This window comes from Gorilla gorilla, chromosome 6 (genome assembly GCF_029281585.2).
Source record: "Gorilla gorilla gorilla isolate KB3781 chromosome 6, NHGRI_mGorGor1-v2.1_pri, whole genome shotgun sequence".
NCBI classification, from domain to species: domain Eukaryota; kingdom Metazoa; phylum Chordata; class Mammalia; order Primates; family Hominidae; genus Gorilla; species Gorilla gorilla.
Genome location: NC_073230.2, coordinates 75,618,184 through 75,674,396, shown reverse-complemented (window position 1 = coordinate 75,674,396; position 56,213 = coordinate 75,618,184). Strand labels below are relative to the sequence as shown.

General features: G+C 41.0%; 1 long non-coding RNA gene and 5 pseudogenes across 1 annotated transcript; 4 read left to right on the top strand and 2 right to left on the bottom strand.

Moving 5' to 3' along the window:
• Window positions 1–2,317, top strand: part of LOC101148449 (uncharacterized) — a 2,879-nt pseudogene extending 562 nt beyond the window's left edge.
• An 18,239-nt stretch (window positions 2,318–20,556) lies between these two features.
• Window positions 20,557–51,180, top strand: LOC101151329 (rab5 GDP/GTP exchange factor-like; annotated as a pseudogene).
• LOC115930127 (grpE protein homolog 1, mitochondrial-like) lies at window positions 37,091–42,171 on the top strand (annotated as a pseudogene).
• Window positions 39,573–39,684, bottom strand: LOC115935522 (uncharacterized; annotated as a pseudogene).
• Window positions 50,295–51,180, top strand: LOC101147726 (S-phase kinase-associated protein 1-like; annotated as a pseudogene).
• A 2,474-nt stretch (window positions 51,181–53,654) lies between these two features.
• On the bottom strand, window positions 53,655–55,840 carry LOC134758839 (uncharacterized). The gene is made up of 2 exons (XR_010134452.1): window positions 55,708–55,840; window positions 53,655–53,797 (listed from the first exon to the last, which is right to left on the bottom strand). It is a non-coding gene; the product is annotated as an uncharacterized lncRNA (long non-coding RNA).
• Between the last annotated feature and the right edge of the window lie 373 nt (window positions 55,841–56,213).

The window sequence follows — 56,213 nt, the reverse complement described above, 5'->3', positions numbered from 1 at the left end:
CTCTGTCGCTTTACTTGGGCCTGGACCTCCCCTTTCCAGCTCTGGCGTGTGACACTGAACCGAGCATGGTGTCGAGACCACCACTGGCTGGGGCCGTGGGATGAAGGGTGCCCCAGGCTCAGAGAAGGTGGGGACCTTTTCCCCGCTCCCCAAATGATTGTTGCATGCTCTGGTGAGGGGACAGTTGTACTCCATTTCCCGTGTGCCAGCTTCGGGACTCAGCTGTGCTTTTGTGTCTCTTTGATTAGCAAAAGCAAAACGAATTCCTCCCTGAACACTAAGCTTCCTGGAAACTTCCCCAGACCGAAACCAGAGAACCGCATATAAACAGGCCTTGAGGGTTCTGTTGTCAGTAGCGGGTTACCTGATTGCAAACTGAGCAAGTTTAAAACGGAGTGGGCTGCTTTAGGCTGCACAGCCACCTGGCATTTTGACAGCTAAGCAGGAGGCAGAGGTGAGAGACCAAGATGGACTAAAAATGCCCTAGCCGCTGGGAGCCCAACTCGGCCCAGCCTCGTTGAAAGGAGGAACATTCGGTGCAGCCATTGGAACCTTATCCTTTATAAAACGGGACAGCTCACAGGATTACATTTCTAAGCCAATCCTGTGACCATCCTCCATGAAATTCTCTATTTTGGTTACATGTGGTCAAACTGAGCCTCACTGAAACAATTGAAAAATACTCTGGACAAATCTTAAGAATCGTTTTGAAAATCAAAAGGTATGGAAAATGTTGTGGCTTCTTTCTAAGCTTTCTTCAGCCCAAATTCTGTTATTCTCTGATCTTTTATGGTGTGAAATCATACCCATTCCATTATGTATTGATTGTCAAGAAGGAAGTGGGCTTTTATTGCTTTGTTTATGTCAGTTTCCGTTTATTGTCTCACCACATTTATTGGGTTATTGCCATTGCCTTTGCCTTTGACTCAACAGGAGCTGGAAGGGAAAGAATCCCAAATTCTGTTTCTTAAGGCAGCCAGTTGTCAGAATGAACTTTCCTCATTTTCTATTGTCAGGCCTGAGGAAAGACATTCAGTTCCAAAGACTGTGCCTATCCTTTTAAATAGAAGAGAGAGGGCCTGGCACGGTGGCTCATGCCTGTAATCTCAGCACTTTGGGAGGCGGAAGAAGGCAAATCACGAGGTCAGGAGTTCGAGACCAGCCTGGCCAACATAGTGAAACCCCGTCTCTACTAAAAATACAAAGAATTAGCCAGGCGTAATGGCGGGCGCCTGTATTCCCAGCTGCTCGGGAGGCTGAGGCAGGAGAATCGCTTGAACCCGGGAGGCGGAGGTTGCAGTGAACCGAGATCATGTCACTGGACTCCAGCCTGGGCGACAGAGTGAGACTCCATCTCAAAAAAAAAAAAAAAAAATAGAGAAGAGGAAGCAGCCGTGCCAAGGCTAGGTACTGACTGAAGTAGGAGGAACAAATTAGAAATGTGGGAATGTGAATGTGGGCAAGTTGAGGGACTTGTAGCTTCTCTTCGGTTGAATCTTTTTGCTGAAGCTGCTTTATTGTATCTGACATGTGAAACTGCACAATTTCAAACAAACCCCTATTGAAGTCAACATACAAAAAAGTATTTAAAGAACAGCCATTAGTGGCCAGGCACGGTGGCTCACGCCTGTAATCCCAGCACTTTGGAAGGCCGAGGCGGGCAGATCACGAGGTCAAGAGATCGAGACCATCCTGGCTAACATGGTGAAACCCCGTTTCTACTAAAAATACAAAAAATTAGCCAGGCGTGGTGGCAGGCGCCTGTAGTCCAAGCTACTCGGAAGGCTGAGGCAGGAGAATGGTGTGAACCTGGGAGGCGGAGGTTGTAGTGAGCCGAGACCGCGCCACTGCACTCCAGCCTGGGAAACAGAGTGAGACCCCATCTCAAAAAAAAAAAAAAAAAAAAACCATTAGTAAAAATAATTTTTTCAGTTAACGCTATTTTTCCCTTGTATAGGTGTTGGTAATCAGATAAATAGCTTATTGCATATGGAAAGTTGTTTTCTTTAAGTTAATTCAACCTATTGCAACTTAGAATCCAGGAAAATAGTATTTTCAAATATGTATTTGGAATCTTCAAAATATTAGATTACAAATTACCTTAAAATAGTAAATATTTATGCAGCATAGAAGAATCAGCAGTTCTCTGAGGAAGGTAAATAGCAGTTAAAATATCATAATGCACTTTTTATCAGTTGTAAAAAGAAAGATCCAGGCTTAGATTTATGGTATTACCATTAGAAAAACAATGTGAGTATTTAAGAAACATAGCAACCCTAGCCATTAAGTAGGTATCAAATAACATTCTGAATTAAGTTACAAGATAAAACCAAGATTTGGATGACAATGATAATATTGTCCATCATTGTTATCCAATTCCTGGTTTTATCTTATAACTGGTTTTAGGGGCAATTCTAGTGAATTGTCCCTAAAAGATGTTTGAAATTAGTTCCGTACACTTTTCCTGAATCAACCTAAATATTGATTTCACAAACAGTAAGATGGTGTGCTGTAGCATGTCATTGCACTAGAAAGAAAAGAAATACTCCACTAGTGGGGAATAATTTCAATAGAGGAAAGTGATGAATGTTGGATGTGAGTTCAGAAACCAGAGGTTGATAAAGTCTTATGATTGCTATATGCACTGTGAGGCTACTATATTTGGAAAATTGCAAAACAAAATATTTTTTAAAGAACAAAAATCTGGTGAGTAGCATACACAGATTTCAAAAATAAATTGCATAACTTCATATTTCAGTAATTAAAGATTTAACAATTGTGATTTTGTGGCTAAACAAAATATACTGAACAATTATCTATAAACCATGGATTCAAAGCTCCAGAAAATTATCTTAATGAGGCGTATAAACTCTTTTTGTTTAATGTCCACACCAAATCATTATGGTTTGCCATTTCATGAAATAACAAGAGTTTTAAAATAAGTGATGTTTTTTAGTTTGTGTATCTATATTCTTTCCTACCAGGTATAGCACAGTGTAGTACAAGGGCCTACAGTTATAAGCCTTGAGAAAGATACTGTTTTGGCCACATATTTCAGCTATGTGACCCTGGAAAGAGGGTCTCAGAGGGACACTGTGGCCCTCAGTGTCTTTTCATTGGTAAATGGGGGCAACATCTCTTGTATAATGACAGCTGAAAAAAAATACGATTTTCCTTTTATTCTCCCTTCCTTTCATTTAGGCTGTAGTTTTCACTTTTTAACTACAAAGCGATTTATCTCTTGATAACACTTCTAGTGTATTGTCCCTAAAATATTTTTGAAAGTAGTTCTATACACTTTCCCTGAGTAATGAAAACATCACGTATTTGCTAACTTGGAAGAATCCCGAGTCAGGAGATGGCCTGGATTCTCTCTGACCCTTCAACTGAAGTCTTTGACCAAAGGAGCACAGGTGACCCCTCTCTCCTTCATTTTCTGACCTGTAGAGTTTTGGACTCAATGACTGATTCTCTCTTCTAGCTCCAAAATACTGGGCTAAACTCCGTGGAACTCCCTTCTGAGTTAAAAATAGTAGACATGCCTGCACTATCAACATTTTTAGAAAATTATGAAATGCTTAGAGTCACTTTGTAATTGAGTCTAAGGTTTGAATGCATAGAGTTCAAATGCAATAACTGTGTTGATAACACAACAAAGACATGTACGTTTTTATGTACCTTTATGTTCTATGCATTAGTCCTTCATTCCTTGGCATGAGGAGAAGTGATGGTTTTTCAGTGACCTTCCAGAACTCTAAGGCTGTGTTTCACCAGGCCTCAGGGTTTCTACAGTTTGAACAAATTTCTTATATTGTACCCATGCACACCTGAGTCTAAGAACTCTGCTGTAAGGTGACATTAAACAGCACCTGAAGTTATATTTGAGATGATTATTCAGTAATCATTGTACAGTTGATTTTCGTAGTAGGGATTCAAACACTGAATAGAGTGCAGTTTTAATTAAATCTGTATTTCTCAGTTGAAACTTTATTTTAGCAGTACATGATTTCTATTTCATGAATCATAAATGTCATGTGTCTTCACAAACTGTAGTTCTGAATTTAATTTATTCACCATTTTGTCGTCAAAAAGAAGAGTTGATGTTTTTGAAAGATCTAAACAGCTTTGCAACCGATGTTCTAAAGAAATAAAATATACCGCTGAACCCCCCCCCAAAAAAAAAAAAAAAACTGAGCTGAGTGCATTGGCTCCTGCCTGTAATCCCAGTACTTTGGGTGGCCAAGGTGGGAGGATTGCTTAAGGCCAGGAGCTCGAGATCAGCCTGGGCAATATAGCGAGATCCTGTCTCTACAAAAAACAACAACAAAAAAATTTAGCCAGGGATTCTGGTGCACACCTGTAGTCCCAGCTTCTTGGGAAGCTGAAGTGGGGAGGATCACTTGAGCCTGGGCAGTCATGGCTACAGTGAGCTGTGATCATGCCACTGCACTCTAGCCTGGGTTAATAGAGCAAGACCCTGTGCCAAAAAAAAAAGGAAAGAAAAAATAAAGAAATGCCTTTAACACAGAGACCACCTCATGTATTGCAGGTTGCTATTACTTTAGTGGCGTTAAGAGAAATAATTTTTGGTCAGTGACTTATTGAATAAATTGACCATTTGTGCTGCTTCCCTGAGCGAGGGCATAGAGAATGGTACAAAGTAGGCTACAGTAGCCAGATAATCTTGTATGTAATTTTGAGCTATTAGTCCGGAGAATGGCATGCTCAGATTAGAGTTATAATTTTGCTTAATCAAGGAGGGCGTGATCTAGTACAATAGAAGACCATTGTCTAGAACTCATTCCTTAAGAATGCTCCCCTGCTTGCTCTGCTCATTCCAGCAGCAGTCAACTCTACATTTTATTCCAGGGAGTTGATTATCATTTGGAATTATTTGTCTAGGCTAATGTTTGGATACTTTGTTTTGTTATATTTAACATTAAAACTCTGACATTGATTCTGTGTGACATTCACATTCATTTTGGAAGCATTATATTTAATCATATGAAAGTTGGTGAAACTTGGATTACAGATTGCAAATGCTAATAAGTCTTTTATTAGAATTACAGTGTCTTCATACCGTCAAGTTGAGGACTGAAAAATATATAAGAAGAGTACCTATAAATTGAAAGAAAACAGTAATGACATAGAAAACTGAGCAAAGACAGTTAATTTATTCAAAGAAATTATACTAGTGCCAATAAATATCTGTAAAGGTGGCTAACCTTAGGGAAAAGCACGTTAAATGAATTTTTTTTGTTTGCCTGTCAGACTGACAAAAATTAAAGTTCGATAATGCTATGCTTATGAGGTTATGGGAGACCAGATTCTCTCATACACTGTAGGTGGGAGTGTAAATGGTATAGCCTTTTTGTCGGACCAGTTTGGTATATGTCAGAATTTTAAATGCACATACCCTTTGGCATTCCATTTCTGTTTCTAGCAAACTGCTCACATTTTGAGGTCTGCTCAAGGTCATGATCTGCTCATAACCTTGTCCTGCTTGGCTATCAAAGGTTTATAAATTTTGTTAGTACTATTTCTGAATTTAATAAAATACTTCATTGTCCTGTTTACTTCAGATTTTTTTTTCTAGTCCCTTATTTGCTTTTATGTTTTGGCTACAGATAGCCTATTAAGAACCAGCTAGATGTTTCAGTTTATGTATTTTAAGTTTTGTTTCCATTTTGACTTTCCCTGCAGTTTGTAAACTTAGATAACCCTCACCTCTTTAGAACTTTCATGAATACTTCATTTTAGTTCTTTCTATTTTGTGTTTGTTTCTACAAACTTTTAACTTTTTAAAGATACCTGTAATTAATGTAGGGGGTATCAGATTGCTGACCAGTTATTGCAACACTATTTATTGAAAATTTCCCCTTCCCCTCCTTCTTCTAACATTGAATTACCTTATATTAGATTAGATTAGATTAGATTCATTTTTGAGTCAGTCTGTCCTGTAGTGGTTTGACAGGTCTGTTCTTGAGTTCACAGTCTTCTAACTAGTTTGCAAATAAAAATTCAGAAAATTAATTTAGAAAATCAAAAAATAATTTAGTGTTTATTTTTGCTGACAGAATCATTTTGTTGAGTTCCAGAAAGTCTTGTGGGATTTTTATTGCCATTCGTAGTAAACTTACACATTTTGGAATGTTTGACATGGTTATAAGATTTTATTTTCGCACATTGCGTTAAGTATATCTCAGTGTTTCCATGTGGATTATAATTTTCCCATTAAAATATTTTCCATAAGTCTTTACATATTCATGCTATTTTGACTGATACCTCTTTTTATACTTTCTAACTTGTTATTGTTTGTCTGTTACAAGAGTTCCACAGATTTCATGTACCAATTTAGCTTATTTCACATAAATATGAATTCTTTTATGAAAGTTAGCCATTTTAAAGTTAATTTCTCAGCAGTAACAGTGTTTTATTTTCTTTAGGCCTTCCAGATATACAGTCATATTTCTTATATTACACGGTAAGCTCCACAAGGACTGAAATGATTTATTTTTACTTATATTTGTGTCCTAAGTGCCTGTCATTCAGTAATCAATCAGTATATAAATATTTGTTGAATGAGTGCAAGGGAACACTATAAGAATATGTACCATATACAGTGACTCTATGACTAAAACTTTTTTTTCTACTTGTCTATATATATCAGGTTTTGTAAATAATGAGTATTCTTTACTTCTTTAACTAGAAAAAAAAAAAAACAAATTTAAGGGAAAAAAATCACCTGTAAGTTTTATTTCTTAACTGAGGTCAATGGATAGCTTATCATTTTGCTGGAATTGATTGGATGTTTCCTGTAAGTCCCAGATGAGTTGTCTGGAGATAGGAATGACCTCTGAGGGCATGACATTGAACCCAAGAATAGGAAGCAGGGCCTGCTCAAGGATAGAGGGAAACTACTCACATCTGTAAAGTGTTTTGGTTTTGCTTTTCTGAGATGAAACTGGTTTGCATCCAGAGCCTTAAGAAAGAACACTAATAGTTCTGTGAGCTTTGTAAGTAAGCTTTGTACCTCTCTGGCCTTTGTAGGTACCTGGACCTAGAATAAATCCTAGCCCTGGGGCACAATTTATAGAATCCTAACTATCCCAGCAGCAGAGATCATTTTTACTCTGTCTTCCCTGACATAAGTGGGACCAATTGAATCGTGCATTCTTTATGCCCAGGTTGCTCAATCAAGCTCCTGTTTATTGGAGTGCAGTGCTCAAACAGGAGCGGCATGCGGCCTCTCGGAGCTCCCTCCTGGAAGCAGTGCTGGTGGTGGTTACCTGTCTAGGGACAGGTCTGTCTGCCCAGGAAAGAGTTGAGTCTCATGCAGTCGATCCCCCATGTTTCTTCCTGTGTTTACAGGATATGCTGTCTGTAGCTCTGATGTCCAATCTGGGTGTGCCGACTCTCCTGCCTTCTACCATAACAGCTGTCGGCACCACCACATAGCCTTTCAAATGATGGCACTCTCTTTTGGTGGTACCCTTGCTCTCTTTTTATACTTAGAAGCAGCAGAATGATCTGAGTGTTGTGTTTAACTGATACACATTAATCCCATGATAGGTGTTTATTTTTATTAAAAAACATTCATGTGTGATTTTTAACAAAACTTTAGAATTTGGAATAATTAATAACGTCAAATCCATAGGAAGCTGTAAGGATAATACAGACAGGTCCTGTGTACTCTTCTGGTTTGTTTAATGGTTACATCTTACATAACTGTAATATAATGTCGAAACTAGGAATTTGATATTTGTGCAATGTATGTGTATAGTGTCATGCACATTTTATCTCATACATAGATTCCTGTAGCCACCACCATAGTCAAGATACAGAACTATTCCATTACCCCAAAGACCTCCCTTATGCCCTTTTAGTCACATCCTATGTCAGCAGTCCCCAGGGCTGCCCCCAGGTTTCGTAATTCGCTCAAGGCTCTCACAGGACATTCTTTGCTATGGTTTGTTACAGTGAGGGGATACAAAGCAGGATTAATAAAGGGTAGTTGTGCATTGAGAAGATTCTACAGGACATGAGCATTGTGAAGATTCGGAGTCTTCTCTCAGTGGAGTTGCCCAGGATATGCTTACTTCCCCAGCCATAAACTCTAGCAACACATGTGAAGTGTTTTCTATTGTGAAAGCTCACATGAGCCTCAGAATCCAGGGCTTTTATTGGAGATGGGTCACATAGTGTATTAGTTTGTTCATTGTCACATAGCTATAAAGAAATACCTGAGACTGAGTAATTTATAAAGAAAGGAGGTTTAATTAGCTCACAGTTCTGCAGGCTGTACAGGAAGCATTGCAGCTTCTGCTTCTAGGGAGGCGTCAGGAAGCTTCCAATCATAGTGGAAAGCAAAGGGGGAGCAAAGTGTCTCCCCTGGTGGGAGCAGGAGCAAGAGAGAAGGTGCTACACACGTTTAAACAACCAGATCTCACAAGCACAGAACCACAGGGGATGGTGCGAAACCATTCATGAGTAACTGCCCCATGATCAGATCACCTTTCACAGGCCCCACTTCCAACATTGGGGATTTCGATTCACCATGACATTTGGGTGGGTACACAGATTCAGACCATATCACATAGGCATGTAGTTCCTTTGCGACTGATCACTATTACAGCAACTCCAGAAGGAAAGCAGATGTTTACCATAAATCATACAGTTCACATAAAATATCTAGAGAAGCTGGTACAGTGTCGTTCAGTACCGTAACCATACAAAACACCCTTATCATTTAGGGCATAGGGCTAGTACAAGACCTCAGTTTCTAGGAGCTGACCAAGGGCCAGTCTCAGAAGCAGGCTCGTCTGAGAATGTGCATCATTTGAGCAACTCAGCTTGCTGAGTTAACTGCTTATACTATTTTCCTTCCCATCCTCTCCCTTGCCTTCACCACTGTTAACCTGGAAAAAGCACTAATTTGTCCTCCATATCTGTAGTTTTGTCATTTGGAAAGGTAGTATAAATCCTAGAGTATGTGACCTTTTAAGATGGACTTTTTAAAAAACTCAGCATCTTGCTCTTGAGCATCCAGGCTTTTGTGTGTGTTAACGGTTTGTTCTTTTTAGTGTTCGGTATTCTCTTGTGTCGTCATGCCCCAGTTTGTTTAACCATCCCATAGATGTTTATTTTCCCTTGTAAAGTTGATGAGCATGTATAATTTTTTTTCTTTTTTGAGATGGGGTCTCGCTTTGTCGCACAGGCTGGAGTGCAGTGGCGTGACCTCGACTCACCACAACCTTCACCTACCGGGTTCAAGTGATTCTCCTGCCTCAGCCTCCCTAGTAACTGGGACTACAGGCACGCGCCACCATGCCCAGCTGATTTTTGTGTTTTTAGTAGAGATGGGGTTTCACTATGTTGGCCAGGCTGGTATCCAACTCTTGCCCTCGTGATCTGCCCGCCTCGGCCTTCCAAAGTGCTGGGATCAGAGGCGTGAGCCACGGTGGCCGGCCAGCATGTATAATTTTAATGTAATTGCTAATCACTCATGAGGGGAAGAGATTTTTAAACATTTTTAAATAATAGAGACAGGGTCTTGCTATGTTGCCCAGGCTGGTCTTGAACGCTTGGCTCCAAGCCATCCTCCCACCTTCGCCTCCCAAAGTGCTGGGATTATAGGCATGAACCATCGCACCTGACCCTGGGGGAAGGGACTTTTGTATTTATTAAGCATTTAGTATGTATCATTGCTCTATAGCCATGTTATTCTATAGTCTCTACAGTAACCTTATTCATTCAGTTATTCTTTAAACAAAGATTTGAGAACGTATGATATGCTTGGTTGTGTAGGGAAAAGCAATTCTCAAACTGTGTTTTTCCTCTGTTCACGCCACAGTAATCAACACAGAAGACTTCCATGACCATATGTGTGGGGATTCTTCCCCTACACACCACACCAGCTGGGTGTCTTCTAGTTCACTTCCTGCACCATCTACCAGGAGGTAGTGTCAGATCGCACAGGGTGAGGACTCAGTCCCCATGACTGCCCCTCCTAACCCCCATCAGTTGCAACTCCGGGCCTCCAGGACTTCTAACTGACCAGCTTCAAGTTGAGGTTCCCATGGCTGCCTTTTTAGGTTCGATGAATTTGCTGAGGTGGTTTACAGAACTCAGGGAGATGCTTCTGTTTGCCGGTTTATTACAACAAATATTGCAAAGGATCCAGAGGAAGGAGATGCTGGGGGCGAAGAATGGGGGAAGATGTGAGCTTCCATGCCCTCCCTGGGTGCACACCCTCCAGGAACCTCCACTGTGTTCAGCTGTCTGAAAGCTTCTTGGGCCCAGTGCTCTTGGGTTTTTATGGATGTTTCCTGACATCAGCATTCATCCCTGAGAGTATAGAGCGGGCCCCTCCCTGAGGAGGGTTTAAGACCAGTCATCAGAAAGGCACGGGGAGTAGAGTCCTGCCTTGGGGCAGGTGAAAGGAGGGCAGAAGAGAATCAGAGAAGCTGCCCACGAGGCCTAACACACCCAACCTTGTAACAAAAGCCTGGGGCTGGGACTGGTGGCTCACGCCTGTAATCCCAGCACTTGGTGGGAGGCAGAGGTGGGTGGATCACTTGAGGTCAAGAGTTCGAGAGCAGCCTGGCCAACATGGTGAAACCCCGTCTCTACTAAAAATACAAAAATAGCTGGGCATGGTGGTAGGTACCTGTAGTACCAGTTACTCGGGAGGCTGAGGCAGGAGAATCTCTTGAACCCGGGAGGCAGAGGTTGCAGAGAGCTGAGATCTTACCATTGCACTCCAGCTTGGGCAACAGAATGAGACCCTGTCTCAAAAAAAGAAAAAAATGCCTAGTATGAGCGCTATGGTAGTTACCAGCCAGGAACCGTGGACAGAAGTCAATATATATTATAACACCACACTGGTACTATTTGAGTCACTAGAAATGTAACAGTGGAGAAGGAAAATAAGGTCTCTGTCCTCACTAAATTGCATTCTGGCAGTGAGGGAGACAGACCAACAGGTAAATAAGTAAATAAAAAATATTTACTAGAAATAAGACATGGAGGCTGGGCGTAGTGGCTCATGCCTGTAATCCCAGCACTTTGGGAGGCCAAGGTGGGTGGATCACTTGAGGCCAGGAATTCAAGATCAGCCTGGTCAATATGGCGAAACCCTGTCTCTACAAAAAAATTCAAAACTTAGCCAGGTGTGGTGCCACATGCTGGTAGTCCCAGCTTCTCAAGAGGCTGAGACGAGAGGATCGCTTGAGCCTGGGTAGGTCGAGTGCAGTGAGCCCATGATCGTACCACTGCACTCCAGCCTAGGTGACAGAGTGAGACCCTGTCTCAAAAAAAGAAAAAAAAAAAAAGGGAAAAGAGAAAGAAATAGCACATGAAGCCCAGGCATGGTGGCTCACATCTGTAAGAAGTTAAAGACCAGCCTGGGCTACGTTGTGAGACCCCACCTCTACCCCTCCCAAAGAATAATAAGAAATAGGACATGGAGAAGCAACATTTGGCCCAGGACAAAGGAGAGGGTTGGGTAGGTTGGGGTAGGTAGTATTTCACAGAGGCTAGGGAAGGCCTCTCACAGTTTGACGTGAAAGCTTAGATCTAAACAATGAGAAAGAAACCACAACCTGGACAGCAAGGAGCATAGCATTCCTCACATTGGAACAGCATGTGCAAAGGCTCTCCCAACAAAGGGGGAAGTGGAAAGGATAGCAGTTTAAAACAACATTCATTTATTTTTTATTTTTATTTTTTTTAAAAGACAAGGTCTCTGTTGCCCATGCTGGAGTTCAGTGGTGCAGTCATAGCTCGCTGCAACCTCAAATTCCTAGCCTTAATCAGTCGTTCTACTTCAGCCTTCCTAAGTACCGAGAATACAGGCATGAGCCATCGCCCCTATTCCATAGCACTCATTTATTATCTCTAAGTTCTGTAGATTAGAGGTCCAAGCAGGCTCCGCTGGGTATTCTGCTGAGGACCTCAGGAGGTCAGAATTAAGCATCGGCCAGCCTGGGTTTTTATTTGGAGGTGATAGGGAGAGTCTCCTTCCAGATGCACTCATGTTGGCAGAATTCATTTTCATGTGGTGAAGGTCTGAGGTCCTCATTTCTTTGCTGGCTGTCAGCCAGAAGTCATTCTCAGCTTCTAGAAGCCACTCAAATTTCTTGGCTTTTAGTCTCCTCCAGCTTCAAAACCATAAATAGTGCTTTGACTCTAACTTCATATTCTGTCTCTTCTGTTTTTTAAAAAGACAGCTTTATTGAGGTGTAATTCACATACTATACAATTCTCCGTTTTAAAAGTGCACAATTAAGTGACAACCATTACCACAGCCAATTTTAGAACATTTTCATCATCTCAAAAAGGAACCCATGCCCTTTCTCTATCCCCTTTATTCCCATCCTCTCCCCTCTTAGTGCTCAGTGACCACCAGTCTATTTTCTGTCTCTAGATTTTCGTGGTATGGATGTTCAGATGAATGGAATCATATAACGGGTGGTCTTTTATAACTGGCATCTCTCACTTAGCATGTTTTCAGGGTTCACCATGTTGTAGCATATATCAGTACTTCATTCCTTATTATGACCAAGTAATATTCCATTTTATGGATATACCACATTTTGTTTATTAATTCATCATCTGATGTACATTTGGGTTGTTTCTGCTCTTGGACTATTACGGATAATGCTGCTACAAACATTGATGTACAAGTTTCTCTCTGGACACGTTTTTATTTCTCTTAGTCTAGGAGTGAAATTGCTGGTTTCTATGGTAATATTGTTTAATCATTTGAGAAACTGCCAGACTTCTCCACAATGGCTGTACCATTTTACATTTCTACAAGCAATGTATGAGGGTTGCAGTTTCCCCACATCCTTGCCAACACTTGTTATTTCTGACTTTTTGGTTCTAGTCATCCTACTGGATGTGAAGTGGCACCTCATTGTAGTTTCGTTTTGCACTTCCTTAATGACTGACTGATGATGTGGAACATCTTTTCACATACTCATGACTGTTTGCCTTTCTTTCTGGAGAAATGTCCATTCAGACCTTTTACCCGCTGAAACAGTTGTTACTTACTTTTTATTATTGAGTTATAAGAATTCTTTATATATTCTGGTTTACGAGTTCCTTATTACATAAATGACTTGCAAATATTTTCTCTCATTCTGTGGGTTCTGTTTTCACTAGATAAGGTCCTCTGAAGCACAAAGATTAAAATTTTGTTGGAGTACAATTTATCTGTCTTTTGTTGCTCCTGCTTTTGGTGTCATATCTAAAAATCCTTTGTCAAATCCAGTATGAAAATTTTACCTCTACATTTTCTTCTGAGAGCTTTAGTTTTAGCTTTTACATTTAGGTCTTTGATTGATTCTGAGTTAATTTTTGTATGTGGTATGAAGTAAGCATCTAACATCTAACATCGTTCTTTTGTACGTGGCTATCCAATTTTCCCAGCACTATTTGTTGAAAAGACTCTTTTTTCTCCATTGAATGGTCTTGGTACTTTTGTGGAAAATCAGTGGACAGAAGACGTGTGGGTTTATTTCTGGAATCTCAATTCTATTCCATTGATTTCTATGACTGTCCTTGTACCAGTACCACACTGTAGTAATTACTGTGGCCTTGTAGTAACTTGAAATCAGGAAATGTAAGTTTTCTTACATTCTTTTTGAAGATTGTTTTGGCCATTCTGGGTCCTTGTTCTCTTCTGCATTTTAGGGTTCATGTGCTTTTGTTGGGCCCATCTAGATAATCTAGGATAATCTCCTTATTTCCATTATCAGTCAACTTAATTATATCTGCCAAGTCTTTTTTGCAGTGTAAGGTGACATAATCACGGTTGTAGCACCAGAGAGTGAAGGTCATGGGTGCACAGGTCCTATGAGGCTTAGTTTGGTGAAAAGATAGAGAATGATAGGAGCAGAGAGGCTGGAGAGGGAGATAGGAAAGGGAGTTTCAGAAATATTACATAGTTTGCCTAAAGTCACATTTCTAGTATGTGGCAGAGCTGGCGTTTGAGTGCAGATTTGACTGATCTCTGTGATTTCATGGTCCACACCAAATAAGTCTTCTTAGACTCGGAGCTATTGGTATTGTTTCTGTCTAATACATACTGAGCTTTTAATGTGTGCCAAGTAATCCACAGAGCACTCCTTTATTTTTTTTCTAGCTCTTAAAGAGCATCTGTACAAGTCTTTTGGCATAGATAATAGGCTGTACTGGAACTAGCTTGATAAAAAAAGAAAAAAGCAGTTAGGGGACCAGGGGGTATGACTCAGAATCTGAGGGTGGGCATGCACCTAAACCTTAGTCAGGGATTGGAACTGGGAGATTGAAATCACTCAGGACGTACAGGACCTTCTACCTTTCTCTGCTTCTTGGCGTATGTCTATTTCACTCTGTGGACTGTCCTGATACTTGGACCACTTGATGGAAGATGGTCATGTCACACAGCTCCATCATTCAAGAGAACAGCCCCGACTTAGTCCCATTTGCAAAACTCCAAGCAACAGACTCTGACACAGTTTGGGGCAATCAGCTGTGACCCTGAATTGGGGAACCATTCAAATTATACAAACATAGCTTCTGCCAGCTTATCTTTGTGGATTCGGAGGACAGTTTCCTGATACACAGGAGGTATTTGCACATGTGCTAGGCAGACTCCCCAAATTATGTTCATTTTAGTAACATCTACTAGTATTATCATACTTATAGTACAAAATTTTAAAAACTTAATTGATCTATGGAAAAAATAGGTATTTCCTTTTGCTCATTTCTCTTGGAAGGGAAGAAAAGGGACATCAGGATGATAATGGCGAGAAGATTAGCTCAGACTTTCAAAATAATTTGAAACCCAGGACTTGGTATACTAAGTGTAGGCTTACTTGAGCCCAGGAGTTCAAGACCAGCCTGGATAACATGGCAAAACACCGCCTCTACAAAAAAATACAACAATTAGCCAGGCATGGTGGCTGAGTGGTGGGAGTATTGCTTGAGCTCAGGAAGTGAAGGCTGCAGTGAGCTGTGATCACGCCACTGCACTCCAGCTTGAATGACACATCCTGTGTCCCAAAAAAAAAAAAAGGAAGCTTAGTGATGTCTCTGCCACTTAATATCTTTTTGATGGAATAAGTTATGATTTCTTAATGTTAGTATCTTCATCTCTTACAATAGGACGTAGTAGATGGTCTTTAAAGTTTCTGCAGGTTAACATTTTAGGGCTATTTTTCTTTTTTTTTTTTTCTACTTCTCATTTTCTTTGTTTCTACCTAAGCCTCATCTACTATTTATAAATAGCTGGTGTCTTAGATCTAAATCCTGACTTTGGGAGGCTTTAACCTTGTAGAGGAAGTAAACAGTAAACTTGAGAGTTCTTTCTAATTAGATTTCCCTCTCCCCTCGAGGTCTCATTAAATAACTCTTACAGATCTGACCTCTAAGGTAGATTACCACCTGTCATCTTTCCCTTCCCAGTGTGTTACCTCTTATTTATTTATTTATTTTTGAGACAGGATTTCATTCTGTTGCCCAGGCTGGAGTGCAGTGTTGTGATCTCGGCTTACTGCAGCCTCTGCCTCTGCCTCCCAGGTCCAAGCGATTCTCATGCCTCAGCCTCCTGAGTACCTGGGATTACAGGCAAGCGCCACCACGCCTGGCTACCCACTGTGTTACCTCAAGTCCTCTAATTGTAGTTGTCTCTTGGTCAGTATCCGTGTCTTCTGTTCTGTACTTCTCCCTAATCCAACCTAGAAATTGCCTCTCAAGTTTCTTCTTTTTTTTTTTTTTTTTGAGATGGCGTCTCCCTCTGTTGCCCAGGCTGGAGCACAATGGCATGATCTTGGCTCACTGCAACCTCCATCTCCCAGGTTCATGCGATTCTCATGTCTCAGCGTCCCGAGTAGCTGAGATTACAGATGTCTGCCACCATGCCCAGGTAATTTTTGTATGTTTAATACACTAGATGGGGTTTTGCCATGTTGGCCAGGCTGGTCTTGAACTCCTGCCCTCATGTGATCCACCTGCCTCGGCCTCCCAAAGTGCTGGGATTATAGGCATGAGCCACCATGCCTGGCCGAGGTTGTTTTTTTGTTTTTTTGTGTTTTTTTTAAATCATAGAGTAAAATTGATTTGGGAGGAGTATAATGTTCTGCGAATTTTTTAATTTTATTAGATTTATGTAAACACCTCCACAATCAGAATACAGAACAGTTTCATCACCCCAAAAAACTTTCTTATGCTAGTCCTTTATAGTCACATTCTTTCCTACCCCTAGTTCCTAAATGGAATCATACAGTATGTAAACTTTTAAGATGACTGCTATGGTCTGAATCTTTGTGTGTCCCCCAAATTCATATGTTGAAATTCTAAACCACAAGGTGATGCTACTAGGAGGTGGAGCCTTTGGGAGGTGATTAGTTCATGAAAGTGGAGCCCTCATGATTGGGATTAGTGCACCTGTAAGAGACGGCAGAGAGCCTAGCCATGTGAGGACACAGGGAGAAGGTACCTTCAGTGAACCACCAGACACCAACATCTGTTGACTTCTTGATCTTGAACTTGCCAGCTTCCTGAACTGTGAGAAATAAATTTCTGTTTTTTTATAACCTACTCAGTTTATGGTATTTTGTTACTGCAGCCAGAAGGAACTAAGATTCTGGCTTCTATCAGCATAAAGCCTCTGAGATTCATCGAAGTTATTGGGTGTACTAATACCTGTTGTTGTTCTTGTTTTCCTGAGTAGCATTCTGTTGTATGGAGGCACCATAGTTTGTTTATTCATTCACCCATTGAAGGATATTTTAGTTGTCATTTTTTTGTCATCACAAATATTGCTACTATAACTGTTTAAGTACCAAATTTTGAGTAAATAGTAGTTTTTATTTCTTTAGAGGAAATACCCAGGAGAGGGATTGCATGGTTGGATGGTCATTGTATGTATACATTTTTATGAAACCATAAAAGTGTTTTCTCTAGTGTCTGTACTATTTTGCATTCCACTAGGAAGGTATGAGGGTTTTAGTTGCTCTGCATCCCTGCTACCGCTTGGTATTGTCAGTATTTATTTTTTTTCTGAGGTGGGGTCTCACTCTGTCACCCAGGCTGGAGGGCAGTGGTGTGATCTTGGCTTGCTGCAACTTCCACCTCCCAGGCTCAAGTGATGCTCCCACCTCAGCCTACTGAGTAGCTGTGACCACAACCATGCAACACCATCGCTCCCTAATTTTTTTTGTATTTTTTTTTTGGTAGAAACAGGGTTTTGCCATGTTGCCCAGGCTGTGTCAGTATTTTCTATTTTAGCCATTCTAATAGATTTGAGTGATATTTCATGGTGGTTTTAATTTGCGTTTCTCTAATGACTGAACAATGTTGAACAAGTATTCATATGCTTATTTGCCACCATGTCAATAACTGCAAGGGACCTGAATTTTGAGTTCTCCCTACTTAAATGTAGCAAGTTAGTCTCCATGGTTTCATGGATATTGGCCCAAGACATGAAACTCCTGGGTTGGAGGCAAAAGAGGAGGACACAGGTCACAGGACATCAGCAGAACCAGCTTCATGTCCACGTGGACTACCTTTGCCCTGTAAGTTTCCTGTGGGCAATGACACAAGTAGGAAATCCAAGCTCAGGGAACTCAGCTCTCACAAGGGGTGGCAAACAAATGTCTCAAACCTTTGATATGAAGGGAGACATTATATTTACTGTACTGGACAGTTAACAAATTGTCTTCTGCTGTGGAAGGAGCTATCATCTTTCTCTTGTAAGGATGTTCAATATACAAACATCTTTGACTGGACAGTATGTAGCAAAGGCTTCTCACGGAAATGTGGGACACCAGTATGTATATCTTCTTTGGTAAAGTGTCTGTTGAGATTTTTTGCTCATTTTTAAATTGGGTGGTTTGTTTTCTGACAACTGAGTTTTGAGAGTTCTTTATATATTCTGGGTATGTAAGTTCTTTGCCAAATAGGTGATTTGCAATTATTTTCTCCCATTCTGTAGCTTGTCTTTTCATTTTCTAAACAGTTATTTCCAGAGCAAAAGTGTTTTGTTGTGTTGCCAAGTTTGGTATACAGGTTCTGTGGGCTGTGGCTTTAATGTCAGTATATTGTTTAGAGTTTTGTAGTGCTGTTTCCATCTGTTTCATGTATGTGCTGATCTGAGACCTGCGTAGTGGTCTCTCCGTTAGTTCCAATTTGGAAACCTTTGGTACGGAATAGCGTCAGATCCATGCATATGCAGCCTAGGGGTAAGCCTAGAAATTGCTTTCTTGAGTTCTCCTCAGCAATTTTTCCCACACTTTTTGTTCTCAAAGGGCTCATATTTTCTTTCTTTTGTCCAGAAAACTGTGGATTTAGTTACTCCACTCTGCCATGTGTTTCCACCACTGCCTGCACATTTGAGACCAAGGATAGAGATTGGGAAAAATTGATAGTTCTCCTGCCTCAGAGTTTGGCTCCTGCACTCTCATTTCAGCCATAGCTGCAGACAAAGCACACGATTGCTGGGCACTGTGGCTCAAGAGAAGGAGGAGATGGTAAGTGGGGGGATCCCCATATTCTCTCCGGCTGTTAGGAGTTCCCTTTCACATGCCTGAAGCCCGAACTAGAGGAGCTTTCTCTGTGCTGTGGGGCCCATTTCCAGGTTGGCTGGTGGTATTGAATGGGAGAAAGTGGTAATCTCTTAGACGGCTGGGTGATACTTCCAATTCTGGTCTTCCCTACTTCTCCATTTTGCTTTTCAGAATCCTCAAAAGTAGTGCACACTGCATACTGTCAGGTTTCATAGCTGGTGACTTTCCATCCGCACTTGGTAGCTTCGAGTTTTAAAAATCCATCATGATTTGACTTCCCACCTAACTTCTTTAGTTTACCTTCTGTCTATACTACATCATTCATATTTTACATTTGCCTTCCTGCTTCTGAGCTTTTTGTGAAAGGCATTCTTCCTGTCCAGAATATCCTTCCTCTTTCTGTCATGTTTCCAAGACCCTTTCAACACAAGGCTCTTTAAGGTCTATCACCAGCATCCCCAAGTTGTCTCTCTATACTCCCTAGGTCAGAATTTGTATGTGTGTTACTCCCCAACAGTTTCCTAACACTTTCCCTTTTTCCGCGTTTTTCAGTCTGGCTGTACTTTTGGTTATGAGCTTCATGAGGGCAAGGACATGTTCTATCCGTTGCATTACCAGTGCCATCTAGCTTAATTCTCTGCACACAGTTGGCACTTAGTAAATGTTTGAGTTAAATTAATGAGACCTCCAAGATATAGGGCCTAATTTTATCTGCACATGTGAGTCTCTTGAATGAATGCTGTAGAGTGCTGCTTTTTTACTGTGCTTCTTTGGCAGTTTGTTATTGTGGAGAAGAATGAGGACCATGTGGTTTCAGTTTGAAAGGAAATTGTTACATAGCGTTTTACCATACAGCTGTGAGACTATGAACAAATGAGTTTAAATATTACACAGTGGAAAAGAAAACTGACTTTGGAAATTATGATATTACTTCAATTTTTTTCTCTTCTCTTCTTTCTGGACAAGGCCTTGCTCTGTCACCCAGGCTGGGGTGCAGTGATGGGATCATAGCTCACTGCAGCCTCCATCTCCTGGAGAGGCGATCCTCCTGTCAGCCTCCCGAGTAGCTGGGACTACAGGCATACACCATCACACCCCACTAGTTTTTGTATTTTTTTGTAAAGATGGGGTCTTGCTGTGTTGCCCAGGCTGGTCCTGAACTCCTAGCCTCAAGTGATCCTCCCACCTTGGCATCCCAAAGTGGCATGAGCCACTATGCCCATCGTGGGTTTGTTTTCTTTTACAGTGGCCATCCTAATGGGTGTGTAGTGATATCTCATTGTGGTTTTGATTTGCATTTCCGTGATGATTAGTGATGTTGAGCATTTTTTCACATGTTTGTTGGCTGTTGGTATATCTTTGGAGAATTGTCTATTGAAGTCCTTTTCCCATTTGTTAACCAGATTATTATTATTATTTTTTTGTTATTGGCTTGTAGGAGTTCCTTTATATTCTGGATATTAACCCCTTATTATATATGTGGTTTGCAGATATGTTCTCTCATTCTGTGTGTTGTTCCTTTTTACTCTGTCAGTTGGTTCCTGTGTTGTGCAGACATTTTAAATTTTGATGTAATTAATATATTTGTCTGATTTTGCTTTTGTTGCCTGTGCTTTTGGTGTCATATCCTAGAAGTCATTGCAAAATCCAGTGTTGGGAAGCTTTTCCCCTAAGTTTTCTAGTTTCTAGCCTTTACATTTAGGTATTTAATCCAATGTTCGCCGTTTTTTAATGGGTTCTGTGTATTTTCGGCAGGGAATAAGTCTTTAATATGACTGTTTCAGGAATTTACCATAGTTAACTTTTCCTTTTTCCTTCTTCCTTCCTCCCCTCTTTCCCTCCCTCATTCCCTCCCTCCTTCATTCCCTTCTTCCCTCTCTTACAGCCTGAAGATAATGGAATCACTCACTTTTTCTTCATAATTGCTAAGACTTTAGTTAGTAGAATGATAATTCCTTTTCAACAGCACTTTGTTATTTGTTCATTGGTTAGCAGTAAGAAGATGAGCCTTAAGTCTGAACGCTGAGGAATTCATGTGCATCAGTCGGACCTCCTGTGCAAGAAAGAATGTGGTTACTACGGCAGCCCTTACTGGCAGGGTTTCTGCTCCAAGTGCTGGAGGGAAGAGTACCACAAAGCTAGGCAGAAGGAGATTCAGGAGGACTGGGAGCTGGCGGAGTGGTAAAAGGACTTAACTAGGGGCGGTTGAACAGTGGCGTGACTGGATACATACTTCTGTCACCGTCCAAATACATTTTTTTAAATTTCTGCTTTGACCTATCAGCAAGTCAGTTTAAAATTAAGGAAAAGGATGTTTTCCCCTCTTCTTCTCAGTCAACCTTTAATGGACAGCTTTGAGTATTTTCTTCATTTTTTGTATGTCTTAACTTCTGATTATATTCTTTGGGTTGTGTTAATCTTAGTTCTCAAATGTAGACAATAAGCTCCTTGGAGTGGAAGAATGGAGATAGGCATATTTCCTGGTGAAGATTAAATGAGCTAATAAATATGATGTACCCAGTGCAGGGCTTGCAAATAGCACTCATCAAGCATTATTTCCCTCATTCTTTTAATATATTCAGCGTGGCATCTAGCTCAGTGATAAAACACAGTAGTAGAAATCTGTTGACTTGTATACATAGTCCTTGCATTATACAAATTTAACTTTTCCTTAAAAATTAGGTTACTCAAAGGCAGTTTGTATTATCTGGAAATATAATGATGTTAAAAATTAAATAACGGGCCAGGCTCAGTGGCTCATGCCTGTAATCCTAGCACTTTGGGAGGCTGAGGTGGGAGGATCACCTGAGGTCAGGAGTTTGAGACCAGCCTGACCAATATGGTGAAACCCCATCTCTACTAAAAATATTTAAAAAGTTAGCCAGGCGTGGTGGTGTGCACTTGTTATCTCAGCTACTTGGGAGGCTGAGGCAGGAGAATTGCTTGCACCCAGGTATCGGAGGTTGCAGTGAGCTGAGATTGTGCCACTGCACTCCAGCCTGGGCGACAGGGTGAGACTCTGTCTCAAAAAAAAAAAAAAAAATTAAATGATGGGATGGCTGCTGAGCATAGGAACTAATAAAATGCCATGAATAATGTTAATTCTTTGCCAGAGCATTTTAGAAATTCTAAAACTGCTTCAACAGAAGAAAGGCAAATGGAATTCTGCCAACTCTTCTTGCTAGTTTTTTTGTTTTTTCATCCAGTCAGCCAATATTTGTTGAGTGACTACTTTGCTGGCACCTGTGGTGAGCTCAGAGAATTAGAAATTACACATTGCTTTCAGTGACTGTGGTCATCAAAGAGAAAATTTTAGCCAAGAACATGAATGATCTCCTCAGGGTTTCCACTGCATGCCTGATGTTGTCAGTAGCAGATCCTGTTTCAAAAACAGAGTAGAGGCCACTAGGCACGAACTGCCTCAGCTTACTCCCCTCGCCGCATAAAAATGTACTAATACCTTTATATTAACTTCTTGTCCGTCCCAGAGAAAGAAGTGTCCCGATTCCATACTCAGACTTAGCACCTCCCCTGTGATTTTTGTTTTTATTTCTTACTGCTTTTAATTGTGACCCTGCTAAATCTCTCGGAAAGCTTGTAAAAGCAGTGATTGCTGGACCTTACCCACAGAGTCTCTGATTTTAGTAGTTTGGGAGTAAGACTAGAGAATTTGCATTTCTAACAAGTTGCCTGGTGATGGTGCTGCTGCTGTCTCGGGAACCACGCTTGGAGAACCACTGTCTTTTAGATAGTGCTTGAGTTTTTTGTTTTGTTTTGAGACAGGGTCTTGCTCTGTCACCCCAGCTGGAGTACAGTGGTGCAATCTCAACTCACTGCATCCTCTGCTTCCTGGGCTCAAGTGATCCTCCTGCTTCAGCCTCCCAAGTAGCTAGGACTACAGGAGCATGCCACCATGCCCAGCTAATTTTTGTATTTTATGAAGAGACAGGGTTTCACCATGTTTCCCAGGCTGGTCTCAAACTCCTGAGCTCAAGTGATTCGGCTGCCTTGGCCTCCCAGTGTGCTGGGATTACAGGCGTGAGCCACCACACCCGGCCTGTGTTTGGGATTTATTATGTTTGGGATTTATTACAGATGGTTCACATGCAGCTAATCCAAACCCAAATTTATTGCTTTTATTTATTATTCTCCACATTCTGAACATTTTCCTCCTAACCCTTCTCCTGAGTCAATTAATGGCATCATTGTTTACCAAGTTAGCTAAAAAACCTTGGTTTCATTCTTGATTTCTCTTTAACCTTGGCACCTACAATTTGACCAAGTTCCATTTGTTCCAACTCAGAAAAGTCTTTTGCATTTTATCTTTACTCCTCTTCTTTTCCAGGTATTTATTTTCTTTTACTTGAACCTTTATAATATATGCTTAATTGCTGTCCGTGTCTCTAGTTTCTCTATCCTTCAAGTTGTTCACATAGCTACCTGCATGATCTTTCTAAAGCACAGATCTGACAACAATAACTTTTTGGATTTGTAGTTTTTCTTGCTTCCCCACCACATGATGAAATCCAGAATAGGCTTAGCAATGGGCTTAGCAGTCAAGATTCCCTACCCTCTGGTGCCTTCCTGTGTATCCAGCATCACAGTTCATCACACGCCCAGTGCTCTGGCTACATTCAGCTTATTGTGAAGCAAACCACAGGCTTGCACATTTGTAGTTCCTTCTTCCTGGAATGTCCTTTCGCTTAGAATCCTAATCATCCTTATCAGTCAGGTGTGGTGGTGTGTGCCTTTAGTCTCAATAACTTGGGAGGCTGAGGGATGAGAATTGCTTGAACTTGGGAGGCAGAGGTTGTAGTGAGCTGAGATCGTGCCATTACACTCCAGGCTGGGTGATGGAGTGACACTCTGTCTCAAAAAACAAAAAAAAAACAGAAACAAAAAAAGGATCCTATTTGTCCTTTAAGACTCACCCCAAACATCACCGTTGTAAAGCCTCATCAGACTCCTCCAGCAGATTGCGTTGTTCTTTCCTGTGTTCTCACAGCACTCAATTTTTACTCTCTGATGTAGCAGCTGTCCCATTATATAGCAGTTGTTTACTTACCTTTTTGTTTGTTCCAAGCTTGAGCTTATTAGGGAAAAGGACTAGACTTTATTTATTTCACTGAGCTTGTTGGGGAAAAGGACTAGACTTGATTTCTTTCATGTAACCCTAGAGCATTTGCTGAATGAGCATGAGAAGATGCCATTTGAAATCTGTAGTGCATGAAGAGCCGTCCATCCTGTAGCTATGTGAGACCTCAGACTGATTTGGCGTATTTAGTCTCTAGTTCTAAAATCTTTAGATCCTCCTGAATTAATGGAGTAATAACCTTCAGATACAGAGAAATCTTGGAGAATATCTAGATCATTCTAATCCTCTCTTGAATTGCAGACTCCAGCGGGAGGAAGAAGAGGCCTTTGCCAGCAGTCAGAGCAGCCAAGGGGCCCAATCCCTCACATTCTCCAAGTTTGAAGAAAAGAAAACCAACGAGAAGACCCGCAAGGTTACCACAGTGAAGAAATTCTTCAGTGCATCTTCCAGGGTCGGATCAAAGAAGGGTAATGTTGTGATACTCTTTTTTTTCTTCTCTGCCTGAGTGAGACACAGAGGAGATCCCCAATGCTCATAGGCTCAGCTTTGTAATTTCTGTCAACTTTTTGAGATCATCAGCTCAGATTTGACACTGAAATTGGGCTTGAGGGTCAGACAATATATGAAACCAGTACTCTCTTTAGTTGAAAGACATTGTGTTTTAGAGAAATTTATTTACTCTATAGGAGGAATAAAGAGAATTGAAATAGATAGTTTTGTTTATGAAATTCATCCCCATCCAAATGACTATCTCTTTGGATGTTTTGGTTTTTGGGCCTTTATTTGTGGATCCTGGTTTGTTCTGTGGTATAATACCCTCACTGTTCATAGCTTGTCAGAAATGGTGATTTCTAGGCTTGAAAGTCATCTGAGAGAGAGATTTTCTGCCTGAGAGCTTATTTGAGAGACAGCCTGTGTCTTGAGAGCATATAGGAAAAGGCCCACATTGGGCTCCTGGAGGGATGAAAGTGAGCCATAGTAGCTATTTTCCAGTGCATGGATTTGTATGTAGGTGATCATATTCACCTGGCTTCTTAAAATGCCATATGACCATCAAGAGGATTGTCACTTAAGTCACAGTTGTTCTATAATTGAGCAGACAAACGAGTTGAATGGCCCAACATGAAGCAAGAAAGAATCTCTGTGCTTAGGCCTCGGTCTCTGAAAATTTATGTTGGTACTCAGTTATACAGTGAATGTGAAATGATGAGGGAGACTGGGAACCAACACTGATGCTGTCAGAAGACCTGTTCTCTGGGAGCCTCCTCACTTGCTCCCCAGTTCCTACCCCGGGGTAATTGTAATGAGGTCTCCCCTGGAGGCAGGGTAATGAATAATAAGACACTGTTACCCTTAAGACCCTTGCCAGTCTTCTAGGTTTTGTGACTTTTGCTGTTTCCTTTTGTTTTATTATAAGGAAATAAAAGGAAATATTGCTTACCAAAAACACAGTTCTCCTTAAGACATGGATACCAGATGCAGTGGCTCATGCCTGGTAATCTCAGCACTTTGGGAGGACACGATGGATGGATCACCTGAGCTCGGGAGTTTGAGACCAGCCTGGGCAACATGGTGAAATCCCATGTCTACAAAAAATACAAAAATTACCCGGGCACAGTGGCATGATTACATGATTCATTTGAAGTTGTTTCTTGGTTGGCTGCCAGTTTTAGCTATTTTGTCTCTACTAAAAAGGGGAAAAAAATTAGCACCTGCCAGAGATTAAATAAGAATGTATTCAGCTTATGATTTATTTATTAGGAGGTGAAATTTTCAGGTGGTTAGTAAGGTGACTTTGGAGTCATTCTTGATTTGAGTCCTAGCTTTGTCATTTACCAGCTTTGTGACCCTGGGCAGACTAACCAAGTCTTGTCCACACTGAGGGACAGTCATACCTATCAGAGACATTTGATGAGGATTCAATTAGTTGACATATGTAAAGAGCTTAGCACAGTGCCCGACACACACAGTAGATCTCCAGTAAGTGTTAGCTTTTTTAAAATGCAAGTTATTCTTCTGATAGAATAATCTTGCAGGGAGCTCAAGGCCATTTATTATTAAGATCCTTCATTCCTATTTAGCTTAAAGTCTGTTTCTTGATGATATGTAGTGAAATGGTAAGTATGATAACAGATGAAATAGTAAAAAAAAATCATCGAATTATCAGCTCTAATAACCTCATTTTGCAGTTGACAATATGAAAGTCCATAAAGGTTAACTAATTTACCCAAGGTTGAACGATGAGTTTGTGCATGAGAACTCAGGTTTCCTAACTCCTGGGTCAATATTTTTCCATTATATTCCTTTATTCAATGTGTATACTTCAGAAACCCAGGTTATTTAATGTATATAATAAATAGTAAATATATATATATATAATTAAGTTTCTGTTACTTAAGTACATAATTGTCATTTATATTCGCTGACTCTCCTTGGTGGTTTTAAAAACCTGTGTCCCAAAAGCCTCTGTATAGTGTGCATGATACTATGGAAAGAAGATTTACAATTTAGTGCAGAGTCTGTACTTTAAAAAGAAACCATTCTGGAGTTGGGTGCAGTGGCTTGTACCTACCTATAATCCCAGCTACTTGGAAGACTAAGGTAGGAGGATTACATGAGCCCAGGAGTTAGTGGCTGCAGTGAGCTGTGATTGTGCCACTGTATTCCAGCCTGGGCAGCAGAGTGAGACACCATCTCTAAAAAAATTAATTAGTTAAAAAAAGAAACAATCCAAGTGACTTTTATTTTAAAAATATGTATGCAGAATGGTTTTTACCTTTGTTCTTGTTTCCCCCCACCCCGCATCTTTTTGAATGGTAGATTTGTACTTTCTATTTTTTGTTCTTTAGTTGCTATTTGTCAGTAGAAAGCTTTGGGGATAAAGATCTTAAAGTATTTGAAAATTTATGTTAGAAGAGAAGATTCCATTATGTCTTTGTTTCACAGATCACTTAATATAAGTTAGCCAGGTAAATTTTGCATTTCACACTGATTACTTGTTTGGCCATCGTGTTTGGATAAGGTTAGCCTAAGTGCAGTTTTAATGTATTGGGTCTAGACTAGAAACAGACTTTTTGGATTTTGTATTCTTAATCTTCTTTAGTCCGTGATGCCCTTGCTCTTGGTATTTTGCTTGTTTCTGTTAGTAGCGTAAAGGAAAGCTTTTCACCATACACAGCAGCTTGGTAGCAGACAAAATACAAATAACCTTCTAAGGAATTTGAAGAATATTTTCACATTTTTTTAGAGTTGGATTCACTTTCAGAGAAAGTAAATGGAATGTCTTGACTGTAAAGACTCAGTTAAAGTGTTTTAGTCTCCACAGTCATGGTGAGTGAGCTGTATAGAGGAAGTCATAGTGGTTGGCCAAGCTGAGATACTTGCTTATACATTCCAAAGTGCCCTTTTCTTTCAGAACTCCTATAATCTTGTCATCCCAAGTAGAATCTTGTGTACCTCTTTCACAAACGGATCTAAAGACAGTGATCCTCCAAAGCGTATCTTTTCTTTTTTAGAGTTAAAATACCAATACCACCCAGACCTTAGATTCTAAATAGTATTATTCATTAAAGTGAGCCAGGGCTTCTTAGAGAAATCACTGATTCTGGGGCTGGGGCAGGGAAAAAAAGGCCCCTTCAATATTTTGGTTACATTTCAGAAGATCTAGAAGCCAGCTTGGAGGGGTTTCCACTGGCCAAGTCTGGGATAATTTGAGTGTCAAAATAAACAAGGACAATAAGGCCGGGCACGGTGGCTCACACCTGTCATCCCAGCACTTTGGGAGGCCAAGTTGGGCAGATCACCTAAGGTCGGGAGTTCGAGACCAGCCTGGCCAACATGGTGCAACGGCATCTCTCTTTTTTTTTTTTTTGCACAACCCCATCTCTACTAAAAATACCAAATTAGTCAGGTATGGAGGTGTGTGCCTGTAATCCCAGCTACTTGGGAGGCAGAGTCAGGAGAATGGCTTGAACCCAGGAGGTGGAGATTGCAGTGAGCTGAGATCGTGCCACTGCACTCCAGCCTGGACAACAAGCGAGACTCTGTCTTAAAAAAAAAATAAAGTGAAGAAATCAATAAATAAGGACAATAAATGAAGTATAATTGAACAAAATCATAATCCATGTGTTAATTTAACTAGTAAAATAGAGAAATACGGCTGGCACAGGCGCTCACGCCTGTAATCCCAGTACTTTGGGAGGCCGAGGTGGGTGGATCACCTTTGGTTGGGAGTTCGAGACCAGCCTGACCAACGTGGAGAAACCCGTCTCTACTAAAAAAATACAAAATTAGCCAGGCGTGGTGGCAGATGCCTGCAATCCCAGCTACTGGGAGTCTGAGGCAGGAGACTCGTTTCAATCCGGGAGGCGGAGGTTGTGGTGAGCCGAGATCATGCCGTTGCACTCCAGCCGGGGCAACAAGCAAGACTCCATCTCAAAAATAAAAAAAAATAAAAATAATAGAGAAATACACAAATGAGAGGTTATAGTCATGTTAGTAGCAAAAATTGATTCAGGTAAAGTTTATCTGGGTGCTAAATCTGGGATGAGGGGAGGGAGTTTCCCAGGAAACAAGTTATGAACATGATCTCAAATTCACTGCCTATGAATTATTTATGTGTTTATTTATTTTTCTTTTTTTCCTTTTTTTGTGGAGACGGGAGGTGGGTCTTGCTGTGTTGCCCAGGCTGGTCTTGAACTCCTGACCTCAGGAGATCCCACCACTGCAGCCTCAAAGTGCTGGGATTACAGGTGTGAACCACCATGCCCAGCCAGATTATTTATTAATTATAAATAGAGAAATGGTAACTATAAAATGGGGATGTAGGAGGCAAGGATAGATGTCATGTGTGCTTCCAGACATGACACTTTGAGAACACAACATCATTTATGAAATATCTAAGCCGAAAAGTTTTAACAACCTGAATCCAGTCATGAGGACACCCAATCTAAATGGCATTCAACAAGATACCTGGCCTGTGTTCTTCAGAAGTGTCATGCTGAGAGAAACAAAGGCTGGGAAAATTGTGAACTGCTCATTGTGAACAATTGAGAAACTTGGAATATGGATTTTCAATTGAGTAAAAGTATTGTATCAATGTAAATTTTCCTGAATTTGGTAGCTATCCTGTAAGGTACATAAAACAATGGCTTAATCCCTTTGCATTGCTATAGTAGAATACCTGAGGCTGGGTTACTTATAAAGGAAAGAGGTTCATTTGGCTCACAGTTCTGCAGGCTGTGGAAGAAGCATGGAGACAGGCCAGGTTCAGAGGCTCACGCCCGTAATCCCAAAACTTTGGGATGCTGAGACTGGCAGATCACTTGAGTCCAGGAGTTGGAGACCAGCCTGGCCAACATGGCAAAACCCTGTCTCTATTGAAAATACAAAAATTGGCCAGGCATGGTGGCCCATGCCTGTAATCCCTACTACTCAGGAGGCTGAGGCAGGAGTATCACTTGAACCTGGAAGGCAGAGGTTGCAGTGAGCCGAGAATGCGCCGGTGTACTCCCGCCTGGGCTGCAGAGTGTGAGACTCCTTCTCAAAAAAAAAAAAAAAAAAAAAAGAAGAGATTGGGCAATGGAAGGCTTGATAATCATGGTTTACTTGCTATTCCTGAAATACAAGCTTTGTTTCTGTATTAAAAACATAAGGTGCAGCTTGGTCCAGTGGCTCATGCTTGTAATTCCAGCATTTTGGAGACTGAGGCAGGAGGATTGCTTGATCCCAAGAGTTCAAGACCAGCCTGGGTAACATAGTGAGATTCCATCTCTTAAAAATAATAATAATTAGCCAGGCTAGTGCCTGTAGCCCCATCTACTCTGGAGACTGAGGTCGGAGGATCATTTGAGCCTGCGAGGTTGAGGCTGCAGTGAGCTGTGATCGTGCCACTGTATTCCAGCCTGGGTGACAGAGCGAGACCCTGATTAAAAAAACAAACAAACAAACAAAAACGCAAGGTGACTTTAAGTTGAAGAGCAAGCACTTGCCATTTGAGACCTAGCCAAAACTATGAACTGTAATGTGGGTGAGGTTGTTCTTTTCCATATTTCCTTCTTCTTCACTTCTTTCACCTTACACACTGAATCCCTATTGGCTGTTCAAACATAATTAACCTCCTCCCTGTGTACCAAACACCTGAACTGTCTCTCACTTTCCCCTCTCTAATCCAAACTTGTGGCCTCTTAATAGGGGTTGATTTTTAGGAAGCTTAGAGAAAAACAACAAAGTGTTGATTTTAGTAACTTGTATGATCATAACTAGCTAATAGAATTAATCTTCATTTACATTTTAAAAGGAGATTTTTTTTCTTTTTTAAGCAAAAGTGTCTCTTTGGAAAAGTATGTGTGGGAGGGAAGCATGTTGTAAGCAAAGCAATAAAGGAAATGAGTAGGGTTTTCCTGTCTTTGACTGGTGTACAGACCTCCAAAGTCAGAGGGATTGGTGTTATTCTAAAGAGTCTTCAGTCCTCTCTGGCTTACTGAGGTAGTTATAGCATAGTCAACAACAGCTCAGGCTTTGGATTTAAGTGCACAGACCTGGGTTCAAATTCCAGTCTTTATAAGTGACTGCAACATTATTCAAGTTACTTAACATATTCAAGCCTCAGCTTCCTCATTTGTAAATATCATAAGTATACTACCTGATAGACTTGTGAAGATTATACAAAATAGCATTGTAAAAGTACCTAGTGCATAATAGACATTACCTATACGTAAGTTTATACTACCATTATTATTTTGTCAGATGGAATATGTATTATGTTTTTATTGGGTTGAGTGTTCTGTCAATGTCAGGTAGGTCAAGTTGGTTAATAACATCATTCAAGTTTTCTGTCTTTACTGACTTTTTAAAAATATCTCTCTGTCAATTACTAAGCGAGGAGTATTGAAATCTCCAAATATCATTGTGAATTTGTTTCTCCTTTCAGTTCTATCAAATTTTGTTTTATGTGTTTTGAAACAGTGTTATTAGTATATACAAATTTAGGATTGCTGTATTTTCTTGAAGAATTAACCCCTTTTTTATGATGAGATACCTCTCTGTGTTCTTGATAATATGGTCCATGTTCTTAAGTTTACTTTGTCTAACATTGGTATAACCACGTAAGCTCTATTTCATTGTTTCAGAGTATCCTCTTCCTTTCATTAGTTTTTAACATATTTGTATCTTTATATTTAAAGTAAATTTCTTACAGACAACATGAAGTGAGGTCTTGTTTTTTAATCTAATCCGATAATCTCTGACATTTAATCAGACTGTTTATAGCATTTATAATTAATGTGATTTTTGATAAGGGAAGTTTTACCCCTGTCATCTTGCTCTTTGTGTTTATCTCATCTTGTCTTAGTTCCTTTTCTCTTCTTTTCTTGCCTTCTTTATGACCACACCTTTACCTCCACTATCAGCTTGTTAGCTACACCTCTTTGTTCTGTTTTGTTTTGTTTGGTTTTTGTTACCAGTTGTTCTGGGTTTTACAGAATACATCTTTAACTTACTTACCTTCTCAAGTAATATTTATACCACTTTACAGAAAAATTTTTTTTTAATAACAGTATTATACAACTTTACATATAAGAATCTTAAACAGGATTCTTATATTTTTTCCTCCCGTCCTTCGTGCTGTGGTTCTACAGGTTACTTGGTGGTTCTTTCTCTCATCTTGGGTAGTTTCCTCATACGCATGTGTAGTACTCAGCCACACTCAAGGGAACCCTCTGCAGATACCTGGAGCTTTTTCTGTTAGCCCTCTCCCCTCCATAGCGTTTGCATGATATTTTGCCGTGCAAATTCTGGTCACATTGGCCTCCCTGAACTCCAAATGCTATCTCCTCAATTCAGCAATTCAGCTAAGCTGTGTTTGAGTGGCCTCTCCCTGTGCCAAGACTTTATAACTCTCCCAGCAGTGAGCTGGGACACTGTAGGACAGACTGTGTTTGTTTCCTGTCTTTCAGGAGTTAATCTGCTGTTTACCTGTCGTCCAATGTCTGAAAACCTTTCTTTCATATATTTGACGTTGCAGTTGTTAAGATAGTAGGGTAAACCTGATGCCATCAGATTATTCCGTCATGACTAGAAGTGGAATTATCTGACAGAGAAGGATTTTTGATAAAGACTTTTTTCCTAATCATACAGATGTCAGCACAATCTTTGGTTTTTTATTTACATAAAAAATAGTTTAGAAAAGATGTTGCTCTTTTTGTTTTGAATTAGATTGTACCTGATTTATTTATGTGCTTAAAAAAATAGGTAGTATATCCAAATGACTCAAACGTAACAGATATGGTTAGAAGTTTCCTTTCTACTTTGTCTCTAGCCCATCTAGTTCCTAAGTACCACTGCTATTGTTCCCCTACTTTCTTTTTTTTTGAGATGGAGTCTGTCTCTGTCACCCAGGCTGGAGTGCAGTGGCGCGATCTCGGCTCACTGCAAGCTCCGCCTCCCGGGTTCATGCCATTCTCCTGCCTCAGCCTCCCGAGTAGCTGGGACCACAGGCGCCCGCCACCACACCCAGCTAATTTTTTGTATGTTTAGTAGAGACGGGGTTTCACCGTTTTAGCCAGGATGGTCTTGATCTCTTGACCTCGTGATCCGCCCACCTCGGCCTCCCAGAGTGCTGGAATTACAGGCGTGCGCCACCGCGCCCCGCCTATTGTTCCCCTACTTTCCCAGAACTTTTGTTATTAGTTTCTTGTGTATCCTCTTTCTGTGCTTTTATTCTAATTTATAAAAACGTATATTCTTACCCCACTACCCCGTTTTATATAAAACATAGCACAGTGTACATACCTTACTTTTTTTTTTTTTTTTTTTTGAGACCAGGTCTCACTCTGTCACCCAGGCTGGAGTGCAGTCAAACTCCTGGGCTCAAGCGATCCTTCTGCCTCAGCCCCTCCAAATAGCTGGCACTATAGGTATGCACTACCATGCCTGGCTAATGTTTTTACTTTTTGTAGAGAGCGCATCTCACTATGTTGCTAATTTATGTTTTTGCTTCCAATACATTTATGAGCTCTTTCCATATCAGTACACAAGAAGCATACTTTTTAATTTTAAAACCCTATGGCATTTTATTTTATGGATTAAAGGATAATTTATTTAGTCCCTCAGTGATGGCCAGTTATTTCCAGTCTTTTGCTATTACCAGTAATGCTAAAATGTACATATTTCATTTGGTACATGTAAGATTTTATTAGTAGAAAATTTTGGAGAAATAGAAATGTTAGGCCAGGCACAGTAACTTACACCTGTAATCCCAGCACTTTAGGAGGCCGAGGCTGGTGGATCACCTGAGGTCGGGAGTTCAAGACCAGCCTGACCAACATGGAGAAGCCCCTTCTCTATTAAATATACACAATTAGCCAGGCGTGGTGGCACATGCCTGTAGTCCCAGCTACTCGGGAGGCTGAGGCAGGAGATTTGCTTGATCCCAGGAGGTGGAGGTTGTTAACCGAGATCGCGCCATTGCACTCCAGCGTAGGCAACAAGAGTGAAATTCCGTCTCAAAAAAAAAAAAAACTCCTGAAGATCAAAGATTATAAGGAATTACTCTGAGAGCGAGATGCAGTGTTTTGTACCTGTAATTCCAGCACTTTGGGAGGCTGAGATAGGAGGATCATCTGAGGTTAGGAGTTTGAGACTAGCCCGGTCAACATGGTGAAACCCTATCTCTACTAAAATACAAAATTAGCTGGGCGTGGTGGGGCATGCCTGTAATCCTAGCTACTTGAGAGACTGAGGCAGGAGAATCATTTGAACCTGGGAGGCAGATGTTGCAGTGAGCTGAGATCCACTGCGCTCCAGTGTGGGTGACAGAGTGAGAATCCGTCTCAAAAAAAAAAAAAAATTTAACAAACTGTAGAATAGGTAGGTTAATATTTTTAAAACATACTTTCTGGCCAGATGCGGTGGCTCACGCCTGTAATCCCAGCATTTTGGGAGGCTGAGGCGGGCGGATCACCTGAGGTCAGGCGTTCGAGACTAGCCTAACCAACATAGCGAAACCCCTTCTCTACTAAAAATACGTAAAATAGCTGGGCATGATGGCACACGCCTGTAGTCCCAGCTACTTGGGAGGCTGAGGCAGGAGAATCGCTTGAACCCAGGAGGTGGAGGTTGCAGTGAGCCGACATCACACCACTGCACTCTAGCCTGGCGACAGAGCGAGACTCCGTCTCAAAAACAAAAAAAAATACAAGAATTAGCTGGGTGTGGTGGCACTCGCATGTAATTGCAGCTAGTTGGAGACTGAGCCAGGAGAATCGCTTGAACCTAGGAGGCAGAGGTTGCAGTGAGCTGAAGTCTTGCCACTACACTCTGGCCTGGGTGACAGAGCAGTACTCTGTCTCAAAAAAAAAAAATAAAATCAAATAAAACATACTTTTTCAAAAAATTATTTTTAGGAAATCATTGGGATATGGGGAACTTAAATTCCTTATAAAGATTAGAGAGCATAGTTCAAAATCAGGAGGCTTAGAATGTGGTCAGAGACCAAGTGGTAGCGCATACTTTCTGAAAGCACTTACTGCCTGTTACAACATTCTTATCTCTCTTGTGTAAATGTTCCATTTTCCTTTCAGTGTGTTTATTTGAAGAGGGGAAAGAATTGTCTGCCCAGCTGGTGGGATAGTGTAGTGCGTGTTTTCCTTGTCTCTTCATTGTATGCTTTGTCGTGTTCATCCTGCTATTAATACTTTGGATGCGTTCTTTCACTTTGATCAGTATGACTCACCAACGAAATGGTGGGTAAATAATTGTGAGTCTCCACATAAACACATTAACCTTTGCCTTTTTGTTAAGTAAAATGGGATTTGGAAAGGTTGTCTGACATTTATAAGTCACCTAACATTTCAGTGCTTCTATTGATTGTTATTCTATTTGTTGACTAGTTTTATAAACTGCAGCAGTCTTTGAGAAGCCTAGTGGTGCCATTTCAGTGTTCATGATTGAATAGATAGATCAAAACATGATAGATTTTGGCAAAGAAAATACTAATAGAACAACTTTTATTTCAGTAGGAATATCTTTTAGATAATGTAGTTTTGTCTACTCATACTTTCTACTTGTAAAACAGATTTAGTTTAAGGGAAGTTGTCCAACCATTCAAACATAAAATGATTTAAATTGAAGTTTAACTTTGATGAAACATAATTTAAATAACTTTAGGTAAGATACTTAAAGTAATTCCATGCATGTATCTTTTATGTCTTGAAACTTACTATGTTTAATTTTCCCAGCTGAAATTCAGGAAGCAAAAGCTCCCAGTCCTTCCGTAAACCGGCAAACCAGCATTGAAACGGATAGAGTGTCTAAGGAGTTCATAGAATTTCTCAAGACCTTCCTCAAGACAGGCCGAGAAATCTATAAACAGACCAAGCTGTTTTTGGAAGGGATGCATTACAAAAGGGTAGGTTGAGAATAATCACATAGAAACATAGAGTTTTGGTTTGAGGAAAGGTCTTAGAGATAATATAGTGCAACCGTGTCATTTTATGCCTGAGAAAATCAAGACCAAGAGATGTTAAATTACGTACCTAAGAAAAGCCCCTGAATCAAGCTAAAACCCAACTCTTAGGCTAGTAGTTTTCCACTGCAACTCAGTGGTGTTTGAATCATCTTTGTGTGGAAATTCTGACCTTGAAGCCACTTGAATTATGTGCTTTAGTAACAGGCCTTTTTGACTTGTGACCTTGTAAATAGTATAAACTGCCATAGTAGACCTTTAACTCTGTGCAACCATTGTTAGGCCAGTGGCAGTAATTTTAAGGGTTGTTGTTGTTGAATTCTGTTTTGTTTTTTGTATTTTGATTTTGAATTTTTTCATTCAGTTAGAGAAAGGACAGATAGAATTTAGACAAGAAAGGGACTTTAGCAGCTATGGAGTTTCAGTCCCTTTATTTTATAGATGAGGAAGTTGAGAGCCAAAGAGGATAAGTGACTTGTCCAGGTTACACAGCTAGATTTTGCCAGTGTCAAGTAGTTGTGACTTCCACACCTGTTTCTTTTATCCATAATTTCTGACCTATAATTTCAGTGGCAATAATTCATGAGACTCCCTGTAAAGGAAATCATTTTGTAAATAGGGATTAATTCTGTTGTAACATTCTATAACCATTAAACTCAGAATTAGCTCCAAAAGTTCCTTCTGTTCAGTAAGGAAGTCTTAGAAAGAAAAAGGAAATTAGAAAAGCAGCAGGGTGTTTAACTGTTTAGCTATATTCTAGCTGGGGTCAGCAATCACTAGGCTAATAAGCAGTGGACTTCTGTTGAAATAATTTTTAGATATTGAATTCAGTTTGTAAAGGAGAAAAGCTTGCTTTCTCGCCCTTCAGAAATGTAATTAGACTGTGTAAGTAAGTAGCTGTCTTTCTCTAGATATTTTTTCTCTCTAGAGTAAAACATTTGGAGTTAAAACAAGTGAGCTGTTATTGATTTTTTTTTTTAAGTTAGGAACCATGATAGATATCTTAATATGGAAAAATTCGGAGTTCGTGTGACATACATCTTTCATTTTTATCAGAACTAAAAACTGAGGTTTTGTATTTATTCTTGAGCCCACCTGAAATGTTGACGGGATAGCTATACTAACTTAGAATATGTATATACTGTAGTACTTAAGCATATATGCTGTATAATATGTTTTAGAAAATTGCTCAACTTGGATTTGATGTTTTTCTTTTGCTCAGAAGTGTGATGTGTTCTTGTTTGTAATAATTTAGTAGACTTCTAAATTAGTGTACTAAAGTAAAGAGGTAATTAATTGGTACAAATATCACCATGTTTATTTGTAAGGCATCACTAGTTTATATCAGAGACCTGGATATGGCCTCAGATTTCTCCTGTTTTAAGAGCCACTAAGCCACCTATTTTCCATTTCTACACTATGTGTTTCATGGTTAGGTGGCCAAGTCCTATGCATGTATCTCAGGTATCTTTAGTGACCAACATGAAGTCTGCACATATTGTATATGAAAGAAATGTTTTTTAAACTGGATGTGCCTAGAGAAACCCTTTTGGCCTTTGGCTGCAAGTTAATGTCCTTTCAAATAAATAAATAAACACTCTTTACACACCTGAACTAACCTAACTAACTTCAGATCAGTAATCATATAAATTTCTTGGGGCAGTTCCTCTGAAGTTGTGAAGAATGTGGTAGTATAAAATAGCCTTTGTACTCAGTTTATCAAAACTGCTCAAAAACTTTAAATTCATGTTATTCCCACCAACTAAACTTTCTAGATGGCATCCTAAGGGCCTATGCAATATGAGAATTCATTCTTACCTGTTTAAAACCTGCCCAGGCAGCCTTGCCATAAACGGATAATTGTTCCTACTGGATCCCACAGTATTATGCTTTCTAAAATTTCTGAGATCCAGAAGACTGATCTGCTCTTGCCCACATGTTTTCCCACATAATTGCTGTTTTCACCAATCCCAGTATATGCTGGCGGTGAGCAGCCTTTTCAGCATATGGGTTAAGTCTAGAAAATTAAATCTTTTCCGAACTGCATTAAAATTTTTAAGCCATTTTATCTTTATCAAGAAACACTTTATCTACACTTACATGTTTTTTGTTTTTAGAGTTTAAATTTCAGCACCTACATAATTTTCATACCCACTGCAGTATTTCCATGTAATGCTTTACTATGCAACACATCTCTCTTTCTTTCTTTCCTTTCCTTCCTTCCTTTCTTTTTTTGAAGCAGGGTGTTACTCTGTCTTCTAGACTGGAGCCCAATGGCACAGTCACAGCTCACCGCAGGCTTGACCTCCCAGACTCAAGTGATCCTCCTGCCTTAGTCTCCTGAGTAGCTGGGACTATAGGCGCACACCACCATGTCTGACTGAGTTTTTTAGTTTTTGTGGAGACGGGGTCTCCCTATGTTGCCCAGGCTAGTCTTGAACTCCTGAATTACAAGTGATCCTCCCAACTTGGCCTCCCAGAGAGCTGAGATTACAGGTGTGAGCCACCGCACGTAGTGCTATTCAGCAAATACTGTTGTTTGCTAATACTTTTCTGTAGCTTATTTTTCTCTGTTTTCTTTCTTGCTATTCTTAGTAGCTATTTAATGTTAAAACATGCATACTCTTATAGTACCTCTATAGGTCCTTTAAACAAGATATTTCTATTGCAAATGAGACAGGCAACTATGTCATTTACACAAAATCCTTTTATGTTGAACATACAGTTGTCACCAGCTACTTTTCTGTTCTTACAAATCATCATAGCAAGAATTTAAACTGATGAGCCAAATTAATAAAGCTTAATTTTTAAATTTTTAAATTTTAAAACCTAGTATGTACAACATAACTTGAATAATAAAAATAATAATTATTATTAAAATGGGCTGGAGTGCCCATTTTTTGGGCTTCTCAATTCAGTTGTTTTTATTTTTTTAATTTTTATTAATCCCTTAATACTCCATTCATAGCAATCAATTCAGTTTCTACAACAAGACTTCTTAATAGTCATTCTGATAAGCTCTTTTTTCTCAGGAAGCAGTAAAGCACAACATAACACCTTTTGCTTGTTTCATTGTTCTTTTTCTAGCCAGTCCTTCTTTAAAAATCTGATACTGAGCCAGGCATGGTGGCTCATGCCTGTAATCCCAGCACTTTGGGAGGCCAAGGCAGGTGGATCGCCTGAGGTCAAGAGTTCGAGACCAGCCCTTGCCAGCATTGTGAAACCCTGTCTCTACTAGAAATACAAAAAATTAGCTGGGCGTGGTGGCAGGCGCCTGTCATCCCAGCTACTAGGGAGGCTGAGGCAGGAGAATCACTTGAACCTGGGAGGCGAAGGTTGCAGGTAGCCGAGATTGCACCATTGCACTCCAGCCTTGGCAACAGGAGCAAAAAAAACTCTGTCTCAAAAAAAAAAATGAGATACTGATTATATGTTATGTACTTAAAGCCTTGTACCTGAATGAGGACAAAAAATACACAGTTTAAGACATGGCTATATCTTCATTTCCATGATCTTTCCCAGAATAAGTAGAAAGATAGGTGTCCTTCTATATTTTAAAATCACTCCATTCTTCTAAACTATATATTTATGCAAGGATTAATTTGTCCTGCTGTGTAATTACTATAAGAAGAACAGAAGTATGTATCCAAAACATACTTTAACCAGCAAATAGGCTTATTGTGAGAACTTCAGCAAGGCTAGCAACCCAGGACCTAAGTTTAAAACTAGAAGCACTGAGTATGAGAAGCGAGGCAGTGGAAATAGCTCTGAGCTCTCAGCATCTATAAGTCATAAGGAAGAAAAGTAGATGAAAGATGTATTTGATAATTACGCTGAAGGAATAAAAATAATTAAAAACGTGTCATAGAGGCATATAGTGATAGGCGAGGGGAAACTTAAATCATCAACCTGGGGCAGCCGTGGCAGCTCCATGCGTGAGGCTGGTGCCACGCAGTCTCCCGGTGTTGGCATTGTCTCCAGGCCTTCTCTGTTCCGCACGCAGTTACAAAACAAAAGAACAGTTGCCAGCAGTTGGAAGAGGATGTGGATCCAAACCAAATGGGGGACAGATACTCCCTCTATGGACAAGATACTCATGGAAGAAGTCAAGTTAGAAGAGCAACTGAAGGAGGCTGTGGAAGAAGATAAGCAAGCATTGGCAGATACTGAGGGCTCGCAGCAGAGCAGCCAAAAATTGGTGGAGGAGGCAAATATGTGTAGCATTCAGGGCTTCTGCAAGGACTCGTTAGAGGTTGCAGATGTTTTGGAGAAGGCAACACAGTGTGTTCCAGAAGAAAAAATTAAAGACAGTAACCATCACCTGAAGAACCTCTGTGAAACTCTCACAATGAGTGAAGGTCAGATTCAGGAAGTGTTCAGCAAGCACCACCAAGCTGAACCCTGTCAGAGCCAAGTTCCACCGTTATGCGCGTGAGGGTCTTTTTTTCGTCTTTCTTCACATCCGACAGGCAATGTGCCAGTGTTGTAACAAGGTTTGAGCAAGGCATATCTCACACATGAAAACCCAGTGTGAAAACCTAGTCATCACACTCCCAGTGCTTTGTGAGGCTGAGGCAGGTGGATCACTTGAGGTCAAGAGTTACAGACCAGCCTGGCCCACATGGCAAAACTCTGTGTCTACTAAAAATACAAAAATTAGCCAGGCGTGGTGGCATACGCCTGTAGTCCCAGCTACTTGGAGACTGAGGCAGGGGAATTGCTTTAACCTGGGAGGCGGAGGTTTCAGTGAGCCAAGTTTGCACCACCGCACTCCAGCCTGGGCAACAGTGAGACACCGTCTCAAAAAAAAAAAAATACTTTGCAGGTCAGTATAAACACTTAAAATATCATTTGAATCACTGTGTTACATTATTTATTATAGAAAAAGAGGGAAACAAATATACCATATGTTTTTTTTTTGTGAGGGGGTAAAAAGGAAGAATTTGTGAAGCAGGGATGTTTCCAAATCCAGCAGAGTTTTTAATATATTCTAAAATGAAAGTCATCACACCTAGATGAGATTTGGGTAAAAAATGAAAATACGGAACAGTGAAATCAGCCAGAGATTTCAGAAATAGATTTAATTTCTCAGGAGCAAGTTACATGACAGCTGGAGGACGAGGGGGAACAAGGTTGTGCTTTACTAGCTGCTGATGGTGATGACAGATACACTTGTATAGAGTTTTAGTTCTGTTTCATACCATGCACCTTACATTCCAGCCAAATCAAAGAGCTAAACATGAAAAAATTGAGAAGAAAGTAGATTAGGATATGAGCTGGGTATGGTGGCTCATGCCTATAATCCCATCACTTTGGGAGGCCAAGGCAGCCAGATGAGTAGAGGCTAGGAGTTTGAGACCAGCCTGGTCAACATGGGGAAACTCCATCACTACTAAAAATACAAAAATTGGAGTTTGAGACCAGCCTGGTCAACATGGGGAAACTCCATCACTACTAAAAATACAAAAATTGTCTGAGCGTTGTAGCAGGTGCCTGTAATCCTAGCTACTCAGGAGGCTGAGGCAGGAGAATCACTTGAACCCGGAGGTGGAGGTTGCAATGAGCCAAGATCACACCATTGCACTCCAGCCTGAGCAAGAGAGCAAGACTGTCTCAAAAAAATAAAAAAATAAAATATTAGCTTGGGCGTGGTGGTTCATGCTTGTAATTCCAGCTACTTGGGAGGCTGAGGCAGGAGAATCGCTTGAACCAGGGAGGCAGAGGTTACAATGAGATCACACCACTGCAGCCTGTGTGAGAGAGCGAGACTCCGTCTCGGGGGAAAAAAAAAAGAAAAATATATATGAATGGTACCTTAGGATATGTATTTCAGCTGTAGAGAGGAGCAAAAATTGAATCATCAAAAAATTGTTTTACCTGGGCATGGTGGCTCACACCTGTAATCCTAGCACTTTTAGAGGTCAAGGCAGGAGGATCACTTAAGCCCAGGAGTTTGAGACGAGACTGGGCAACATAGTGAGACCTTGTTTCTATATATTAAAAAAAAATAAAAAGAGAAATAAAATTAAAAACTTACAAGAAATTTGTTTGTTTTTGAGACAGAGTGTTGCTCTGCCACCCAGGCTGGAGTGCAATGGCATGATCTTGGCTGACTGCAACCTCCACCTCCCGGGTTCAAGCAATTCTCCTGCCTCAGCCTCCCAAGTAGCTGGATTACAGGTGTGCAGTAGCATGCCCAGCTAATTTTTGTATTTTTAGTAGAGACGGGTTTTGCCATGTTGGCCAGGCTGGTCTTGAACTCCTGACCTAAGGTGATCCATCCGCCTTGGCCTCCCAAAGTGCTGGGATTACAGGCGTGAGCCACTGCACCCAGCCAAAAGAATTGTTTTTAATGACCAGATAAAAGGCTTAATAGTATTAACTTTTTAAAAATCTGTGCAATAAAAAATAAAATATGGGAAGTCATGAATATAAATAAGAGCTTCATATAGTGAAATATCTAAACTTTACTAAAGGTAGCACCTAGGCTTTTATAGATGAGGGATCAATTTTAATTCAACCAAATGGCATGTATATGGGTAACTAGTTGACAGTGATTAGGGCTGCAGTCAAGGTGATCACATAACTTGTGATCACCATGATCACATGTGTGCTTGAGTGCTTGGCCATTTTCACTGAGGGAATGAGGTGACTGCCCCTGACCCCCAGTGTCCTGCCTTCCTTTTAGAGTTAAGCCAGATGGTCGACTCCTGCAGGCTTCCACAGGATGTATCGGTGCTTGGCGTGTGATGTCAGTGGCCTGTGTAGATGAGGTCTGTGACAGCCAGTCCTGGGGGTTTGTTCTCAGCTTTATTCATGTTCTTCTACTGTGACATCCTTGTGAGAACCGTTGGGAGAAATTTTTGATTTTGGTGTCAGAATTTCACCTGAAGAATTTGTTTGCTTTCATCTTTTTTTTTTTTTAAGTTTTTTTTCTTTTATTATTATACTTTAAGTTTTAGGGTACATGTGCACATTGTGCAGGTTAGTTACATATGTATACATGTGCCATGCTGGTGCGCTGCACCCACTAACCTGTCATCTAGCATTAGGTATATCTCCCAATGCTATCCCTCCCCCCTCCCCCCACCCCACAACAGTCCCCAGAGTGTGATGTTCCCCTTCCTGTGTCCATGTGATCTCATTGTTCAATTCCCACCTTTGAGTGAGAATATGCGGTGTTTGGTTTTTTGTTCTTGCGATAGTTTACTGAGAATGATGATTTCCAATTTCATCCATGTCCCTACAAAGGACATGAACTCATCAAACTGCATCAACTAACGAGCAAAATAACCAGCTAACATCATAATGACAGGATCAAATTCACACATAACAATATTAACTTTAAATGTAAATGGACTAAATGCTCCAATTAAAAAACACCATGCTTTCATCTTTTGAACCCTGAATTACGTAACTGTTTTCATCTTAGTGATGATGGCTAAAAAGTTTAGTTAGAGACAGATGTATGGGCTGACTCTTGACTAATTTAGACATCTTCCAGGAAAACATTTCTGTCTTGTCATTTAGGTCTCTCTCCATGTGTGATTTTTTTTTTTTTTTTTGAGATGGAGTCTCTCTGTGTCGCCTAGGCTGGAGTGCAGTGGTGCAATCTCGGCTCACTGCAAGCTCCGCCTCCCAGGTTTACACCATTCTCCCACCTCAGCCTCCTGAGTAGCTGGGACTACAGGTGCCCGCCACCACGCCCGGATACTTTTGTTTTTGTATTTTTCATATAGACAGAGTTTCACCATGTTAGCCAGGATGGTCTCCATCTCCTGACCTTGTGATCTGCCCACCTTGGCCTCCCAAAGTGTTGGGATTACAGGCGTGAGCTACCAAGCCCGGCCTAAAATTTTTTAAAAATTTTTAAAATTATCTTTCTCTCCTTTTCTTTTCTTTTCCTTTTCTTTTCTTTTCTTTCTTGAGATGGGTTCTCACTATGTTGCCCAGGCTGGTCTCGAACTCCTAGGCTCAATCGATCCTCTAGCTGCAGCCTCCCAGAGCACTGGGATTACAGTTATTTGTTATTCTTTTTATTTTCTAGTCCGTTGTGCTGAACTACATTTATCTTTTAAATAGACTTTAAATATTCTTTGGCAGAAAGTGAGGAATAAATACATATATTCTATGTATAAAATCAGTAAAACCAAATACAAATTATCAAGCCCACTGTTGTAAGGGCCATAGGGAAATAAGCGCATACACGTGGTTAATGACAGTTTCCGAGGAGTGTGGCTAGCAATAGATACTTAGTGCTATAACGTTGTTTATTCTTATTACGTGGTTAATGCCACTTTTGGAAATGTATCACAGAGAAGTTAACTCAGAAGAAGATAGTCCTTACAAAATTATTTATTGCTACAGTGCACAACAATGAAAGAGGGGAAGCAACCCAAATGCACAGCGGTAGAGGAGAGTTGAATAAGTCAGTTAATATAATGCAATGTTATAAAGCCACCAAAAATGTTCGGTGGGTTAGATAAATAGAAGTGTCCATAAAATATGTAAATTATCAAAACATGCATTAAATCTATTTAAGAGTATGTAGATATAGCAAAAAGAACGAGATGGTCATGGTGAGACACCACTAGGTAGGAAGGGGTCCCCAGAAAAACTCCAGCCGGCCTGTGCACTGGGGTGGAACTTGAAGTTTGCACCGTTGATAGCGGGGAGGAGCCTGGCACCTCTTTTTACTGTGTAAAACCCATTATTCTTGCTGCTGGCAGAAAGCACTCTAGCAGGGACTCTGGCCTTGTGAGAGTCCCAATAAAACCCTGTCTTACTCACCATTCAAACCGTCTGTAAGCCTAAATTTTTGTGGCCTTGAGACGGACAAGGACCCCGTCCTTAGCTGAACTAAGGAAAAATCCTGCAACAGTGGATACTGGAAATAATGTTAATGGATAGGTTTTACTCTCCTGAAGGATTAATATAATCTGTGAGTACTTTTATGCTTACTGCCAGTACAAGTAGTGGCTTACTTACTATCAGTACAAGGAGTATATATACTCTCTTGAGCTTTTCTGTTTGGCTATTTCAGTGCCTCCAGAATGAGTTGAGAAGATAAATGGATCAGATTGAAAAGTACATCATGACTCGTCTCTATAAATATGTGTTCTGTCCAGAAACTACTGATGATGAGATGAAAGATCTTGCCATTCAAAAGAGGATCAGGTAGTTGCTTATTTTGTTTTGCTTTATGCTTACTACCTACTGATGGAAGAACATATTGGGGGAAAATAAGGCATCTGAGTTTCAAACCTTAAGAGAAAGCAACAGCTCATGTTTCTGCTTCCTTAGAGTGGAAGCTGCTCTGTGGTGTCAGAAAGACAAGGAATGTGGTGACCTCACCTATCCATCTCCCTCAAGGCAGCTTTTGGTAAGTCGTGTTTGGTGTTTGAGATTGTTTTCAATCTCTGAACTCTCCAAGGAATAGGGGGACTGTGTTCTTGGTCCATTACCATTTCCTCAAGCAGGAAGCTGTGAATATCCGTATCAAGGCAGGGGATGTCGGCTGGGCCCGGTGGCTCATACCTGTAATCCCAGCACTTTGGGAGGCTGAGGTGGGTGGATCACTTGAGGCCAGGAGTTCAAGAGTAGCCCGGGCAACATGGTAAAACCCCGTCTGTACTAAAAATACAAAAATTAGCCAGGCATGGTGGCACACGCCTGTGCTTCTAGCTATTTGGGAGGCTAAGGCACGAGAATGGCTTGAATCCAGAAGGTGGAGGTTGCAGTGAAGCGAGATCGTGCCACCACACTCCAGCCTGGGCAACAGAGCAAGACTCCTTCTCAAAAAAATAACAAGTCGGTGGATGTCCTCTTTCCTCATTCCTCCCAGGGGTGTGCATTTTTCACCATTCCCCAGTCACATCTTTCACTAGCATTGGATTGATGACATTTCCCACAGCACCCAGTCTTCCAGGCTCACTGGGGTGAGCCCCAGCACTGTGTACTCCAGTTGCGGTGGACACTGAGGAAGAGACCACCCAAGTGTGGGAACAGGGCCAAGGCTGAGCTGATGAGTTGTTTTAAGAGGAGAGGGGACTCGGAGTCCCAGGTTCCAGACAAGGGGCTGGTACTTGCTAGATCTGTATTGGAAGTTTCACAGCTGAAGTGAGGAGTTGATACTGGGCAGGCTGAAGTTGTGGAGCCCAAGGTCAGGAGCCAGAAGTAACCAGAGGGGCCCTGGACCAAGATGCAGAACAGAAGCAGTAACCAAGCAGGAGGGGAGGCCTGCAGCAGGGTAGTTGGAGTGCAGTTAGGGTGGGACCAGGAAACACACAGTGATTCTGGCATGGTGATCCTGCCTGTGGCGTCCTACACGAGCTCAGTGTGCCTTAGAAATTGAGGGCTGAGGCCAGGTGTGGTGGCTCACACCTGTGATCCCAGCACTTTGGGAGGCCAAGGCAGGTAGGTCACCTGAGGTCAGGAGTTCAAGACCAGCCTGGCCAACAGGGTGAAACCCGGTCTTTAGTAAAAATACAAAAATTAGCTGAGCTTGATTGTGGACGCCTGTAGTCCTGGCTACTCGGGAGGCTGAGGCATTAGAATTGCTTCAGCCTGTGAGGCAGAGGCTGCAGTGAGCCAAGATCATGCCACTGCACTCCATCCTGGGCAACAGAGTGAGACTCCATCCCCCACAAAAAAAGTAGTTGAGGGCTGAGTGTAAAAGGACATTAACACAGTAGAGAGTGAGGACAGGCAGCAGCCAATTCTCAAATGGTCACTTTCAAATACCGAGTGCATTTCAGTCTTGGTAGCTGTGTAACGTCACTTCAGTCAGCAAATGGCCTTCCATTCTTGTGATAAGTACAGAAGAGAAGTCTCATTTTAGGATCCTAGCTGCTTTGTCATGTCATTTGACCTCCTAGTACTTCGAAAGGTGATGTGTGTGGGCCTGGGATTGTCTGAGTGGTCAGTGATGCCTCAGGCTTTCCCTAAACTGAAGGAGGTGACAAGATGAATGGTCACGGTTTGTCCTTGGCGCTCTTGTTTACTGTCTCTCTCCCTTTAGAGCCCTGCACTGGGTTACACCTCAGATGCTGTGTGTCCCTGTTAATGAAGACATCCCAGAAGTGTCTGATATGGTGTTGAAGGCAATCACAGGTCAGTGAAACCAAGAGCCTTTTTATTGGGATGTTTTCCCCTTAAAGTTAACATTTTACTGTAATATTAGTCTATAACTTTGTAAAATGCAGATTATTGAAGGTACATTGGAATGTAGTAAAAGTGATTTGTAAGATTGTTAGTTTTATGAATTTGATGGCATTCAGAAGAGCAGGTTAACTCTTTTCCCCCTTTATTTTCAGGGATTATGGTCTTGTTTCTTGGGCATTGAACTAAACTAAGGTCATATACAAATAGAATAATTTTTTTTGTTCTTTTTTTATGTAGTTTTTTTTATTCAGCTGACTGTTCCCATGATAGAACAAATTTCTTAAGATTCAGTTGCATTTATATATTCAAAATAATTTTGGAGAGAGGAAGGGAACTGGTAAGGCAAGGTAATCCCCATGCTGGAGTAACGTAGTAAAATGATGCCTCTGACTGGTTGTTAGAGAAGCGCTGTGAGTCATTTTTCTGGTTTAATCAGGAAATAAATGAAGTTCCCCAGGTTGATGTGGTGCTGTCGTTGTAGACAGGTCCAGCCTCCTAATAAGGTTTGTTTCTCATTCATGGGAATGACCCAGGAAGAGTGCAACACAAACGTTTCAATTAAAAAAAAAATCTTAACGGAGAGATGGTCATCTTTGGCCAGTGTCTCCTTTATTAGAAAGAGGCCTTGGAAAGGCTTGTTCATGTAGACATTGTTAATGAAATTCTACTGGAAAGGAAGTGGGTTAACTGATAATAGTAGTGTTGGAGGCTGGCCATCAAGTAGGCTTCTTTTGTTACAGGAACCAGAGACTCACCCAAGCTACAGAAGAAATGGAGATTTGCTTAAGGTATTATCAGGTTTATAAGGAATCTGGTGGAGTCTTTCAGGACCTCAGCCCCAACGGTCCTCTAGGGAGTGGGCTATCTTACTGCCTCTACGCAGAAGAGGGTCTGCTCCAGGCATTCTCTGCTGATGTGATTCTTCCACTTTTCGGGTTCTGCTTCTCTTTGTGTATCTTCCCATGTCAACTCCTGTTGTTAAGTAAATTACTGGTTTCTGTAATTTCCTGTGCACGTTCTGGGGGTAGAATCCAAGTGGCCTAGGTCAATACTATGTGTTTTTTTTCTTGCAAGCTTTTCTGATATTCTATGGCATAGGTCATGACTACTCTGCCTCCCGCACCTTTTGCTCGGGGAACCTCATAAGAGGTTGAAGGTGAAAAAAAAAAAAAAAAAAGAGGTTGAAGCTGGAGGCCTTCTAAAAGCCTGAATATGGACCTGGGACTTTTGTTTTTCCTGACTCTTACTAGAAAGTTCAAGATCAGCTGCTTTACATTTAGAGTGTTCCATGGGAGTTTTGTCTAAGCCAACGTAGCCTTTACGACCTATTGCTAATAAGGAAGTCCCCGGCCTTCCTGGCCTCTTTCACCCAGGTAGGGCATGGTTCATTGGGGCGTCAGCTGGTAGCAAGTGTTTCTGTGACCCATCAGTGGTGAAAGTAGAGGTGGGTTGCCCAAGGGATCAGGGAAGTGTAGCTGTGTTCCAAAAATATTGAGACTTGATAGGAGAGTCTGCCTGTCCAGTTACGCAGTGTGGGTCACATTCTTCTAGGGCTGAGAACTCATGTTCTGGGCTGACAAGTAATACGAGGTCTGTTGAAGAGAACTGCATAAAATTTTGAGAGTCATCAAGTGCTCTGCCCTGAGGTCGAACACTCTTCAGGACTTCTGAAAGGAAGTGTGTGTCACCCCAGGAAGGGGACCAGAGAGTCCATCATCAGCTCCTCTTAGCTCCAAGAGTTTAGGACAAGGGGAGTGTCAGGGCCTGTGGCTGATGGTGGAAATTTCCTTTTCTCTCTGTTTTGTTTTTTTAATTTTTAATTTTTATGTGTACATAATAGGTGTATATATTTATGAGTTCCATGAGCTATTGTGATCAAGGCAGGTAATGAGTTGTAATCACCTTAGGGGAAATGGGGTTCATCCTCTGAAGCATTTATCTTTTATGTTACAGACAACCCAGTTATATTCTCTTAATTACTCTTAAATGTACAATTAAATTACTTTTGACTACAGTTCCCCTTCCGTGCTAGCAATACTAGGTCTTATTCATTCTTTCTAACTTTTCTGGTACCCCTTGGCCATCCCGACTATCCCCCATGCCCCCCACTACCTTTCCTATCCTCTGCTAACCATCCTTCTGGTAAAACATCCTTCAGTTGTTTTAATTTTTTAGCTCTCACCAATGAGTGAGAACATGTGATGGTTGTCTTTCTGTGCCTGGCTTATTTCACTTAACATAATATCCTCCTGTTTCATCCATGTTGTTGCAAATGACTGGATCCCATTCTTTGGTATGGCTGAATAGTACTCCACTGTGTATGTGTGCCACGTTTTCTTTATCCATTCATCTGTTGACAGACACCCTTTCCCATTTGGCTCCGATTGCATGACTTCTGTGTGGCTATGGGGGCAGTGGTTCTCAGCCAGGCACTAGTGGTCCTGGGTTCATTTGACAACATCCGGAGACATTTTCATTTATTTATTTTTGAGACAGGATCTCTCTGTCACCCAGGCTGGAGTGCAGTGGCACAATCATGGCTCACTGCAGCCTTGACCTCACAGGCTTAAGCGATCTTTCCGCCTCAGCCTCCCAAGTAGCTGGGACCACAGGCCACCACACCCAGCTAATTGTTGTTTACATTTTGTAGAAACAGAGTTTCATCATGTTGCCTTGACTGTTCTCAACCTCCTAGACTCAATTGGTCTTCCCACGTTTACCTTCCAAAGTACTAGGATTACAGGTGTGAGCCACAAAGCCGGGCCTGGAGACATTTTTAAATGTCACAGCTGTGGGGGTGCTACTAACATCTAGTGGGTAGAGGCCAAGTATGCTACTAAACATTCTACAGTCACAAGATGGTTCCCTACAACAAAGAATTATTCAGCCCCAAATGTCAGGAGTGTCCATGTTGAGAAGCCATGACCTGGAGGTACAGCCTTTGTTTTCATACCACCATTAAAGATAAGCCTGGGCACCTGGATCCAGCAGAGATGGAGTGCACACTCAGCTCTGTACTTCCTATTCATGAGAAGGCAGAGCCCTGGGAGAAGACATAGAGCAATTATGCAGGGCTCTGAAAAGTAAATCATAGCAGGCAGGCTGGGGAGGGAAATTATTAGACAGCAGTGTGTTTCCTGTATGTTGCTTTCTTCTCACATATCTCCTTGTTGAGACTTTGAAGCAGTGCAAATCATGGAATCACACACCAGGATGGGAATCCAAAGAGTTCCACGAAGAATTCCTTCAGGCCAGAGGATGCTAGGAAGGGGTCTCTGCAGGATGAAGCATGTGGAAGAGATCCCTTGGGGTGTTTGTCTTCCTTTATTCTCCTTTTCCTTCCCTTCTCTCCCTTTTTCCACCCCAGCCATGCCTTATGGCAATAGCAGCCACATACACATCCAGATAAAACATAATTCACTTTTTACTCGCTTTCAAAATGTTAGCAATAAAGATGAACAGGATGCAAGATGAAAGAACATTGAAAAATAAAGATTAACAAGGAAGTGGTTTAAACTTTAAATTAGAGAGAATAAAAATCACCAATAAAAGGCAGAAGTCTAAAGATAAATGAAGGTATTAAAAATGGCTTTAAAAATCTTACCCAATCTTGGGCCAAGCGCTGTGGCTTACACCTGTAATCCCAGCACTTTGGGAGGCCGAGGTGTGTGGATCACGAGGTCAGCAGTTCGAGACCAGCCTGACCAACATGGTGAAACCCCGTTTCTACTAAAAATACAAAAAAATTAGCTGGGCATGGTGGCGGGCACCTGTAATCCCAGCGACTTGGGAAGCTGAGGCAGGAGAATCGCTTCAAACTGGAAGGCAGAGGTTGCAGTGAGCCAAGATTGCACCACTGCACACTCTAGCCTGGGCAATAAGAGCAAAACTTTGTCTCAAAAAAAAAAAAGAAAAAAAAAAGTCGGTAGTGGCTTCGTCCTCCACTTTTCGCTTCCTCCGCTGATGCCTCCCAGCTCTCGTCAGCCTCCTGCTGGCCATCTCCTTAATACCAAACACTATGCCTTCAATTCAGTTGCAGAGTTTTGATGGAGAGATATTTGCAGTTGATGTGGAAATTCCCAAACAATCTGTGACTATCAAGACCACGTTGGAAGATTTGGGAATGGATGATGAAGGAGATGACCCAGTTCCTCTACCACATGTGATTGCAGCAGTATTAAAAAAGGTCATTCAGTGGTGCACCCACCACAAGGATGACCCTCCTCCCCCTGAAGAGGATGAGAACAAAGAAAAGCAAACAGACGATATCCCTGTTTGGGACCAAGAATTCCTGAAAGTTGCTCAAGGAACACTTTTGGACTCATTCTGGCTGCAAACTACTTAGACATCAAAGGTTTGCTTGATGTTACATGCAAGACTGTTGCCAATATGATCAAGGGGAAAACTCCTGAGGAGATTCGCAAGACATTCAATATCAAAAATGACTTTACTGAAGAGGAGAAAGCCCAGGTACGCAAAGAGAACCAGTGGTGTGAAGAGAAGTGAAATGTTGTGCCTGACCCTGTAACACTGTAAGAATTGTTCCAAATACTAGTTGCACTGCTCTGTTTATAATTGTTAATATTAGACAAACAGTAGACAAAAGCAGCGGCAAGTCAATTTTATTAGCAGAATATTGTCCTCATTGCATGTGCAGTTTGAGTACAGATTCCAAACCTATGGCTGAGTTTCTTCTAGTATGATCAAAAGTTTCTTTTTTTTTTTTTTGCTCTGAATAAAACTGAACTGTGGGTTCTCTATAAGTGGCATTTTGGGCTTTCCTTCTTTTTTATAAAGTAATGTCTGCCTAGTTTATTGTCCAGTTAACTTTAGTGACCTTTTAAAAGTTGGCATTGTAAATAAAACAACTTGCAAAAAAGTTTTCTGGAATAGAATTAACAAAATATTATCTTTATTCATGAGTTGGAAACTGGAAAAAGGCTTCTTGAAGTAAATGTTCTGAGTGGAGTTACTAGGATGTCTTCCAGCCTCCTGCAGTCAAGGAGTACCACTGTAATGATTAGCCTGTATGTAGCAGGGCTCCCTTCATTGCATTTGAGGGCTCGTTTTCTTTTTCTTTAATTTTATTTTTAATCCTCTTAGTTTTAAATATATTGCCTAGAGACTCGGTTACTACCCAGTTTGTGGTTTTTTGGGAGAAATATAACTGGACAGTTTGTTAGCTTTTCAATTAAAAAGACACTTAACCCATGTGGGATGTCATGTTTTTATAATCATTGTTCCCATGTGGAGAAAATTATTCACACCACTTGCATGTAAAAAATAATTTAACTTTTTACATTAAAATATGTGGTAAAACCCAGAAAGCATCCATCATGAATGCAAGATACTTTCAATAAAAAGTAAGTTATAAAAAAAAAGTCTTACCCAATCTTACCCAATTCTTATTTATAATAAGTTCCACATAAGTAGAAAAGAAAAATAAATAGATCAAGACATAGTAACAGTAATTATAACCTAGAATTAAAAGATTAGAGGAACCAAACAGTAAAATAAGCAAAAGTTATGTAATTCACACAGTAGCCTCATAAGGGAATAAAAGCACTCAAAAGTTAAGATAAGGCCTGTGCACTGCCCAATGTATCTGTCCCCCACACGTTGTCTTTCATGGCAGATGGGCCAAGGAGGGTTCCCCAGGAAGCTGACCTCAGGGATGATCTAAGAGCTGAAAGGACCCTTTGGTATACCCCACTACCTGGCCAGAGTCTGAAAGTTTTATTCCTGCTAGTGGCAAGAATTTGGTGTAAAATTAAGCTGCCTTGGCTCTTTTATGATGTTCCAAGTTACCGGCAGATGTGCACCCATAGAGGCACGCTGCCTCTCCAGCAGTGCTGTCACCACGTGCTTCAGCAGCCTTTGCTGTCCGCCACGCTTGTTGGAAAAGGGTGGGCATTCATGAGAGCCCACTGCTTGGACTTAGTGGTAGTCGTGGGCAGTGAAATTTTTCTCTGGGAGAATTAAAATGTTATTTTGAGATTAAATTTATTACCTTACTTGATCCCCTCTGCCAATTAGCAGGTGTGAATGTCGTGATTTCTGTAGCTAGTGAAAATCCACGTGCTGTAGAGTTGGCCACTGTAGACCCAAGTGTGTTGGATTCTAGTAGCTGAATTTTTTTTTTTTTTTTTTTTTTTTTTACAGGATTTTGCTCTCTTGCCCAGGCTGGAGTGCTGTGGTGTGATCATAGCTCACTGCAGCCTCAATCCCTCGGGCTTAAGCCATCCTTCTGCCTCAGTGTTTTGAGTAGTTGGGACTACAGGCACATAGAAGCACGCTTGGCTAATTTTTGTATTCTCACATCCAGTACAAAGATGCTTTGTGTAGCATTTTTGTATAGCATTTTCTGAGATATTTTTTTAAAAAGGTCAGTTCAGAGGATGTGAAATGATTTTCAAGCATTGTTTTGTTACAGTGGTTATTGATTCTAGGCAAGACAGTTTTTAATTATCTGTAAGTTAATAAGGCTGAATACTTCCCCCACCCCCTTTTTTTTTTCTTTTTTTGCTACAGGGCCTCACTCTGTCACCCAGGCTGGAGTGCAGTGGTACAATCGTAGCTCACCGCAGCCTTGACCACCCAGGCTCAAGCAATCCTCTCACCTCAGCCTGCTGTGTAGTTGGTACCACAGGCATGCACCATCACACTGGGCTAATTTTTTTTTTTTTTTTTTTTTGAGAGATCGTGTCTCACTATGTTGCCCAGGCTCGTCTCATACTCCTGGGCTCAAGCAGTCCTCCAACCTCGATCTCTCTAAGAGCTGGAATTGCAGGCACGAGCCACCACTCCTGACCTGAATTCTTCCTTTTTCTTCCTACTAAACTCTGCTTATTTGCTTTCGACTAAATGTACTGTGAAGCTAATCAATTTGGAGTGGTGCAGCTTATGGACTTGGTTTTCTGTGCTAAGACCCTGGGAAGTAAGAGGGCGGGGACGGGAAGCCAGGATGTTTAGGGAGCATTTCTGATAAATTGCCTAAAAGATCTCAAAACAGGTACAAAAATTAGCTGAGCATTGTAGCAGGTGCCTGTAATCCTAGCTCCTCAGGAGGCTGAGGCAGGAGAATTGCTTGAAATGGGAGGTTGGGTTGCAGTGAGCCAAGATTGCACCATATCAACTGCATACCAACTTCCCACAAAAACTGACTTTTTGGGGACTCTCACATATCTTTAAAGTAGGTCATTGAATTGATTTTTTTGGAGGTTTCTCATATTGGTTGAATTATTCTGGTATGGACTCTTGCCTTATATAGAGGTTTCTATTTCTCTTAAGTCAGTGTCAATACAATGGCTGGAGTTTCTGTTTTTGCAACAAGAAGGTGTTGGTATTTTATGTAGGGTAAATGTGATTAGAATAAACCTTTGGAACAGAAGTCTTTATTAATAAAGTTTTGCAATCCACCCCTCTTCCAAAAATTGATTTGATTCTTTCTTAGGAAAATATACATTATTATTACTCTCATGCTACAAAGGTTTTCTGGTTAAGCTGCAGCCATCATCATTCCTAAAAATGAAACATTGGAGACATTTGTCAAGATACTCAGTCTTCAAACAGAAATAAAAGTAGAGAAAAAAGGAGTTAACATAATCAGTATAGAGCTATTATTGTCTGGTGGTGAGGACATGAACTCTGGAGCTGGAAGTCTTGGATTTGGTTTTGAATTTTATTCTGCTACTTATTAGCTCATTGGCCCTGAACAAATCTCATGTTTCAGATCCCTCAGTTGTGAAATGGAGTTAATAATATTACTGCTTCATGGGGTTGTTGTCTGAACTTAGAACAAATAATAGCTATTATTTGTAAATGGTTATTTTATGTAGATAATCCAAGAGAAGTCTGGGTGTTGTGGCTCACACCTGTAATCGCTTTTGGAGGCAAGGCAGCAGGACTGCTTGAGGCCAGGAGTTCGAGAGCAACATCAGAAACATAGCAAGACCCCCATCTCTACAGAAAATAAAACACTAGCTGGGCATGGTAGTGTGTACCTGTAATTTCAGCTGCTGGGGAGGCTTGAGGGGAAGACCACCTAAGCCCAGGAATTTGAGCTTGCAGTGAGCTGTGATCTCACCACTGCATGCTGGCCTGAGTGAGACTCTTTCACAGAAAAAAAAAAAAAAAAAAAAGGAAAAAAGAAAACCCAAAAGAATTTATATTGAAACTATAGAATTTCATCTCCATCTTAGAGATGAAATTCTAAAATAACCATAAAAACTAACTGTACAAAATGACTTTCCTATATATTATTACTACTTAGCAAATATTATGGAGAAACAATTAATTTACAATAGAAACAAATATAAATCACCTATAGAGAACAAGAGCTTTCAGGATCGTTATGAAAAACAGAAAATTGAGTGAGAAGCACAAAGATGTGACTGCACAGTGCCCTGTGCTTGGACTTTAGGGCTCTGTAGCTGCCATCGTGAAATTCTTTTTTTTCTTTTTCTTTATGAGATAAGGTCTTGCTCTGTCACCCAGGCTGGAGTGCAGTGTTGCAAACATTACTCATTGCAGCCTGGACCTCCTGGGCTCAAGCTAGCCTCCCTTCTCAGCCACCTGAGTAGCTGAGACTACACATGTGTGCCACTGCACCCAGCTAATTTTAAAATTTTTTATAGAGACAGCCTCTCACTTTTTTTTTTTTTTTTAGTTGGAGTCTTGTTCTGTCGCCCAGGCTGGAGTGCAGTGGCACGATCTCAGTTCACTGCAACCTCCACCTCCTGGGTTCAAGCGATTTTCCTGCATCAGCCTCCCAAGTAGCTGGGACTACAGGTGCGTGCCACCATACCTGGCTAAGTTTTTGTATTTTTAGTAGAGACGGGCTTTCACTGTATTAGCCAGGATGATCTCGATCTCCTGACCTCATGATCCACCCGCCTCAGCCTCCCAAAGTGTTGGGATTACAGGTATGAGCCACCACGCCCAGCTGTCCTGGCTTGTTTTAAACTCTTGGGCTCAAGTAGTCCTCCCACCTTGGCTTCCTAATGTGCTGGGATTACAGGCATGAGCCTCTGTGCCCCACCCCACCGAAAAAAGAAATTTGTACTTAGTTTTTCCCCCCAGGATCCTCTGTGTGTTAAAAAAGGTTGAATGGGGAACCTGAAACTCCTACCCCTGCTCTTGGAAGTGTAGGGCACTTCCCTTTCTCCACAGTGTCAGTAGAGGTTGGGTGGAGACTGAACTTCCAGCCCTGCCAGGTGAGAATGAAGTGTTTGTTCCTGTCCTCTCCACCATCTCTGTGGTATTGGTGGGGGCTGAGGGGGGAGCCTGGATTTCTACCTCCACCCATGGTAATGAGGTCGCAACTCCCTTTTCCGACCAGTGTGATGTTGGCTAAAGAATATTTAAATCAGATTGAGAGCCTCCTAATATAACACCCCAGACTTTCAAGACACAATAAAAAAATCACTCACCATGTGTGCACAGTGGCTCCTGCCTGTAATCCCAGCAGCTTGGGAGGCCAAGGCAGGCAGATCACCTGAGATCAGGAGTTTGAGACCAGCCTGGCCGACATGGCAAAACCCAGTCTCTACTAAAAATACAAAAATTAGCTGGGCACGGTGGTGCATGCCTGTAATCCCAGCTACTCCGGAGGCTGAGGCACAAGAATGACTTCTTGAACTGGGAAGCAGAGGTTGCAGTGAGCCAAAATGGTGCCACTGCACTCCAGCTTAGGCGACAAAGAGAGACTCCATCTCAAAAAAAAAAAAAAAAAAAAAAAAAGAATTCATATTAGAATTGCAGTGACTGAAGAATGGATCTATTAACTGGGATATAGATCAATAGAAATTCTCAATGTGAACAACAGAGAGAAAATTGAACCTTTAAAGTGTAGGCTTAGGGACAGGTGGGACGGTAAAAAAAAAAAAAAAAAAAAAAAAAATCTATCATTCTTGTCACTGGAGTCCTAGAAGGAGAG